At 41.4% G+C, this 72,089-nt stretch overlaps 1 long non-coding RNA gene across 1 annotated transcript; it reads left to right on the top strand.

The window, feature by feature from the left end:
- LOC106504584 lies at positions 14,666–39,011 on the top strand. Its single transcript, XR_001298176.2, has 4 exons — positions 14,666–15,139; positions 16,171–16,328; positions 26,633–26,826; positions 34,796–39,011. It is a non-coding gene; the product is annotated as an uncharacterized LOC106504584 (long non-coding RNA).

Below are 72,089 nucleotides of genomic sequence, written 5' to 3' on the forward strand. Positions count from 1 at the left end.
CCCTCCTTTCTTTCTTGGCCTCACCCACAGCATTTGCAGCTTCCCAGGCTAGGGGTTGAATCAGGGCTGTAGCCCACACCACAGCAATGCAGAATGTGAGCCATGTCTGTGACCTACACCACAGCTCACGGCAACGCCGGATCCTTAACCCACTGAGTGAGGCCAGGGACTGAACCCGCATCCTCATGGATACTAGTTGTGTTCATTAACCACTGAGCCACTATGGGAACTGCTAGAACATGCATCTATTTTTTTACAGAAAAAATGAAATTGACTTTTGTTAACAAAAAGAAAATGCCCTGCCTGGAGTTCCCACCCTGGGCTGTGTTAAGAATCCAACTGCAGAGGCTCGGGTCACTGTGGGAGAGCGGGTTCAATCCCCTGCCCAGCACAGTGGGTTAAAGGATCAGGTGTGCCTACAGCTGTGACGTAGGTCGCATCTGTGGCCTGGTTTCGATCCCTGGCCCAGGAACTTCCATATGCCACAGGTGCGACCAGAAAATAAAATTTAAAAAGAAGAACGAAGAAAATGTCTTTCCTTGGGCTTGGACCCTGTGTTCCTGCACTTTGCACTGGGGTCCTTTGAGTTGGTCACCCTTTTGCTGAGATCACCAATGGCACCCATCCCTGGAGCCAAATGCAGTAGGCGTGTTCTGCTCTTATTTGACGAAACTCTCCAGCAACATTTAATGTGGTTAATGAGTCTTTCATGACACTCTGTCTACTACCTTCCAAAACACCATTTTCTCCTGGAAATAAGCTTGCTTCTTTCCACGCTCTTGACTCTTTCATTTCCTTTTCAGTTTTCTTTGATGGTTCTTCCTCCTCTGCTTAAACTCTAAATATTGGAATCACCTCTCATGTACACATTTTTTGTTATGGACGGGATCCCAACCACTCCCTCTTCTATTCTAACACTGTGTTGGTTTATGAGGCCAGCATATCGTATTTTGCGATTGCTGGTCTAACTGCTTACCTGACATCACCATTCATATATGTCTCAAGATAGTGCAAACCTATGTCCAAAATCGAATCTTTATCTCCCATTCTATGACATGCAGATGAAATGAAGCTCAATATGTTGATTGGTATAGTCAACAGTGGTCAAAAGGGATTCTCTTGAATTTAAACATGAATGAAACCAGAAGTTCTAATATTTTCTTCCTGATTCTCCAAGGCTCCTCTTGGTTACCCTCTAAAGTATACACAACCCTTTGAAAACAAGCATTTGCATTTGCCACAATCATAGATGATTTCTTTTACTGGGCAAGTAGGATTCTGATTCTCTTAAAACAAGAAAGGCAACAGAAATTTTAGGCTTCCAAGAGATTCAGGTAATAAAAGGGCTTTTCTACTCTCGTTTTATGTTATAGACAATGCAATATTAAGTAACATTTAGATAGTCCATAAACTAATGCCTTCTCTCTGTTTATGAGGCTTAGTTCGTTTTTTTAATGAAGTTGTAGGATGTCTGGATTCCACTGGACCACTCCCACATCACTGGTAATGGAAAACAACAACAACGAAAGTTTTTACTTCAACCTGTGACTACATCAAAGCATTTGGGGGCCAAAAAAATGGATTCCAATAAGGGATACCTCTAACCATTTCTTCCTGGGAATGACATCAGTGGGGGTAATCCCTTTTTGCTCTTTAGTAGCAGAATTAAAATAAAACAGGATAATATAATTTTTGACAGAGATTTACCGCAGGGACATTGTGACATAGCGATTCAAGTTCTAGCAGTATGTGTTATATCCTATGGAAGAGACGCAATTATTTTAAAGGTATTTATTAATTCCACACTTCCTTTTCCTCCAAAAGGAAAGGGAGGTTTAATTGTATGAGCACTGCTTAGCTTTGGGGTTAGAAAAGGGAATTTAACCAGGATCTTTTAGACTCTTGTTAGTCAAACTGTGATGCAGGCACAGCAATGTCAGCATCACCTGGGAGCTTAGGAGAGACATATATTCTCAGGCTCCATCCCAGACCTACTGAGTCAGAATCTACCTTTTTACCAAGATGCCCAAACAATTCACTTGCACACTAAATTTTTGATAACTGTGGTTCTAGAACTGTAAATATTTGGACTTCTTAACATCTAGTTTTTGGTTGTTATCATTGATTCAATTCTGTTTATAATAATCCCAGCTATTCAGCTTTTTCTTAGTTAATAAAAATCGTAAGCTTAAAAATAATTTATTGAACTCAGGAATAAGAAAACAACTCATTTAAAATCAGGCAAAATATTCGTCTGTACATTTTATTGAAGAAAATTCATGATGGTAAATAAGCACATGCATACTGGTTCAACATCATTAGTCATCAGGAAAATGCAAATTAAAACCACAATGAGACACCACTACACACCTGTTAAAGTTGGTATACTACTAACAATAATAATAGTACTAATTGACATTACTAAGAGTTGCTAAGGTTGTAGACTAACTAGTACCTGCCAATAGGAATGCAAAATGGTACGATTGATTTGGAAAACAGGCAGTTTCTTACAAAGTCAAATATATGCACTCACCATGTGATTGAGCAATTCTCCTCAAGGTATTTACTCAGGGAAGTTTAAACTTATATTATATGAAGACATGTATGTAAATGTTTATAGCAGTTCCACTGGTAACCAACAAAACCTGGAAACAACCCAAAAGTCCTTTAAATGATGAATGAATGAACAAACACTGGTGTATTCATACAATAGAATGCTACTAGACCATAAAAGACACAAATGACCTGACAACATGGATACATCTAAAATACATTATACAGCATGCAAGTGAATGAAGCCGAATTTCCACTTACATGAGATTGTGTAAAAGGTGAAACTATAAGAAGAAAGGATAATAGTCACCAGGGCTGCAGGGCAGGTGGATATTTGAATACAGAGGGATGGCAGTTCTGTGCTGATGGAGCTGTTTTGTATCCTGTTTTGTATCCTGTTGTGTATCCAGACATCCCATCCTGTGGTGGTTACAGTACTCTAGACATTTGTCAAATCTCAAAAAACTATACCTCAAAAAGTATACTTCAGGTTGCCTCCATGTTTTGGCGTTTGTAAATAGTGCTGCAATAAACATTAAGGAGCATGTATCTTTTTTGCATTAGCACTTTCTCCAGTTAGATACCAGGAATGGGATTGCAGGATAAAATAGCAACATAAATGTCCATCAACACATAAGTGGATAAAGAAGAAATGGTATATACATACATGGATGGACCTATAGATTATCATACGAAGTGAAGTAAACCAGACAGAAGAAGACAAGGATCATATGATGTCGCTTATATGTGGAATCTAAAAGAATGATACAAATGAACTTACAGTCAAAACAGAAAAAGGCCTGCAGACATAGAAAACAAACTTATGGTTACCAAAGGGGAAAGTGGGGGGAGAGATAAATTAGGTGCTTGGGACTAACATAGACACTCTACTATGTATAAAACAGATAACCAGCAAAGTCTCACCGGGAGCTATACTCAGTATTTCATGATAACCTATAACATATAAGGGAAAAGAATCTGAAAAAGAATATATCTTCATCTATCTATATCTATCTATATGTGTATGTATATATGACTAATCACTTCGCTATACTCCTGAAATTAACGTATATGGTAAATCGACTCTACTTCAATAATGAAAAAAGTATACTTGAGAGTATGTTTATTAAAAACTATACTTACAAAAGTCACGTGTTGTTTATAATGCATACTCTTTACTTTTCAGCCATGTCAAAGAGATGCGGCTTAACCAAAGTTATCTCACAAGCTAAACATATGGAATGGTGTCACATGATGGGATTGTGGCAGCAGATTGGTGGCGCTTCATCCCTCAGCACCCCCTCAAGCACTTGGTTGTGGAGGAGGGCAGACTGCTTCTTTTGTTTTCCCTTGATCACCGCTCCTTCTCTGAGCTGTTTTCTCCTCTCCTGTAAATAAGGCACAACCAGGAACACATAAGAGAGAAATGGGGGCATGGTGATTTGCATACTCTAATTAAACGGCTGTATCATGAGCTTTCTTTCTTAGGTTATATTGGGATGAAAACAAAAGTGTGCCTCCAGTTCAGTTTGGAGTGTGATCCCTAGGAACCGGAATGAATAAAATAGGCCGGGAAGGCTTGCATGCCTTACATCCTTAATGCAGCTGGTGTGCCGCGCTGCTCGAAGGCAGAGACTTGGCGTCATGGTCCTTAGTGGACCGGCCTTTATCTCAGGTAAGTGCAGCTTTTCCGGTTGGTTCTCTTCCCGACAGGTGTGCAGAGAAAGATGAGAGGTTGGCCCATGGGTGAATGATTGCTTCTCATCCATGGAATTCATTTTCATATTTGAAATGCTGCATAATCAGGTGGATAGAGCTCTGAATTGGAAATCCAGGGTACATGGACTTCACAAGGACTTTGCCGCTGACACCTAGGTGGGCATTTAAACAGCTTAAAGCCTGAGTTAACTCAGTCGTGATCATGATGGGTAACTTGTAATAAAAACGTGGACAGTTTACACATGGTTTGGGTTTATAAAGTGCTTTCACACAGGTTACCCCCTTTAATCTTTGGGCTCACGTTGGGAAAGAACGGCTTGGTGGCATCAGTGTTTGGTTTTCCAGGACTGGGAGAGCTCTCAGCTCTTTTGTTCTTCCTTCCCTCTCGAGTATCCCATAAGATTTTTCTGTCAATGAGGAAAATTTTCCTCTGGACCGCATGCAATCCTGAATCACAGAATTTAGGACCTGGCCTTTTCTTTTATCAATTAAAAAGAAAAAAATGTTACGGATGAGTTAGTGAGGTCCAGAGAGGGGAAGAGTGCCCGTAAAGGTCATCCAGCCTGTAAATTACATTCTTAGAAAATTAGGCCTCGAACCTGTGAAATATCACCTCTGGGAACCTGACTATATTCACATGTGTGAAACAGGCTGCATTGCCTTGTATCTGTTCTGACAGTGAGGGAGTATAAATAGAGGCAATTTATGAGGTGCTTCAGATGCTTTAGGGTCAATAAAGAGACGGTAGAATGGTGGTCGATGAGACATAAAAAGAAAGTCAAGAAAGAGACATGCTCGTAATTGGGGTGATGGGTTAAAATTTAAGTTAGGCCTATTGAAATGGAAATCAATTAAAATAACTTATGAATCTTTTTGTATAACTTATTAATCCTAAAGAGAAATTAAAGATTAATTGTGAACCTCATGATTTTGATGAGAAAGAGATGTTTTCAGGTCTATCCCAGGGTGGGGGGGGGGTCCATGGGTGTCTTCTGGTCCCCCAGCACTCATGTGGAAGGCAAGGTCATGGACACAAAATGACCACATCTCATCTTTCATTATACCTGAGCTGCAGAGAACCAAGACTCCTTGATGATCAACGGATTCCATGTCTTGGGATGGAGAAAAATTAAGCTGGGACTTTGAGCTACAATGAGTGCCAGAAGACAAGGAAATTTTTAAAATGTCTAGGGTCATATCTGAAGGGCAAAAGAGATAGTTTTAAGAAACTCCTACTTGCTACAATTTAAGCATCAAATGAGAATATTAACTATAGCTAATGAATTGAGTCTATAAGAAATCTATGGCACTCAAAGATGAAATAAGCTCATTAAAATGTATAAGATGATAATTATAATACAGAAGAAGGGTGAATGAAATTTTTAAAGTAACTAAAATTCACAGGGAGTTATTGACATATATGACATTCTGTTTTTCCAGGTACATATTTGTAAGTATTATGTATTCTTTTTCTTAACCTAAGAGATAGAAATTATACCCAGACAGCAAAGGCAAGTCAGCTCAAGAGATCATGGAAAAAAACTAAGTGGAAAGCAAGCCAGTGGGTTTCCCCATGATAGACCCATCAAAATTCAAGAAGAAATCCTTGATCAACCCAACCTTTTATCTCCTAGACAATGAAATGTGTGGATGACTCAACTAAATTCACCAAGATGCAAAAACTCGAAATTGAGATGAAATATCCTATATTAGCTTGCAAGGGCTGCTGTAACAGAGTACCTCGGACTAGGCAGCTTTAAACAAAACTTACCTTCTCACAATTCTGGAGGCTGGAGGTTCAAGACCAAGGAAGGGACAATGTAAGAGTTTGAGTGTCAGCATGTTGGTTCCTACTGAGGCCATGAGGGAAGAAGCAGCCCTAGGCCTCTCTCCTTGGCTTATAAATGGCTGCCTTCTCCCCATGTGCTGATACATGTCTTTGTCCCAATAGCACATCAGTCATATTGGATTAGGGTCCACTCGTACGGCTTCACTTTAATTAAATTATTTCTTTAAAGATACTGTCTACCAATATGGTTTCATTCTATGTCTACGAACATGGTACTGGGGCTTAGGACTTCAAGATATGAATTTGGGGAGAATATAAGTCAGTTCATAACACATCTCATGACACAGACATTGTAAAGGAAGAGAGCAGAGACACTGAGTTGCAGGGAAAGGTGCGGCTGTGGGCATTCTCATTGACATAATGAATCAGTCTTGATGACAAATACCCACCAGGGTTTGACTTACTTTGGAAGTTCAAACTGTGGCCCTTGATATATATGGTCAGTAATCAGTTCAGTGATTACTCATCTCAGCTGATCGATCATAATCATTTTGTTTTATGTTTGATAGGTGACTTTAACCTGGAAAAATGCACTAAAATATATTTAAAAAGGAATGAAATAATGCCATTTGCAGCAACATGGATGCAATTAAAGATTATCATACTAAGTGAAAGAGAAAGGCAGAAAGAGAAAGACAAATGCCATATTATATCACCTATATGTGGAATCTAAAATATGCCACAAATGAACCTATCTACAAAACAAAAACAGGCTAGCAGACATAGAGAACAGACTCGTGGTTGTCAAGGGGGAGTGGAAAGGGAGTGAGATGGACTGGGAGTTTTGGGTTAGTAGATGGAAACTATTACATTCAGAATGGAAAAGCAAGAAGGTCCTACTGTATAGCATAGGGAATGATATCTAATCTCCTGGGATAGATCATGATGGAAAATAACATAGAAAAAGAATGTATATATGTATGACTGGGTTACTTTGCTGTACAGCAGAAACTGGCATAACATTGTAAATTAATTATATTTTAATAAAAAATAAAAATAAATATATTAAAGTTTGTAACTAATGGAGAAACCAGCTAAACATATAGGATCCCTAATTTTCTCAAAGATTGAGAATGAATATAAAAATATATTTGATAAAGATTATGATACTTTGTGACTATCACACATTTGTAAATGTGTTTTAAAGGTGTTTGAAGCAATTAAGGGAATGAGGCATATTAAGGTTACGTGTTTATTTAGATGGAGAGTTTGATTAAAGTCTGTAATTAACTTTTAGATGTGTAAGAGGATTTGCAAAGTTTAAATTTTGATTTATCAGTTGTGTGTATTTATATTTAAATGTTAGAGAAAATCTTCTTTGTATGCTTATAGGTAGATTTACATTGAACATTAAAGCAAGAAGAAGTAGTAAATTTGATTGTCCACTTGCACAAAACCCTTTCAGAAGTACACCTCCTAGTAGGACTCCAAAGGTGGTTTGGAGTTGGGAACAGGTGTGACAGCATCATTTCTTGGCCCCCTTGTGTGGGAAGAACTCAGGGCCCTTACATTAAGCCCTCCCCTGTTCCACCCTCCAGGACTCGTGGCTGTTAATTCCAGTGTAAAAGATAGGATGATTTTCACTCAAGTGTATATTTCACTAACTATTCTTTTGCAGCATTAAGATCCCTGATGGCAAATAACAGTGATTGTGCCTCATTGGAAAATACTATGGCTGCCATTGTACTTCTTAAGAGGTGAGAATAAATGGAAGATGCAAAGAGACTTGCATCAGAATAGTTCCTATCAACACTCACTGACCTTCACTATCTCTGTTTGTGTTCCAGATTCCCCACCTCCTTCTCTTTCCCTGCATTCATTCCAACATACTCTCTTGTAGAATGTTCTCCACTCCTCTTCACTCAGAGGGAGGCAAAGAATTGGTCTACTCTCCAAGGAAAACTTCATAGTATAGCCAGGGACTGTGCCTGGCCAGAGTCTGCTGTTGCTAAGAAAATCAATTCAATAAATTTAATTCATTAAAAAACGTCCATGATTCAAAACACTACTAAAGCATCACATTATTATTTACGTTGAAAAGTGGGACTGTAAACAGCCAATGTTTAATTTGAAGAAATTATTTGAGTTATTGGACATGAATTCAAATCACTTTTATTAAATAACTCCTTGTGCCCATGACTATGCTATGTGCCAGGTTCCTGATTTTAGTGGAAGCATCACTGCTCATGGGAAACTTACTCTATAGCAATGAATATGGTAACTATCATTTAGTAAGTGCCCCCTTTTGTGCTATTTGCTACTTTGCATACACCAATACATGAACTATTCCCCGTCCCCAGTGTTCTGTGCATTAGTTGCCTGAAGATGACAATCAGAGACTTGAAAATGTTAAGATACTTCTGGTAGTCATGTCTGGGTAGAGCTGCAATTCAAATTTTTGTCTAATAGCCATAAATCTAGTTCACATTTGATGAAGATTTGATGTTGCTTTACCCCTTGATTTCTAGTTTCCCATTTGTGAAATAGACAGAACAATGCCTACACTTGAGTCTCTTGTGGGGTGCAATAATAAAAAGAGAAGTCACTCCTTCTTCCATGATGAGATTTGGGGTGGTTGGGCATTTTTAACCTTCCAGTCCACTCTTCCCTGAAAACTTGAATATATTTATGTTTATAGTTAAGTTACATCTATGCTTATACATCCATAAATATTAAAGGTGAGGTCTTTCCCATCTCTCAGTCTAGATGGAGCACAGTATAGATGGATGGTGATGCGGGTATCTCCTTCCCTTCAACTTGGTATTGGATCAGGATCCACATTTGCCATTGTTCAGGGTAAGTTTACTTGAGTAAGCAAATACAAATATAGAATGTCCAGCAACATTTAAATTTCAGGTAAACATTTTGTTTGTGTAAGTATGTCCTAATATTTGTTTACAACATTTGGGATATACTTACATAAGAAACAATTTGTTGTTTATCTGAATTCAAATGCAGCTGGGGATCTTGTGTATTTTCTCTAGCAACACTAATAAATTCTAGGGCTAGATATGGCACCTCGTACCAGAATCAGGCCATTCCCAGTCAGAGAACTGATAAATTAGCAATACACAGGCCAGTAGACAAAGTTTGGGGCAGGTACTGAGAGTAAATCTTGAAGACAAAGAAAAGGACTCAAAGGACAAGTTCAAATATCACCAAGCCTCCTACAGGACTTGGCTCTTTTGCAAGAGTGTAGTCTCTTCTATTTGATGGTGACCTGTTTTTCCTTTTTCATTTAGAGAAACAAACAATTTTGGTTTTGTACTTATCTCAAAGTTGGGAAACATCTAGCTTGATATCAATTCATACAATTATTATTACTTTTCCTCTTATGTTGTCACATGCATTCGTAGTACACTGAAATGCACCAAAGGGGGCATCTTTCTATTTATATTTCTTAAATAGTACAGGGACCTATAGTCTTAAGTAGTCTTTTTACTCTACTGGGTCATGGAAGATAATCTAAATTTAGTCCAGTCTGGAAAACTGAGTCCTACCCAATAATTTAGGTGATCTTTGGGCGTAATGTGTTTCCATAGAATTAAATGTTCAGTCTTTCAGATTATTTTCCCTTTACTCTTGTGTGTCTCACACATAGTATTAATATTGATTTAAAAATGAAAGGTATCTCATTTATCTATATCCACATCCATAAATGATGGGTCAACTCTAATAATAATTATATCTGTAGCTGCTGTGAATGGGCAGTTAGTTATGTTATTTCCAATTTTTGAAGTATCCTGATACATTTCACAAATGGGGAAACCAGGGTTCAGATGGGTTAATTTTGCCTGAGGTCACACCGATTAAATGTTAATAATGGCAGAGCTGGGGATAGACCCAGAAATATCAAACCTTACAGCTTCCTATTCTGTTCTACTGCCTTTCAAACAACAAAAACAGTGCTTTAGTTTTACAAGGTGCTTTGCTGTACTTTGGGAAATTGAGAAGAACTCTTGATTTGGTGTCAGAACGCATGGATTTAAACCAGGGTTTCTCAACCGTGGCACCATTAACATTTTAGTCTAGAGGATTCCTTTCTGTAGGCAGTTGTGTTTGCACATTTCAAGATGTTTAAGAGAATCCTTGGCCTCTGCTCGCTAGAAGCCAATAGTGTAATTCCCTTCATGTGACAGCTCTCAAGCTCTCAACATCACCAATTGTCCCCTGGAGGCAAAATTACTGCTGATTGAGTACCAGGGGTTTAAACGGATACTTAACCATTTGTGAGAGCTTGGTCAATTCATTTTATTTCTCTGAGCTCCATGGCCTTCACTGAGGAACAGGAGTTACAACACTGGCCACCTGTACCACCACCCTCATCAGGGCAGTGCATAGCTCCACTGAAATTAAAGAAAATCACATGGATGGATGGCCTGTTATATGTAAGGCATCTCACTAAACTGCATAGTTTCTTGCTCAGTCCATCCGCAACCCCGTGAATACTAGTATTACCTCCACTTTACATATGCAGAAAGAGAGTTTGGAATAAGTAGGATAACACGTTCAAGTTCACAGACACAGCAGGCCTGAGAGAGAAGAGTCAACTGTAGGTTAATTTCAGAACAAATGCATTGAAAAAAATGTGAAGCTGGAGTTCCCATCACGGCACAGCGGAAACGAATCCGACTAGGAACCATGAGGTTGCAGGTTCAATCCCTGGCCTCGCTCAGTGGGTTAAGGATCTGGCACTGCTGTGAGCTGTGGTGTAGGTCGCAGATGTGACTTGGATCTTGCGTTGCTGTGACTGTGGTGTAGGCTGGTGGCTACAGCTCTGAATAGACCCCTAACCTGGGAACCTCCATGGACTTAAAAAGAAAAAAAAATGTGTGAAGCTGTTTGATCATCTCCAACCCCTGGCACTTAGAAAACTTGACAGGTCCTTTTACTTGCTGATTGGTCAGTATTATCACCTTGCAATATGACAAACAACCACAAAGTGTATTTTATCTTTTGCCCAGCCAGGCAGTCAGAATGGGGAAAAAAGCCGGGAATATTAGGACATGTCTTGAGCTGTAAAAGTTGGGTAGACATTCCTTAATTCCCCTTGCGACTATGAAAACGAACATTCTATCTTCCTCACAGAAAGGAAACAATCTGCAGACATCATAAAAATACCAATGTAACCACTTCTTTTAAGACGAAAAGATAACACTTTATTCGCATGACAGAAGAAGGCAGTACTCAACCCTTAAATCTATCAAGTCGGTATAATTTTGCAGAAGATCAACACTTTCAAGCTTTTAGTTTTTAACTGCTTTTTATGGATTTCAGTAATTGTACTGTTGTCATCATTTTAAGATAAGTATAATTAGTACTCTTCTCATGGATTGAAGAGGAAAAGTGGTATTATTTTGGTGAGAGAGAGAGAGATTACTGGAGAGGAAGGGAGGGAGGGAGGAAGAAAGGAAGGAAAGAAGGAAGGAAGACAATTGCATTCCAAAAAACTGCAGACAAGGAAACTATACGCCAACCCGTTTTTCTTTATAGAAGGAAAAAATGTGTTTAAAAGTGAACTGAGTCTGCTCAATACTTAGCAATAATTGTCCCTCTACTCTCCTGGAGCTTCTAATTCAGCAGCAGCCACCACCCTGGCCTGCCCCTCCTTGCCCAGGGCCTCTAGGTGGCACACAGATTGTCACTCTGGTACCTGTACCCCCTCGCCCCCCAGAGAGCATCTCCAGGGCCTCCAGTTGTCACAGGTAGAGGCTAACACAGGCCCAGGTTTGCCTTCTCAAAAGAACTTGGTGTCCTTTGGGGACCTCTCTCCCTTCTGTGGGTTTTGAAAGTTGTAGCAAAGGCTTGATTCCCTTACCTGGAAGCTGATTGTTTTTCTGTGCTGCTGCAAAGCAGCTCAAAGCAACTGGAACATTATAGAGCCTTATTCTTTTACATTAGAAGGGAAAGTGTTCCCATCCATGATTTCAGTGAAGCCTCAGCTCCAATCTTAGCTCGTTGGCACAGGGGTAAATATTCCCAGTTAAAGTCCTACCTGGAAGAACATTCAAGAGTCAGAAGAGGTGGGGATAAGTGGCCACACCCAGATCAGTTTCTGGAGGGGAGGGTGAGGCTCCAGAGAGGAGAGGTCACTGCACCAGAGTCAGGGAACCTCTCAAGTGTCAGGGAATTCAGATCCTCCAGGCACGTGGGAGGGGCAGGGGACACTCCAGAAACTTCAGCTTTCAAGCATTATTATTATTATTATTATTATTAATTTTTCTCTCCTCTTGGCCTAAATCACACGTTCCAGAGTAGGAATCAGAATGGCATCCAGAATGAGGATTTAGTTCCTGCTCCGCCTCTCCTTAGCTTTGTGATCTTAGGAAAATGATTTCCCTTTCTGGGGCCTGCATTCCTTTACCAACACTATGAAGATACTGCAACGTTGCCACTGATTAGTAGTCTCTGACCTTTTGCTCCTCCTGCTGTATCTATGTATTAGGTGACACGTGTCTTACCCGGAACTTGAAATGCTCTCATATATCCAACACGCACAAGCAAGCTGCTGAGTTGGCTGGCACAGGTGGCTGAGCAAAGAGCAGAGAAATGAGTCAGCAGGGCTTCCTGTTTCAAAGGGACCCACTTCCCCCAAGAACAATCCCCCCCCTCCACCTACAAAGGCTTCTGGGGCATCACCAAAAGGAATGTGGAAATCCCCAAGCATTTTACCCACAGGGTCCTTCATATTCCCTTAAATGCGCGCGGTCCATGAAAAGAGATCATGGAAGGAAAAGTCCTGGATAAAACTGAAAGTGAATTTGTTTTGTTTCTTGATGATTACGATCTTTGGATGGAGCTGAGCGCCCTTGCTTCTGACCTACAAAGGCACGCAGCCAAGACAGAGGCAGGGAGAACGCCCTGAGGCACAGTGTTGGAGAGTCAGCTTGGTTTTCCTCTGTGCAAATGAGAGCCTGAAAAACTATTGGGCAACTCAGGAAAAACACAAATGAGAGTGTGAATGACTTTTCTTAATAAAGCATTTCCTCTAATCCACAGGCAAAACACAAAAGCCGGGGTGATCAGGAGCACCCCAGACTGGGGTTAGTCCCCAGTTGTCCCCTGCAAATTCTTCTCAAGGCTGGATCCCTGAGGGAGCATCCGGCTGGGTCTGGCCCACTCCCTCTGGTGACCTGGAAGAGTGACACAGAGGCTCACCTGCTTGGAGGGCTCATCGCACTGGGCTCCCTGCAGTCCCAGGCGGGGATGTATTCACTCATTCATTCATTCGCTCATCCATTTGCTTAATGAGGGATGGCGCAGTCTGCACACACTAGAGAGCATCTCTACTTCCTTTTCCCAAGTTCACCAATTAGTAAACCCCCGATGTTCCAGGCTTTAGAACACAGTGGTGAGCAAGATTTCACAGGTTCATCCATCTCTAAGAATCTGTTAAGGCAGCAATTGCATCCCCTCTGAGAAGCCTGCCTTAGCCTCCAGGTCCAGCTGAGACAGCTGTCCCAGGAGAGCTCCTGCAGTGCTTGCGCTCACAAGGGTCTGTGACAAGGGAAGCTCTGGTCCACAGCTCTACCCCAGAGAGCTTAGCAGAATCCCCACACCTAGCAGGTGTTCAGTAGTGGTCGGATAAATTTAACAGTATTTCTGCCATCACTCTATGATATATGTAAAGTATAAGGTATAAGGTCAGTTACTTACCTATTTCCCTTCTCTACCGCCCCCCCCCCAAGGGCAGTGCTCTCCCAAAGGGTGAAGCCACACCTCTTCCTGCCAAACCTCACCTGCACAGTCCCTTCTAGTGATGGGAAGTGAGACCGATCTAAATTCAAATCCAGGACCTTGTCACGTCCTGCAGGGAGTCTCCTGTTTCAACTTCCTCACATTGAAACACACGAAAACGAGGATGCAATTTTCACATCCAGACCTTTTTAAAAAGTTTAGAAAGAATGCTTGCGACCTGTCTAGGATGCTCCATAGCAAATGAGGGGCACACAGTAATTACTCATTATTAATAGAAACTTCAATTTGTTTAAACGTCTAAAGCTCATTGCATTGCTGGAAAAATAACCTCTCTTGCTCCAGAGCTTCTGGATAGATTTCTTCCAGATTCACCCGTTTTTAACATTTTGCCACACTTAATTATCTTCACTTCATATATATGATAAACATATACATGTATCTGTATATATAATTAGATAAATAGATATAAATGTAAATGTATATACACACATGATATATCTGCACATGCATGCACATTTGTATGTTACAAATGCTAAAATGATTGTTTTTCTGAACCGTTTGAAAGTAGATTACATATATTCTGCCCTCTTACTTATTAATATTTCAGTTTCTAATTCCTAAGAATAAGAATGTTCTCAGAGTTCCCGTTGTGGCTCAGCAGTAACGACCCCAACTAGTCCCCATGAGGACGTGGGTTGGATCCCTGGCCTTGTTCACTGGGTTAAGGACCCGGCATTGCCGTGAGCTGTGGTGTAGGTCAGACGTGGCTCAGACCCTGTGTGGCTGTGGCTGTGGCTGTGGTGTAGGCCAGCGGCTACAGCTCCGATTTGCTGCCTAGGCCAGGAACTTCCATATGCTGTGGACACTGCTCTAAAAAGACCCAAAAAAAAAAAAAAATTGTTCTAACTACAACACTGTTATACTTAGGAAATGAAACATTATCATAATTCTTTCATCAAACCTACCTGTCCACACCCCATACTGTTCATGTCCCAACAATGTCCTTTAGGCACTTTCTCCTGTAGCACAAGACCTAGTTCGTTTAGTGGCCACACCTATTTCGTCTTCTTTAATCCGAAGGTTTCTCGGTCTCTCCCACTTTCCTACATTCACACGGTTAAAGAATCCAGACCGTCTGTAGACTGTTCTTCCGTGTGGGTTTGTCTCACGTTTCTTGTTGATTAGGTTCCGGTTGTTTGTAAGCGATGGTGTTTCTTCCCCAACGCGTCGCCTCCAGAAGTGTGATAACCATCCGAGCCTCATCGCTAAGGTTAATTTTGACCTCGAGGCCGAAGTGTCATCTGCTGTCCCCATCGCCATGTGAGTGTTTTTCCTTTGTTAACCAACAAGCCGTCTGTGGGGAGACCCTTTGAGGCCAGGCGCGTTTTCTGCTCCTCCTCCTCATCCTTCCCCCTAGATTCGGCATCTGCTAGTGACCGTTGCCAAACTTTTTTCCTCGGATGGGCCAGCATGCTGACTTCCCTACGCTACCACTCTCAGCATTTTAATCAGAGACTTTCTACCATTTGAAAGAATCCTTTTTGAGGAGGAAAGGTGATGCATGGAATGGGAGTTACCCTAGTGTCAGAAGGAAGTGGGGGCCTGGTGTGCTGGTGAAGGACCAGGCTGGAGGGGAAGGTTTGTGTGTTAATCCTGGAGAAGCCCCTGGGGATGTCTGGGAACAGGGTGAGGAATAAGGCCTGGAACCGTGGGATGTTCAGCATGAGAAACAAAAAGAAGATGCAGTGGCAGGACACTCTGTGGTGCAGGAAGAACCAGGCAGGAGCTGGGGCAAAGGTGGGGTCAGATCCCACGCAGGCCACATTCTAAATGGTTGAGAGAAGTCTGTCTACATTTGACGCTGTCCTTCTCTAAAACTGTGGCTCTCATCGTCCTCTCCTGGCCTTCCCCACGTTTTCGACAGATGTCCAACCTAAAGTACCAAGCACACTGCTCAGACCATGTCTGTGCTCATTAAACGCTCCCCTTCCCTTCTCTTCCCTTTGTGCTGTTCAGATATCGCCATGGAAACTCACCTCTCTGCTTACACCTAGGTCCCTTTAAAATTTTTGCAATTACTTGAAAAGCTTGATTTTTTTAAAAAACCTGAAATGACAAATTCTAAAGGTAAAAATACACTCCATTTCTGGGTAACAGTAAATTGAATGCAGGGTTGAACTGCCTCTGAACCCAACTGGGAAGTCTCTGAGATGCTTACATTTCAAAATTGGTTTAATAATTTTTGGCAAATTAAATATAACAAACTAATTCTTTTGCATGATAAGAATGGTATCACCATTTTATTAATACCAATTAAATAAATACAGTAATAATAATGACTACTTTTTAAGTTGCAGGTGGACTGTTTGCTAGGCGCTTTTCCAGATGCTCAGAGTCCTTACTTCGGCTCTTCACAACTGCCTTGACGGTATTCTTTCCACTTTACAGATGAAGATGCAAGACTCAGAGTGTCCATGGGACCTGCCAAAGGTCTTGCTGCTGGAAAGGGGTAAGTCAGGCAGTACATACACTCTGTTTCCAAAACGTGTATACTCTCACTCCAGGTTACTTCCAGGCAATGATTCATTTTAGTGTGCTGAAAACACCACGCTCTCCGTTCGCTTCTTCCAAACTTGGCTTAGTGTAGGAACAAATATAATCCATCATCTAACAGAGGCAGAGATGATTATTTTTGAACAGGTATGTTCTGCATCTCCCTTCATTTCTCACTTGCACTTGCAATCAAGTTGAGGCCAAGGTACTCCTTCTGTCCAAAGAATTGGAAACAGAAAGACACACACTACTTCTGGGTGGAGACAGGTACAAGCCAGCGTGCTTCTTCGCCTTACTCTCCCCAGGCTGAAGTGACCTTAGAAATGATGAGCTAAGAGGGCCACAAGACGGAGAGAGCTTGGATCTCTGAGTCAGTGGATGGAGGCGCATCCCAGGCAAGCCACATTTGACTGTGTGTGGAAGAAATCAACTCCCGGGTGCTAAGCCTCCGTGATCGTCAAGTTTGCTACTGCAACACAACCTACCTACTCTAACTGAAATGCCAGAGAATTCTTTTTGGCGACCATTTATCATGGGAGGCACAAGAATATCATTATTTTGAGGGCCAAGGAGGCTAGGGAATTCCACCTACCATCGTCAAAATAAAAATTGAATGGGAAAGCCTCTATATATTTTTATAGGCAAATTGAGCCTGGTCTTGTTCTTTGGAATTGGGGGTAAAGGAGCCCTTTTCTTTTCTTTATTGAGTTTTAAGTTAAGTTGGACAGAAAAAAAAATCCTCTCCTGCAACCCAGAAGGATAGAAGAAGAACATTCTGCAGGAAGAGGTGGGTGCATACTTGGGAGAACGTGTTTTAAATTTTGTTCCCACAAAAAGCATCTGCAAATATCAGAATCTAAAAGAGAGGAATCACAACAAATGAGATATGGCCCGATTAGGGAAAAAGCATTTTTCAATCACTGGTGGTTTTCACTTTTGCACCAGAAGGCTAAGCTTTGTCTGAATCTTATTAATAAGGGAGTGATGCCAAGATAACTAGGACTGATAAGGAATAAATACAATTTGACTTGATTCAGCTGCAGACAGCACATGTTTTGAAAGATTATTATAAGTGACTTTCAAATTTGTGCAATTCTTTTATAAAGTAAGGTTTTGTGGACTATAAAAATATTTTCCAATTTCCCTAGATGAGAAATGGCAAAAGAGGTTAATTAAAAGTCAACTGAAGAGTACTTAGGCACTTAAACATATAATTTCTTGAGCTTCAAGTTTAAATAGCTCAGACTGCAAGAGAGCCGACTATTATGTCATGCCTTTAATCTTTAAACATTGTTTTTTATTTCCTTGGTTTGATTTAAAATCCTATCCTGAAAGTCTGCAGAATCCTAGGTTTTTAATAACCATGTCCCATTTAGATGAATGAATGAGTCTAAGTTTGTAAGCAAAGAGGTCACTGAGTTCAAGAGTCTCTTTGGAACCCCAGACGGTGAAGCACAGGTGTCCACAAACCGTCTTCACTAATGTGCTCCCCTGTCTCTCCGTCTCCCCCTCCACCACCTTCTCTCTCACTGTGTTGGATTATCCAGCTGGTTCCCTCTATCGGAATCCTACTCATTCCTCACCATCCAGTTCAGACTCATTGCTCTGTGATACATTTCCACCGCGATGGTCTCTCCTTCTCTTGATTTCCTATTATACTCTTTGGGTAAACCACTCATCACCAAAGTTTGCACTATCTTGTTAATTGTCTTTTTATATTTACGTGCCTTATTTATCCCTTTACACTGTGGATTTCCTGGGATGAACCAGTCTACCCAGGGCCTGGCAGAGCATCCCTGCAGGTCCTGTCATGGAAGGAATTGACCAAGGCTCCCATGTGGCCCCTCCATTCAGGATCTATGTTCAGCTCTCTCTCCAACACCAAGGAAGGGGTAGTAAGCACATACCTCTACCCTGAAAGAAGGTCAGTGTATGAAGCTCAAGGCCAACTGTGGGCTCTTGCAAGTGAGTGGGACAGGAATTGCAGGGGCTGTGAGAACAGAGAGAGGATCCTAGCCAGAGTTTGAAAGTGACCAGGAGACATTTTCAGAGTGTACTGTAGAAAAAAATAAAATCTTATTTATTAATATTTAATGTTAACTTTGAACATGTATTAAAGAAAGATTAAGGATTTTCTGCAGTTATTAACAGAGTCTGAGGAACCCTATTCAATATGGACAAGCTATTCAGGTGACACAGCAGGTGAAGCCTTGTGTCACCTTTAAGAACACCTTTCAGAACTTTGAAGACTTGGAGGCCTCATGCTCGCCACAGGCTTCATGTCACTGTACGTACTTCCTCTCTGCCTGGAAGCCTCCTTTGCTTCTTTGCCATCTTTGCCAGGATAACTTCACACATCTTCTTAACGGTCTCCTTTTCTGAGAAGCAAAGAGTTACCTTTTCCCACCTCTCATCCTCATCCCAAGTTAGGTTACTTGCTTCTATCCTGTGTAGTCTGGACTTCTATTATTCTAGCACTTTCCTGTGGTAATTCCTTATTTAATTTTTCCTCTTTCCTGATAGAGCACTCTCTAAGAGGGCAGAAAGCAAGCCTGCCTTACTGAATGCTGAATCCTTCTTCCCTTGCACAGTAGCCTGGTAGACCAGGCATTCCAAAAACATTTGTTGCAAAAAAAAAAAAAAGAACACAGTTCACAAAGTTTGGAAATGAAAGAGGAGAAATCCAGGCAAACCAAACTAAATTCTTGTCTTTCAGTTAAACCCGGCTAAAGCTGTCACATCATTAAGGAAGAGATTGGCATTTACCCTAGAAACCTCCTGTGCAGGATTTATAGTGCAATGTATTCATTAGGAAGATTATAAATGATTTAGAGTTCTCATTTTGTGGGCAAATTGTACTTATTTTCACCGACATGGGGTGTGCTATCCTAAAGTTCCCTGTTAAAGGAGCTTTAGGATAGCACACCTAAAGTGTGCTACACACCTGAGAACATCGTTTTAGACAGATGTGTCTAGATTCTGTGGCCCCCACCTGATATCTGCTATCAAATTTTGTCCCCAGAAAGGAGATTACCATTTAAGTGTCCACCTTACATGAGGCAGCCATGACTAAGAAGTCTTAATACTATTAGCCCAAACTCATAGTTTTGAGTATTTCATTTGTGTCAGGCACTGGGTTAAGTTGTTTGCATCATTTATTGGAGACTACAACCCCTGCAGGAGGTTAATACTATTATTATCCCAATTCATTAGTTTATACACCAGACGTGTGCTGGATTCCTACTCCATACAAGACTTTGAAATAGGCATCAGGGAATATGGGAAGGGGTAAAATAAGTTAACTTTTTGCCCCTTAGAACTTACATCCTAGCAGATCAGAAGAGAGAAATAAGACATCAATTATGTTAAGTGGTATGAGTGTTTAACCAAGCACAGGAATGAAGGGAAAAGGGAGTGCTGGGCTGAGCAATGGGCAGTTGTTTTCATAGAGAGCTCAGAGATGGCTTCATGGATAAGGGGCATACAAACCAAAATGGGAAGAAGAGAAGAGAGGGGGCCTTTCAGCTTTCTGGGAGGAGAACATTCCAGGCACAGGAAAGAGCATGGATAAGAATCCTAGGTGGGAGCATTCTGGAATGTTTAGGGTAGGAGTGAACTCAGTATAGTTGAAATATAAGAAGTGAGTAAACAAGGGGGCAGCCGTAAAAGAGTGGATGGATAACGTGGAGCCCAGTATGTTACTCTGCGGATGAGGGTTCACCTCCTGAGTGATGGAGGATGTTGCTGGGTTTCGAGATGAAAGTGATGTGATCTGGTTTACATTTTAAAAGTGTACTCTGGTTGCAATGCTGAGACTAGATCGGATGGGTCAAAGGTTGGGGTAAGCATTCCAAAGAGGAGGCCATGGCAGTAATTCAGAGAGGAGGACATGGTGGCTGAGACAGGGCTGTGCTGGTGCAGGTGATGAGAACTGGTTGGGTCCAGTGGTTTTTTGTTTGTGTGTTTGTTTTTGTTGGAACACATAGAATTTGCTGATGGATTAGAGGAGGGCTATGAGAGAATGAGAGAAATCAAGGCTAACACCAAAGTGTTTGCCCTCAGCAATGATAGAAGTCAAGTTGCTACTTCCTAAGATGGAAAATACTGAAGACAGAATAGGTTTGGGAGAAAATATCAAGAGTTTGAACTTGGGCAATTTTATCTTAGGTTCCTATTGGACAGCCACTGGAGATATTAAACAGGTATTTGGAGTTCAGAAGATTGTTTGGGGCTGGAATCACAAATTTGAGAGATGTAGCAATGGTCTTAAATTAAAAACTAAGTGGGTTCATCCAGGAGAGGAGAAATTGTGGTGATTCAAGAACTGAGCCTTGGGGCAGCTCAACATTCGGCTAGTCTGTCCATTCAGGGAAATATGTTCAGGCAGTACAAGAGGCTTCTTGGCCATTTTGTCTGTAAAAGATAAAGATGAAGGAAGCAGGACTGGGTGGGGAAAGGCTTCAGGCCACAAAGCAGATCTGACGCCTCTCAAATGGAAGAGTCTGGAGAAGCAGGACTAGGTGGAGTAAGACTCTGACAGGAGGCGGCTTTGACAAAGTCTTGGAAACAAAGGAGAGATCCAAAGCAAAGTCTGTCCCTTGAAAGAGTCCCATGTTGGACAAATACTGCCAGGCCCTTAGGACTCTTTCCATGCTCTGCCATTGACTGGTGCCCTCTAGGAAGAACATGTCGTCAGCTTGAATTCTGCAGTGGAAACCAACGGCACTACAGCTGAAGGCCAATAGCTAATGACACTACTCTCAGCTGAACATCAAGTTCTTTCCTGAAGATCTCAGCGGCATACTTCGCTGGCTGCCACAGATATGGGTTTTACCCAGGAGAACTCTGACGCACAGAAAGATTTGGTAACTAGACCAACATCACACAGCAAGTAACTGGGTTTGGCCCCTGGCATTCTGACTTCAGCTCTTAGGCTCTTAACTAGGATGCAAGACTGCCTCCTGCCAATGAGCCGATTTGAGAATATCAAATAATGAATTACATTTTATTTGGCATTGTGCGAAGAACTCAAAACAGCTGCCACCATTGGCTGAGGGACCTTTAACGGAGGCGTGTGCCTCCTCAAAATCTCGCTTTTCTCTTTGGCTCTGAAATTTTCTCTGAACGTTTTCTTCTCCTTTCTCCTCATCCAACTCACCACATTCAACCACACCAACACCAAACATTTGATCCGTGGGCCGAGCTTGCCAGATATTCGTTAATAACTCAAAAAAGCCTTCCTTCTTGGTGAGGTTTTCTTGGGTTCTTAAGCGAAGACAATCTCGGACACTTCGCAATGTCTGTAACATTTTAATCGGATTCTCCTCCTTGACTTTGTGCCTTTATTATAAATATGCTCCCCATCTCCCCATTCTTCTCTGTCAACTCTCCGGCCTGGGCTGGTAGCCTGGGGGATGACACTCTGATGCCCGCCCTTCTTAGGTCCCGACAGCTGCTCTTCAGCCACAAGACTTCTTTCATTGGCCCTGCTGTCCCAGTCCTCTGTGCCCTTTGCACAGGCTGTGCTTTCTCTTGGGATTACTGCTTTTTCTCTCCAAGGTTCAGAGGAAAACCTCTCTTCTTCAGAAAGCTTTCCCTCTTCCTCGTTGAAGAGTAGCACCTAGGTATCTCTTTGTATTCCTCCTCACACCTTATTAGCGATGTCCAAAGATTCTTGACAGTGACCTAAAGTAAGAGATGTATTTTACACCATGGCTTGGTACATAAACCCACACAAACACAGCCTCCCGCATGATTGAAACACAGTTGTTTCACCAGATCCTTGCATCTTTACTGCTGTGCGATGCATGCTGATATATTCTGGTCTGTTTTATTCCTTTAAAAAAAAAAATACTGTCTGCAGCCTACTAAACTGATTTAATGACCTGCCAATGGGTCTCAACATACAGCATGAAAAACACCGCCCTCTACGGACCTGCATTAATACACTCTGTTCGCCATGCTGACATCATTAGTATACTTGTCTGTTTCCCCCGGCAGGCAGTAAACTCTGAGGGTAGGGATCATATCTTATTCTTATTTTTTCTTCTGTTTTAACACCAGTAAATGTCTGAGGAATGAATAAGTGAGTGCAGGCATGCTCTGAAGTCTTGACAGCCACCTACTTGGACTTTGAAAATGTAACAGAGTTCCCAGGACATTGAAATGGTCATATTAGACTTTGAGGAAGCATCCTCCTTGCCCCAGGGCTGTCTACCTCCACTGTGTCCAGGATGCCCATGGTAGGGTCAACCCAGGAGCCTTACTGTTATGGAAAATTCTCTTTTTCCATTTATGTTGTTGGGACAAGAGCCACTGTGATCATACAGATTGACTTCTCTGGCCTTAGCTGATGACCCAAGGGTGGGCACCTAACATAAGTGAGCTAATTTCTAAATCTGTGACCAGAATGAGTATAAGCCAGTCCCTCTCAGAGGTTGGCAGACATGTTTCCTGCTACATAGAGTGAGCCCCTCTGTAGCAAGAGAGTGAAAATGATGCAGAAACTATAGATACAAGCCGGGGTGGAGACTGGGATAGATAGTGTATCCTGGCAGCATTCTGAGCCTCTGGCTCCTGTTTTCTTAAAAACCAGTAGACCACAGGGAATTCCACTTAATATTCCGTGATAACCTATATGGGGAAAGAATCTGAAAGAGGATAGTTGTGTGTACAAGTACAACGGAATCACTTGGTCATACAGCAGAAATTATCGCAACATTGTAAATCAACTGGACTTCAATAAAACTTGTAAAGCCAAACCAATAGACCCCTACATTTATCCCATTAAGTGAGCTGACTCCTTTGTTCAAATGCCCCAATGTTTGGTGGACACCAAATTCCCCTCTTACTTTCACCAATTTGATGTGTAGGTTTCTGTCACCAGAAAATGAAATTCCCAAATCACCTGGATGGCTTGTCAAAGAGTCCCAGACAAGCATCCGGTCAGATTGCACAGTGACCAATGGATATGACTACGGCTCTATTGGAGAACCCCCGTCGCTTTAACTCCACCAGGAAGGAGGTCACGGGAGATTTTGCGTGGGAGTGCCAAGATTCTTCAGTTTAAACCAAAAGTCTCATCCAGATCATGCTAGAAAGGGCAGAAGGAGGTTGTTTTTTTTGTTTGTTTGTTTTCTCTCCCACTTCTACATCAGGAGAGCTTGGGGAGGTCACTTCACAGAATGGTGTTTTTCTCTCAATGTTTTCATCTGTAAAATCCAGACTGCTATAATTTTTGTTGTCAAAGATTAAATAAGGCTGTGAGTGTGAAGAACGTAACATAGTTTTTGACATAATCACTCAATATAGGTCTTTTGACTCCTTTTTTTTTTTTTTTTTCTTCTTTTTCTTTTTCTTGTAAAAGCCATGACATGGTCTTCTGGTTCTTAAAGCATGCTTCCTTTTAAACATTAATGTCTTTGGTAAAGCAGAGATGTCCAATGACCCAATTGTTCTTTTTGGTTTAGTTTTCTGGTTTCCTTTCATTTGCTGAATTGCTTTATCTCCCCATGATCTGAGTGTTTGGTTTGAGTAATCAATGGTGGTAATGACACCACAGCAGATAAAGACAGTCTCATTTTTTAGAGAAGTCCTGGAAACGACTTGTTAATGGACCAACATGGCACTAGATGACAGACCTTTCCCTGGATAGAACATCTATCCCCATTGACCATTACTGACTCGACAAAATTGTTTGTCTTTCTTTCCCAGACAGATAACGAAGCAGCTTGTCTTGTCAGACCCTGCTGCTGAATTGTCAGGAAAGATTGTGTTTCTGAACCTGCCGTATTTTGCAGGGGCCAGAATCTCACTGTGAGAGACAGCCTGTTGTGGTTGCCAAATGTGACTTCTCACTTGCGTGTGTTTGCCTGGGAAACTCAAGATTCCACTGTTGAGTCTTGGGGCAGCCTCTGTCACCTAAACCTGTCAGACCAAGGTTGCTTCAGGCTGGGATAGGGCCCTGAATTCTGAGCATGCTTGAATAAAGCCCTGTCTGCACCCTGGTGCAGAAAAAGGCAGCAGGTGGAAAATAAGGCCGTGGCAGTAATTCCATGTCTTTCTCCAGTGTCTGCTGAGTTCCTCTACATGGGAAAGCGGTGCATAGAACAGTAAGTCAGAATGAAGACAGAGAACTACAAAAGAAGTTAAATAAAATCAAGATCTGGGTTCACAATGGGCAGGGGCGGGCCTGGGGTAGGTTGCAGAATGATGTGTCAGAATCACCTGTGGGACCTTTGTTACATGAGCCAAGACCCTCTAATCTGAATGCTGATATTCAGGGAGCCTGTCAGAATTAATGTTGATTCAAGACGTGTTCTCTGTAATCATTCCATTAGTAATTAAAAGAAAAAACTCCCAGATGATCTTTCTTTCTTTCTTTCTTTCTTTCTTTCTTTCTTTCTTTCTTTCTTTCTTCTTTCTTTCTTTCTTTCTTTCTTTCTTTCTTTCTTTCTTTCTTTCTTTCTTTCTTTCTTTCATTTTCTTTCTTTCCTTCCTTCCTTCCTTCCTTCCTTCCTTCCTTCCTTCCTTCCGTCCTTCCCTCTTTCTTTCTCTCTTTATTTCTTTCGTCTCTTTTTTTAGGGCCACACCCATGGCATATGGAGATTCCCAGGCTAAGGGTTGAATCAAAGCTGCAGCTGATGGCCTATGCCTCAGCCACAGCAACGTGGGATCTGAGCCACATCTTAGACCTCAACCACAGCTCACGGCAACACTGGATCCTTAACCCACTGAGCAAGACCAGAGATCGAACCTGCATCCTCATGGATGCTAGCCAGATTCGTTTCTGCTGAGGCATGAGGGGAACTCCTCCCAGATGATTTCAATATCATTTCCACTTTCAGAAAAAAAAAAAAAAATCCCAGCCTATTTCCTAGCTGAAAATCTTCTCTGCTATCCTGGCCATGGATTCAAACTACGTTGCTCTTACATTTCATAGGAGAGAAAACTTGGTGATGGTGGAGTTGGCCCTAGAATTTAGTGCGTACGGCCTCTTGATCAGCTTTTTTAAAAAAAATATTATCCTGACACTCCCAAAACTCAGAACCCTTTACAGCACCTCACCCCACAATCTCACTGTGCCCCAAAGAAGAGGCTGTGCTTCCTTTACAATTGATGTCTCTATGTGGAGTGACTTATAGAAGCATCAAACCAGAAGACTGGCCTTAAGCTGACTTTATTCAGTTAACTCCCACTGTTCTGCACACTGTGACTCAAGACAGTCTCAAGGGAAGTGGGGTCTTGAAAAGGAACAAGCCTGTTAGGGAAAGAAGATGTCCTAGCACTTACCTTGACAGAACTGAGCTTGTTTTGCATTGATCTCGTCGGGGTCATGACTCCTACTAGACACCTTTTGTCATATGATCAACACTAATAGGACAATAACCTGCCAACTTGATGCACAGATCAGCCCACCTTACGGTTATCTCATCACGCATGTCCAGGAAGAAAAAGGAGAAAAAATACCTCCTTTCCAAGATCCAATGTACAAATGTAGAAGATGAAGCACGTGTACAACGGCAAAGCTGTGCAAGAATGTCCTCAGCTGTGGCAGTGCTGCTCATGCAGCATTTTTAAAAAAGAATAGTGACAACAGCAAAGAGCAGCAGCAACACAACCAACACCAGAACACAGACGTGTGGCCTTTTACCCCAATTCTCATTCTGTTTTGATAACTGAGTCCACGTCCTTTCTGGAGAATTATTTCTCCTCCATTCTCGTCCATGTGATCCGAGGACACGGGGAGTAAAGATGGTGACCCAAGATTGGTATATTCCTTCTCTTGGTGCAGCTCTAACAAATGATCATAAACTTTAGAGGTTTGCAGTTCTGGAGGCCAGAGGTCTAAAATGGTTCTGTGGGGCTCAATCACGGTGCCAGTAGGCAGGGCTGGCTCCTGTCAGAGACCCCAGAAAGAGACTATATTCTCCATCACTTCCAACGTGCATTCTTCGGCTCGTGGTTACTTTCATTTCCAATTCTGTTGTCACGATACCTGGCCTCAGACTCTTTTGCCTCCCTCCTGTAAGACCCCTTGGGATTCCACTGGGTGCACACAGGCCATCAGGATCCTGCTCATCTCAGGATCCCTAATTTAATCAAGTCTGAAAATTCTCCTTTGCCATGTAAGGTATCGTATGTAGAGTTTCCTGGGCTTAGTAATCCGCTTTGGGGACTATTAACGTACTACAATTAGTCAATCAGTTCCTCCAGCAATTGTTATGGTTTTATGTGAACAAATGCTCTGGTTTGGTCCAGGTAAAGGGATTCCTGAGACTTGTGCAGGTGCCAACAGGAAGAGACTCTTTGCTGGCCTTGAAGATGTGGGAAGTCTGGCCAGCACCTGCTCTACTGTAGCCATCCTGCCATGCCATGGGCTGGGCTTATCTCCGAGTAAGAGCCGCCCATGGATCGAATCTTCAGCCAGGTCTACATCTGGACATTTTTCTGAGGTCAGTTGATTTCGGGTTTTTTTTTTTTTTTTTTTTTTTTTGTCACTTGCAATTGAAAAATTTCCCCCTAGTTGTAAACAATAGTAACATTATTGAGTTCTTATTTTCTACCCAGTATTCTCCTAAGAGTTTTACAGGGATCATCTCACTTTATACCTACCCAGCCTGATAATAACTTGGTGGCTGTTATTATTCTTGCTTTACATGGCAAATTTTGAGACTTACAGAGTTTGAGTGTCCAGCCCAAGGATAGAGAGAAGGTCAGAGGCTATGTGGATATAATAGTCTGTTTTCAGAGATTTAACCATTCTGCTAAAAATAGCCTTTGTGATACTGAAGGAAAAGGCTGGGTTAAACAGTAGGGTCTCTGTAATAAAATTACCACAATGTAAACAAACTCTGCATAATAGCCATTACAGGCACTTTCCCTTGGGACCACTGGGTTACTTTTGGGGAGAGGAGAATATTATACACACACACACACACACACACACACACATATATGTGTAATTAGAGCTTATCATTTTTTTTAATGGAAAGCAGTTCCTATTTAACCAAAGATAAGCTCCTTTCCTGCAAAACTGTGTGTGACTGTCGATTTTGTGAACGTTAGAATGACAAATGAGGTTTGGAAGCCTGGTATAACAGTCTGCTAATTGCTGCATTTACACTCATTCTTCCTGCAAGTTGGGCTGGAAGTGTATATGTGTGCATCACCCATGATGCTAGTGACACTAATAGGAAATTTGCTTTGTTTTCTGGCACGTCTCTGATAGACAGAACCATAGCAGGGTTTTGACATGCGCTTGTTTTCTAGAAAACATAAAATTCACACGTGCGTATATGTGTATGTACCTATGCAAACATAGATGCGAGTCTGTACATAATTTTATCACGAGCAACTTTTCACCTTGCCATGGAGGTATTAACTTGGTTAATGAATCCCTCTTCTGCTTTTCCTTCTCACAGTGTCACTAGCCTGAGGTGACGTGAAGTTGACATTTTGGGAGCAGATTCCTTTGGACCAGGCGTTCTGTCAGGTCATTTAATCACATCCTCTCGTTTAATTCTCACACTCTACGCAATGGGGGGAAGTTTATTTTTTAGGTGAGGAACTTGCAGCTATGAGGTTGTGCAATTTGCTCAAGGTCACAGGGCAAATAAGGGTGAGAGCTGAGACTCAAACTGTTACCAAATTCAAGTTCATATGCCTGACACCCAGTGAGGCCCAACAATATCAAAAACATTGGCGTTTAGAGCCGAAAAAGATTTATTGCAGGGCCATACAAGGAGACAGGAAGCTCATGCCTCCCACCCTCCAAATCCCAAATTCCTAGAAGGCTTTCAGCAAAGCATTTTTAAAGGCAAGTTTTATTTTATTTTATTTTGATGGTAAAGGTATTTCTAAACTTTTTATTCATTTTTCAATCGAGGGACACTAATCAGTCGATAATGTCACCAGCAAATAAAGAATGACATAGGACACCCATAAGAAAAAACAACTTGCCTATATGTGTCTGATGTTCTTTTAAAATTGATGTTCTTTTAACTTTTATTGAAGTCTAGTTGATGTGCAAGGTTGTGATAATTTCTGCTGTACAACAAAGCGATTCAGTTATACATGTACACACATCCATTCTCTTTCAGATTCTTTTTCCCACATAGATGATCACAGAATACTGGGTCGAGTTCTCTGCGCTCTGCAGCAGGTCCCCGTTGGCCAATCATTCCATGTACCTCAGTGTCCACATGTAAAGCCGTTTTTAAAGCGGTGTGGTTGGTTGTTGCGAATTCCTTGGTGCAGGAGTCTGTTGTCCACATAGGTCAGGTCAGAATGTTCCTGTCAGTCTCCAGCAAAACCAATGTTATTCTCTGTTCTGCAACTCTTCCTCTCTAAATGAATGGAAGAGGATTATACCCTTAGAGGTCAGAGCCTTGAGAAGAGACCTATCCTGTATGTTTCAGGCTATAGGCAACATTCTTAACTCTATGCAAAATCGACAGACTATAAAGGTTAAATGAAAAGAAACAGATCAAACATGGAATCAGGTTTGTTCCTCTCTATTACAGAACTAGAGTCCTTTTGATCCCAAAGATCATATTCCTTTCACTACACATTCCTGGGTTTTCATCTCTGAAACCCTGTAGCTGTAGCATCATGTGGCTTAATATTCAAAAGCGAGCCCTCTTCTATCATTGCTGCATTGTTTTGTTTACATTTATTACAACGACACGGCTTTGTATTTACCCGGCCCCTACTGCTGAGAAGGAGGGAGACTTCGGAATTAGATTTGGATTTGAGTCCTGGATGTATTTAAAGTCTGACTGTGTGACATTGGTCAAGTTATGCAAATTTGCCAACCTCTGGTTCCCTCATCTGAAAAAGGGGGAGTAATTGCATTCCCACAACATTGCTGAGAGCAGCGGTAAAGACACATGTCCAGAGTTTGTCACAATGGAAGCTGGGTAGGTGTTCATTTTTCTTTATCTTTCAAGAGGGTTGGGATAGCTCGGTGAATTAGGCCTGATGTATTATCTGTCAGTGCAAGTCCGTGTGCCCCATGCACCAAAAGGTAAGAGTTTAGAGCAAAGAAAAGTTTATTGCAGGACCATGCAAGGAGATGGGTGTGGCTCATTCCCCAAAATATTATCCTGAACTTCCAAAGTGTTGTGTTTTTTTTTTGTTTTTTTGTTTTTGTCTTGTTTAGTTTTGCTTTTTTAAGGCTGCTCCTGCAGCACATGGAAGTTCCCAGGCTAGGGGTCAAATCAAAGCTGCAGCTGCTGGCTTACATCACAGCCAGATCTGAGCCACATCTGTGACCTACACCACAGCTCATGGCAATGCCAGATCCTTAACCCACTGAGTGAGCCCAGGGATCAAACCCTCATCCTTGTGGATACTAGTTGGGTATGTTACCTGCTGAGCCACAATGCGAACTCCTGGAAAGCATTTTTAAAGGCAAGGTGAGGAAGGGGCATAGTTGGTTACTGCAAACCTCTTGGTGCAGAAATCCTTTGTTCTTATCCACTGTCCACAGAGGTCAGGTCGCAATGTTCCTATAAACCTCCAAGAAGATACAGGTTATACATCAGAGAGGACCTGAAGCCGAGGATTATGGGGGCAAGGCCTGCCCCAGGAAGGCTCCATAGGGTCCTGCCCCATTACATTATCTATGTTAAAGAAATGAAAAATGCTTTTTTCCTATTCCCTAATTACATTCTTCTCTCAAAAAAAAAAAAAAGAAAAAAAGAAAAAAGAAAAAAGCATATCAGAACAAGGAGTAGCTGGCCTGCTAGCCTTCTGATGAAAATACTCCATCTTTTGGACAAAGAATTTAGAGCCCTGTGGCAGGTTGCATTTTTATAGCCTGGTGAGTGGCACATTTTGCTTCTCTTGTTTGCATTTATCTTAAGGTCAAAGAAATGATGCAATACATTATCACAAGTGCCCACTCTTCACGTCACGAACATCTGTGTTCAGAGCATATATCTGCTGAGACAAGTGGATTCGTCTTGCATTATCTGGTCTCTTATGTGCTGGCTCCTTTGAAGCATGGTACATTTGTTTTGACTGTTTCTGCCAAATAATGATGTGTTTAAGGGGAAATTAGAAAAAGAAAATGTTTGTTTTCCATCTGGAAAGAACTCCGAAATGTTTATTCGCCACTTTCTCCTTTAAATCATCAAGGTTTAAATACGTTCAAGAGCCACTAGGCCTGAGGTTAAGTTATTACTACTGGCTTGTCTGGAGCAAATTTTGGCTTGTAGACAAACACCCATGTGGTTTGAATTTCTTCCATAATAGGCTTAAAATATGAGAGTGTAATTAGTGAGTCTTGACATTGAATGACTTTATGAGCATGCAAGTTCTTGACATAAGCCAAGCGCCTGTGGCAATACCCCATCCTAATGAGAAGCTTTTCAGGGTTTTCCTGCAAAAGGAATTCCTTCCATATCCCAACATGATGGTTGTTAGAAGCTCTCCGTAGAACATCATCCAGAGGAGAAGTGTGACCCCTAGGAGGGGACCTCACTACCTCCTCTTTCCCTCCCCCAATATTATATGTTGTGGTTTGTCTGTATTTCCATCATCTATAAAATTAGACATACAATCATGTTCTTCTCTCAGCTCTTTTGACTCTTTAACCAGCTCACCCTGCAGCCAACAGTCCCCCCCACACAGCACAACTCTCATCACACAACAAGCTATTCACCTGTACCCCCCACCCCATGCAGCACTGTGCCTGGCGATATTCAGTGCTCAATAACTACTCATCGCATGGCTGAGGAATGACTACATAAGTGAACTATGGCATCTTGGGTAAATTTCACCTTCATTTTCCTTCCTGGAGATAACTGTGGGGACATGGACAATCCAAGTGGATTTAGAAACAAAGTATCTGATTTAGATACCTGGGAGCAGGACCGCAGACCAGTAACACTGCTTCATTCAGTAAGACTTTTATTTTCCAACAGAATAGCTCTCTTTGAAAGACTTTAATCAAGAAAAAAACCTTCCTCTGGGCTTAAAATAATCTTCATTCTGGTGAGCCAATATGATACCTTGAGACTCAGCTCGAGATTTTTGAAAAAAGAACATATGTACACATAGACTCAGTGCCAGCTGGCAGTGATTGAAGTCAGTAAACGAAGACCATATTAAGATGAGTGTCCCAACCTCTGTTACACCAAGAGGCACAGAGCTGTGTGCTGAGGTAGAGAAGCCCAGGGAGCATGATATACGAGGCCCGAGGATAAACTTAGCACCCCCTCTGTATAACAAATTACCTTGAATGATGGAGGGAGCTGGGAAACATGTCATGCTTGTGCTTTCCAAAGTTTATGTCACATCCAGAACCCTGTTTTAATTCTACACAATTGCATTTTTAATGTATTTCATATGCCTCGTTTACATTTTGATAATAAAAGAAAAAACATTAACTCCTACGCATCAGATCAATTTTCCGCAGCAATTACTCACATTTGATTTTTGTTTTACAAACATGTAATTCTGCTAAGTTTCACTTTCTACCTCGGTGAGTTTTCTGAATGAGGTTGGGCATGTGTTTTATGTGATTTCAGCACCATCCTTCACTAACCTCTGTAAAGCCATGCATTTCTGATCTTGCCTTGTTTCCCCATATTGTGTATGAAAATGTTTGGGAGGGGTGTTTGGCGTTCATTTGAATGTTCTTCCTGAGGCCTCCTGAGTTTCTATCCTAGAATTACAGTGTTGCTTCAAATATGGATTAAGATGGTTTTATGATGGCTTGATTTTCTGAAAGTTTCCTATAGCTTTTCTTCTTCTTTTACCAAAACATTCTTGAAAATTGTGCTTTTGTCTTTATGCCCATTCTTTCTCAGTCTCTGTGGTGCAAGGGGTGCCTCAGCTGCACCCCAGAATCCCGGGATTTTCTCAGAGGTAGCTTGTCCATGGATAGTGATTAGTTGTTCGTCTCATGGGCCAGGTGGGTTGGGGGGCAAAGTCATAAACAAACGATGTCACCATCTTGGTGACATCACTCCTCAATCTCCACACTAGTGATAAGTCTGGTCAGACTTCCTATTTCTTCCTGATGTAGAGTTAGTAGGTTGGACGTCTCTAGGAATTTACCCAACGCTTCCTACTCTACCATCTTGCTGATACCACTCCTGAAATTTCTGAATGACATATCCAAGATGGGTCTTAAACATTTTTCTTGCTTGTTATTCAGTAGATCTTTTTCTTTTTCTTGAATTCAGGGTAAAAAGCAAGTTGCAAACATTTGAATCTATTTTTTGAAGTACATTTTGATAAACTTTCCCAAACTGTCATTTTAAATTTGTCACTGGATCAAGATGCAGAATATTTTCAGCACTTTATGCCCCTTCTTAATTCCCAGTCTTTCATTGCCCACCCCTGGCAAACACTGATCTTATTTATGTCTCTATTGCTTTGCCTTTTTCGGAGTGTCATATGAATGCAGTCAAACACTGCGTAGGCTTTTGTGTCTCACTTCTTTAACTTACTAAAATAATTTTCAGATTTACTCGTGGTGTGCTAGTAATTTGCTACTTTCAGTTTCTGAAGTATTCTGTTATAGCAAAATTTGTTTATCCACTTACCAGATGATGAATTGATGGTCACCTGGGTTGCCTTTTTTGATATCATATAACCCTTTCCTTTGGAGGAATCCCATTTCCTTCAGCTTAGAACAATTTTCCTGTATTACTTATTTGGCGATATCTTTCCTCTCCCCACACCCACCGTCATATTTACTTCTTTCCAGAATTCCTTTCAGTCCAATGCTGGACCCATTGGGTCAACTCTCATCTTTCCTCTCAAATTCTTTCCTATCATTTTAGTTCTAGGCTCTGTGTCATTTATTCAACCTTATCTTCAAACCAAATATATTTTTTCTTAAGTTTTTTATTTGGGAGTATATATGTACTCCCAGAACTCCTCATTGTTATTTTATGGTTTGTTTTTCATGGCAACTGATCATTGCCTTATTTTAGCTTTTTGATCTTTAGGACCATACCTGTGGCATGTAGAGATTCCCAGTCTAGGGACTGATGGAGCTGCGGCTGCTGGCCTACACCACCGCCACAGCAAAGCGGCATCTGAGCTGCATTTGTGACCTACACCACAGCTCACGGTAATGCCAGATCCTTAACCCACGGAATCCTCATGGATACTAGTTGGGCTTATTACCACTGAGCCCAAACGGGAACTTCCTGATTGCTAATTTTTGATAGCCATGTGTCCTGGCATTTTGGTCAGGCTACTAATTAGAACTGTTTTTTTGGTTAGAACAGTCTATCCTAGAATCTTTATTTCTCAAATCGTTATTCTTTCTCCATGGTTTCTTCACATTTCAGGGGTTTCTGTGTTGTCTAGTCATATTTAAGAATTAGGCAAAAGGGCGATTTCTGGAAATTCTGGGTAAAAATGGGTAAGACATGCAGACCAACCGTATTTCTTCTATTTGACCCCTTACATGTCCATTGCTGTGCAAGAAACTAAGGTGAACCTTCTAGTTAGAATTTTCTCCAAATAACTGTAGAGAGGGAAAGGATGCAGCTAATTTATTAAGAATTTGCTCTGTGCCTAAACACTTTCAAATTAACATCAATTAATGGTTATGTCATGCTTATAATCTGCCTGGATCTCTTCTAAGAACTTTTCCAATGCTCATTTAATTCCACAATAGCTCTGTCATGGATGTCTATTACTTTAATCCTCTTTCAAGGTAAGGACATCATGGAATAGAAAGGTTACTACAGGGTTCAAGTCTGCGTAGATAATAAGTGGCAAAGCTGTTTTTGGAAACACAGGCATTTGTATCCAGTGTCTTTGCTCCTAAACTGCATGCTGTACTGACTCTCCAACATTGACTTTCTTCCTGAATCCTTTCAACAAACCTGTGGGGTGGGTATTATCAATGCCACTTAGCAAAAGAGAATTTTTGAGACCCAGACAGGTTAAATGACAAACCTCATTTCACAAAGATCAGAAGTGGAAACTGACTCCGAAGTTCACATTTGTCCAAGGGATGATCATTTTAAATACTTACAATGAAAGATTTCTGGACACTTACATCAATGTTTATTTGAGCCAGGATAACATTCGAACTCCATGTTTTAACTGAAATGACAAAAGAGCAAAAAAAGACGTTGTTGCTAATGATCTGTACAAACTGTCTCTCTTACTTTGGAACCAACAATTAAGATCTGAAATATCAATTATGTTGTTTCTCAATAACGCAACGGATCAATAACCTTCCTTTGGTGTTCTTCTTAATTACCGCGTGGGGGTTTCTGCAGAAACATTCTGAAACGGATCTTGCGTATTAATCTCTGTGCCTCGTTCTTGTCTTCACAATGGAGCAATCAGACTCTGATTAATGTTAGCAGTAAACTAACCGCTATCTAATCAGTTGACAAAATGCTGGTTGTGACTCCGGTTTCTATGGTCTGTTTGTTTCAGATGCCTCTGTTTGGTGTTTGCTATGGGGAAGAATAAAGAAATAAGACATACATTATTCATTGACGTGAACAGGAGGATTTCTGTGATATCCCCTCTGGCTTTGACAGGATGACAGAACAGTCACTCAAGACCTAAGTGTGAGCCACCCCTCTCCCCATCCTGCTATTTTTTGAAGACTAGAGACTTTAAGCCAATCATCCAATAAGTAAAATGTCCCTCTGGAATTTCACCTCGTGAAAAATGATACCACCAGCCACCGAACTGCCCAAGGGTGAAACAGGGAGCGGGTCTGTTTCTTCTCTTCCTTGTATTCCAGGTGCCCTCAGATCCTGAGACCAGTCTTTCTGCCCTAGTTAAAGAGGCTGCTTGCCATCCTTTACTTCATCTATTTTCATGCTTTCGAGTCATCCATTCCCCACTTCCATTTCACCTCCACCCCGCAGTCCTCCACGCCGGACAGCGTCATAACCCCAATACATTGTGTCCAATCGCCCACCTTACGTTCAGACTCTGGTGTGTCCACTAGCTCTGCAGAGCCCCGGGGTTCAGTGATGGTGTCTCAGGGGTCTAGGTATGCCTGAAAAGAAAGCCCCCCACCCAACTTTTAACTGAGCAGTTCTGTTTTTATCTGCTTTCTGTCAAAGGATTCTGGATCGTATTTTATTTGAAAAGTAAAAAGGCCTAAAACTGAAAAGATTTGAAAACTACTGGCCCACAGGAAGAAATTCACATTCCATCCCACAACATACAACCTGCAACATACGTCCCGTCCTCTATTATACTGTGTCATGGAATAACATAGAAGGTTATCTGGGGAGAGGTCCCTGCCTGCCAGTCAATCCATCTTATACTCTCAATTCCAAGACACCTTTGAAACATTTACAATTATGCTGATTTTCTTACATCGTACTAGGTGATCTGTCTTCTCATGTCATCTCCAAGCCTTGGCACATTCTGTTTCCTCTGTCTGGAATATCTTGCCTCTGCTGGTTGCCTTAAAACTCCTATTTATTCTTCAAGTCTCAGCTCAAGGGCTTCTTGGGTGAGGGCTTTCTGATCTTCTAGCCAAAGGTTGTCCAATAGAATGTGGTGCAATGAAGAGTGTGCTCTGTTTCCCACACGGCCCAATCCAGCAGACACCAGCCACAATGTCACTAGTGCAACCAGGAAACTCAATTCCTAACTTTGTGTATAAAATCATTTTAATTCTCTCAAGAGCTATACATGAGTCGTGACGACTGCTTTGCGAGAGCAGCTCTAGATAGACCTACTTTGAGATTGATTTCTGTTATAGAATTTTCCATAAAAACTGCATCACAATTATTTACATGAACATTTATTGTGCTGATCTACCAGCGTCTATGGGATAGGACTGTGTGTGTGCCTGCACACACTGTGTCATTAGCACTGAGCCCGGGACAGTAGGGATTCTTCAAATGTTGACTGGGTAGGTAAAAGGAAGCACATTGTCAAGGATGAAGTGCAACACATAAATGGAAAATTTCGAGGGCTTTAAATCAAACACTCCTTATTTGAAGTCCAGAATCTTTCCGTGGGTGAATGGTGGAGGCAAGTCTCTCCTCCTGAGTTGAACTTACTCACCTGTTTAATGAAGATAACGCAGAAGTTCCCTTCATCAGATATGTTGGGAGAATAAAAGGAGCTAAAGTATATGAATTAAATGCAGATTAATTAGTTAACATTAATCCTCCTTCAAGAGTACCCACTTATGTATTTACCTCTGTATGTATTTTGTCCGGAAGCATATTTACATCCCCTGAAATTCAAAATTCTAATGATAGGAATGTTTGAAAAATCCATACCGAGAAATAGCAGATTGTAATATATGCAAACATTCCCCCACCCCAATACTTTGAAAAGGACTACAGCTGGTGAGTTGCAGACCCGAGTCAGCACAGGTGTGTTCCCAACTTCAATGATACCAAATCTGCCTCTATGTGGGTAAAAGAATTTGCAGAAGCTTGCCAAGTGACAGGTGGTGAGCTAGACCAGCGTGACTAATGGTGGAACGAAAGAGAAAGGCAGAGGGAGAGAGGCTGTTGGTGGAAACACGGTGATTTATTTTTCACTGGGAAAAACGCAGTGTCAAGAAGCATAGGGTCTTGGCTGACATCAGAGCTCTGAATCAAGTGAAACCATTTTATTTGGGTGAGTCTGCAGCCAGACACAAGGGTCCACCTTTGTCGGTGCTTTGTATGCCTAAGCACAAAATGAAGCAAAGGCTGCCATCAGCAGAAGGGAAGGGGGCCATCATCGCCAACAAGTATTAGAGTCTTGGCGTATGTATATGCAGAGAGACAGCAGTCCTGAAAACACTGCAGGGATGCACGTAAATAAACACACAAACCCATGCATGGAAATAACCTCATCTCCAAATCAAAACTGCAAATTCCTCACAGCACACTCTTAGGGGCAGACTAGTGATTACTGCTTTCCTGGAGCTCCCAATCAGATTTCTATTTGAAGTTTAAACAGATTTAGGTTTATAAAACCTGCTGTCATTCACCTGGTCAAGGCATGAACAGTAAAGCAGCTTTGGTAACTTACGACCACTGTTCAGTTATTGATCTTGAACATTGATGGACGCAACTGTAAACTATGCAAAACTACACATTCATTTTTTTCAGATTTTTCTTTCCAGGGGGTGACATTTGTCTTCCATTTTTTAATCTCTTTTATAGATCAAATGTTCATCATGGAAGGACTGAGATCCGTTTTTTGTTGTTGTTGTTTTAATTCCTTGTTTGAGACATTTTGTTCACTATGCACGCAACTAAAACAGAACATTTAAAATCATAATAATCATTGAAACTGAAGTCAGTTCAACCTAAAAATCAGTACAACCATCAGCTATCTTTTATAGAAGAAGTTCTGCTAAGTGCTAAGAAGAATGCTCGGAATAAGATTCTTTTGCCAGCTGAAGTAGGCAGAATTTCTAGGTAAGGCCACCAGAACCCATGCTCTCTCTAATCCTTAGTACCTGTGAATGTGAGATACCACACCCATGATTGTGTTATATGTCAAAGTTAACCCTAAGAAAGGGATATCTTGGTGGGCCTGATCTAATCCTTAAAAGCAAAGAACTTTCTCTGGCAGGTGGCAGAAGAAGGTAGAGGCAGCATTCAGAGAGTTTCAAAGCCCAGGAAGAAGTTGAGTTGAGGCACTGTTGTTGGCTTTGACGTTGGAGAGAACCACGTGAGAAGGGGTGGGGATGACGTCTAGAAGCAGAATGGCCCCGAGGCGACAGCCAGCAAGGAAACGGGGAACCTGGTCCTGCCACCACAAGGAACCAGATTCTGCTGACTTGAATAGTTGGAAATGGATGCTCCCCAAAGCCTCCAGTGAAGAGTCAGGCTGGCTGACAGCTTGATTTCAGTCTCAAAAAACACTAAGCAGAGAAGCTAATTGAGATTCTCTGGATTTCTGATCTTCAGCCCTGACAGATAATAAATAGGTGTTATTTCAAGCCACTGAGATTATGGCATTTTTTTAAAACACAGATGTACATAACTACAACAGTATCTTTGCACAACACAGAGTTAGTTTAGCAGGAAAGGAAAATGTCTGAGTAATACTTATAATTGCAGAGCAATATGTGCTGATAGAAAAACTGAAATGTGCATCTAGACGATGTTTGACTTGGGCTGTGAAGATGGAACAGAAACACCATACAGGGAGAGGACACAATCTCTGCAGACAGTCAGATTCACAGACTGGTTCCTTGAGAAGCAGACTTGGAGATGGATATTAGTGTGTCGGAATTTTTTTCCAGCAGTGCCCTTGGGATCTACAGCTGTGGAAGAGGGTGAGAGAAAGCAGGGCTCACTCTGCAGAGGGAGGGACTGAGCTGTGGATTGGCCCCAACAAAGTCTCCAGCCAGCCCCGCGGGGAGAGGGTTCATCAGAGATATCCTGCACTGGGGCAAGGGAGATGGGACTATGCCCTTGGGTTGACTAGCAATGGATGTAGGCTTCCCTGTGGAAGACAGTGTGACCTTGTGTGAGCCTGCTTTCTGTAGCTAAGACCACTTCCAATGAAGGATGACAACTAAGAGCTTCTCCTTTCACACACACATTTCTGAAGCAAGGTCTGAAAGGTGCAGGCAGAGGCATGGCCCATTCAGAGATAAGTGAGAAATTTAGTGTAGCTTAGGATATGCAGAAAAATAGAAAAGACTACTCACAACAGCCAAGACATGGAAACAACTTAAATGTCCATCAACAGATGAATGGATTAAGATGTGGGACATATTCATAATGGGATATTACTCAGCCATAAAAAGCATGAACTAATACCATTTGCAGCAACATGGATGCAACTAGAGAGTCTCATACTAAGTGAAATAATTCAGAAAGAGAAAGACAAATACCGTATGACATCACTTATATGTGGAATCTAAAAATACATGAAACTATCTACAGAACAGAAACAAACTCACAGACATAAAGATTGGGTTTGTGGTTGCCAGCGAGGAGGGGGAGAGAGTGGGATGGACTGGGAGTTTGAGGTTAGTAGATGCAAACTGTTACATTTAGACTGGATAAGCAATGAGGTCCTGCTGTAGAGCACAGGGAACTCTATCCAGTCTCTTATAACAGAACATGATGGACGGTAGCGTGAGAAAAATGTTTATGTATATATGTATGCCTGGTCAGTTTGCTGTGCAGGAGATATAGGCAGAACATTGTAAATAAACTATAATAAAATTTTTAAAAAGTTAGGGAAGACTAGTAAGAACTTAGCCTGGAGAGGTGGGTGGATCTTAGTTCCTGGAGGGCCCTGTGGGTCAGGCTAAACACAGGTGTGTATTGTGATGTGGCAACTTGTAAGTTTTAAGCAGAGGAGTCACATGGATGTGTAGTAGTTAAATATTCTCATGGCAGTGCAGCCTAAATGGGTGTCTGATTTAAGGTGTAAAGAATGGAGAGAAAAAAAGTAAATCAAGGAATACATAGAAGGACTCAACAGAGTTGGGTTTGGGATGTGGGGGCAAAACTGGACTTTGATCATTATATGTATTTATATTTTATAATTATAATGGGTGCCTGTAAAATGTTATTTATTTTTCTTTGTTTTTAAAATTTTAAATTAAGATATAGTTGATTTACAGCATTGGGTGTTAATTTCTTCTGTGGAGCATAGTGACCCAGTAATATATATACATAAGTGTTTGAGCAACTAGAACTGGGAGGCATTTCTTCTGTTTGTTACAGCGGCAGGAGGAAAGTAACACACCCTCTAAACTGACATTACTGAAGGCAACAAATGGACAGGTAAATAGATATCAATATAGGTATAGAACCTTGACATAGTGTCTTTAAGAGCTAAAGCTGGGAATGTGATAGAGGACCAGGTGGGAGGGAGGCATAGCCTGAAAGAGATACTCATGGAAGGGTCACCTCTAAAAGGGGTGACACCTGAGGAGACACCTGCAGGTGAAAGCAGCAGTTCTGGGGAGGACATTCTAGGAGGAGGTGAGAACGAGGACAAACATCCTGAGGGTTTGTGGGACAGAAAGGAGTGTGGGGCCAGAGTCCATGAGGAGGTTGGAGACAGGTGCCAGGCACTTGAAAGCGATGCTACAGAGCTTGCATTTTATTCTTAAGAGCAAAGGGAGAAATTCTGAAAGGGAGAGAGGAAGCAGAGAAGCTCCAAGACAAGTTTGGGGAAAGTCCTGACAACACAGAATCGGCATTGGCAGAGCAAGAACCCCAGAGGAATGACAGTTTTGTCTTCCCAGCTGTGCTTATGACTGGGGAAGACTTCCACCTGACAGAAATGTCGCAAACAGACCTTTCTGGGGACTTCTTCCTGTCCCCATGTAAGCACGATGCCTTGTGCCAGGGCACTAATTAAACTGTCTCAATAAAAGTGGAGACACACATAGCAACTGTGGCCAAACAGTAATACTGAGGTGAATATTTAACACTTTTTAAAGGACAATTCAGAATAGAATCCTGGTAAATTATATATTTATTATATATATTATTAACTATAATATATTACATATAATATATAATTATGTACATATATTACCATCATCGTTACAATTATTATATGGTTTCATGCTTATGCTATGGGGTCAATATCAATCTTATAATTTCCTCTGGTGGCTTTCCACAGCAGGGGGAGGGTGGCTAGTAACTAGGCAGAGAAAGAAAACAGTGAATATTTTTGTTTGAATCTGCTGCTTAAAAAATCATGCTGGATCTTTTATATACAGTAAGCCACTTCTTTTTTATAATTCTAGGACGTTGGCATTATTATTCATATTCTTTATCCAAAGGATCTGACTCTCAGCGGGGTTCAGGGATATGAGGTTAGGACCCCAGAGCTTTCATCCTTCTCTGGCACCAAGCTTGATTTTCCTCCCGGCCAAGGAGAAGATCCTGACTCACTGGATCTCAAGTCAGACACTTCCACACATGACTCAGTTTCCTCCCCTGCTAAGTGAAGAGATGGGACTAGAGGCTGAAGAGAGGATTTCTCCAGGTTCCTGGAGTCTCAGAGGCACTCCTCTACCCCTCCTGCGCTGAGGAGTTGTCTGCATTCAATATGCAAAGTGAAACATGTTCATTCCCTCTCTTAACTGCTCCTGGGGTTGTAATTCTTATCTTTATTGCTACCCCTGCAAGGAGGAGTAAATCACCATGTGAATATTGTTCTTGGCTCTTTTCTCTCTTTCAAAGTGAATCGAGTTACTTTCATGTAATTTTTTTATAAAGTAAATTTCCAACTACCTTTAACAACAAATTAGTCATCACACGGAGCTTTTCAGGGTTATATTAAGTCATTTGTCATAGATGCTGCCGATAATAGTTAGCTTAGGCTAAATGTTTCCTTGTTCAGGGTATTTATCACATCCTGTACTTGCCATGCCTGTGAAAATAAAAGGCAGTGAGGAGGGTGTGAACCCGTTTGTAGGAAGCATGAGATAATAAATGTGAAAGAGCTGGGGAAACTGCAAAGGCTTCTGTAGTTGGGAAGTGGTTATTATTGGCATTCAATCACTCTTCGGCATGCTGCATTCCTGAATGATGAAAGGGGCCAAGAGGAAGTGAACACAGGTTCATGACTATGTAGCAAGAAGATGGGCTTTCGCATCTCAGAACCAAGGTTTCCTTTGACCTTGGACAAATCACTTACCCTCTCCCCAGGTCAGGTTCCTCACTTACAAAGTGTGAATCAGAACCTCCACCCCACAGGGTTGTGGGGTTTAAGTGAAATTGTGTACGTCACACACTACCCTGATGCCTGGCCCCTGGCGTTCTGTGGATTTCCTCTTCCTCTCACTCCAGGCACCTGCCTAGAAGGGGATCTCAGAAGCAACACCTGGATTGATCAGGGTCCTGTCACACCTCAGGCGCCTTATGTAGGCTATAAATCTCTGCCGAATGAGCATGGGGGGTCATGTATGTACACTATGTGTCAAATAAAAAATGCAGAAATACCCTGACATTTGTACCCTGCTTTTTCACTTGAACTAAAGGGGGGACGGGACAAACATTTAGTGGGCTAGGGGATGGTCCATTCTGTGCATCTTTCGCTGTGAGTGATGACAGTTTCACTCTATCAGGTTGGGGCTGTTATTCCCATTTTAGAGACGAGAGAGAAGAGGAGCCCAGAGATTAGGAATTTTAGGTGAAAGCATGGTAATAAAATGCCTCTGTTTCTCTGAGGAAGAGTAAACCCTCAGTAAAGGCTTTTTAATAAATGAACAATTGGTTACATAATCTAGGTTAGAAACTATGTTTCATCTTCTGATGTCGTGCTTACGGTTATATCACTACTACTATTGCTATTTTCATCATCGTTACCAATTTAGCACTCTTATCCTCAGTTAGGATATGAATTTCCATCTGCTCATTTCAAGGACCTTGACTCTCCATAAGAACTGACACCATTCAGGTTCCTTTAACCAAAGGCAACTGGTCACACCCCACGTGGCCATGGCCCTGGCCACCTGCCTCCTCCCTCTGCCTAGGATTCGGCAGGAGTCATGGGGGAGCAGGGCACATGTGACGATTGTGTCTAGCAGGGAGGGACCACTGAGTCTCAAAGTGAAGCCCACTGGGCACATGGTGACCACATAGGGACGGTCCCTAACAAACAGGGGCATGGGGCCAGCCTGCATCGAGAGGCATGAGGTGGAGAGACCAAAGCCTGGGCTTTGTAATCAGGAATATCTGTGTTCAATCCCAGACTCCTTGAACTTGAGACAGTGGCCAAATATCATAACCTCTTCAGGGCTATATTAATAATAAGGATATAACACATATTTTGTACATCTATAGTGAGAATTAAGTTATATCACACATGTAGAGAACTCACTGAAGTGTCAGACTCACGGCTCATCCCATGTACACTGTGGCTGCTCTTGTTAAGCGTTTTATTCTCCCTTTCTTATGAAGGGGCTGTGGCTCCAAGGGTGTTGTAAGTCGGCCTTACCCTACCAATAATCAATGTTGTAGTTCTTATTAGGATTGCCAGGCACCCTCAGAAATAACTATCATGAAACTTTAAAAAAACAAACTTTATTACTTAAATCTGGAAATTACAAGGCATATCTGGAGCCACGCAATGAGGTTGCAGGTAGAGAAAAAAGGAGCATGGGTTTAGAGTTTCATAAAGTCACTCTTTTACCTTTTTTCACAAAGTTTGCTTTTTTTTCCTTTTTAGGGCCACACTTACAGCATATGGACATTCCTAGGCTAGGGGTCAAATGGGCACTGCACCTGCCAGTCTACACCACAGCAACAGAAACACCAGATCCAAGCCACATCTTTAAACTACTTTATAGCTTGTGGCAACAGCAGATCCTTAACCAACTAAACAAGACCAGAGATGGAATCTGCGTCCTCACAGACACTACGTTGGGCTCTTAACCCATATATGCTTTTTTTCAACTTTTTTTCCCTTATAGAGTACTACAAAATATTGAGTATATTTTCCTGTGCTGTAGAGTAGGTTCTTGTTGGCTATCTATTTTATGTATAGCAGTGTGTCTATGTTAACCCCAAACACCTATGGTGAATTCAATGGATGAGAGGGGGAATTTAAAGCAAGGAAAGAGAAAAACAAGCGGCCCCAAAGTCAGTTATTTATTTATTTATTTATTTATTGGTCTTTTCGTCTTTTAAGGGCCACATCCAAGGCATATGGAGGTTCCCAGGTTAGGGATCCAATCAGAGCTGTAGCTGCCAGGCTATGCCAGAGCCACAGCAACATGGGGTCCAAGCCGCACCTGCAACGTACACCATAGCTCATGGCAAAGCCGGATCCTTAACACACTGAGCAAGGCCAGGGATCGAGCCTGTGTCCTCACGGATGCTGTTTGGGTTACCTGCTGAGCCACAGTGGGAATTCCCGCAGTCAGTTATTTAAATCATTGGCAATCTCTAAAACAAAGGACTCTGGGGGAGGGAGAGGGCTGCCCTGCTCTTTATCTAGTCCTGTGAAGGCAGTGTGTTTTTTAGATAGTCTTCTTTGAAAAGGACCCTTAAGTAAATACTTTAGCAGCCAAAGCTTAAGTCAGGGCTTACATTACAAGGGGTTAATGGACTTGTTCAAAATCACACAGAGGCCAAATTCAGCTAAGGGACAAGGTCTGCAGAGTCCCTAGGGTTCTCTGTCCACCATGAAGTGATGTTCTCTTTCCACTTTCTGTATCACTAACCCTAACGCAGTGCTTGCTCCCTAGCACATGCTTGTGAAACGAATGATTCCATGCTAGCAACATGATAGCAGGCTTTATAATGGGGTTCCATGTTTTTTATTCATTTTCTCAAGATTGATTAGCCTCTTCCTATTTCCCAAGCTCTGAGGTATAATCAGCGGATAAAATGATGGTAAATGTGGACAGGTGACCATGTCTTCATGAAGCTTACACTCCATTCCCGGATTAGTATGACACACATTGTTCCAGAGGGGGAGTTTCTCTACACTGGCTGTGGGAAATAGAAAATGAGACTATTGTTGACTTAATATTTTTTGATTTGATTTTCTCATTTAATATTTTTCACTTCCCCACTTTTATTCCAAGAACAATTTCCATGACAATTCTCTGGCCTTACTGCTGTCACTAAGCAGAAATGATTCTTAAACATGCAACAAGATGAAACACGTGGTTTCTATCTTTTAATGAATACATTCAAATTTTTAAAACCAATTTTTGGCTAAAATATCTTTTTTTTTGCAAACAAATTTATATATAGTATTTCAAAGAAAAGAACAATGAAGGTATGTAAACAAAACACTTTGTATTCATATTTCAAATGGTTCACTTAAACATTAGTTTTTTTTGAAAAAAGCCACAGAGCTCCCTAACGGCCATGAAATGTTATTCTTAAACTAACTACCCAGGATATCTGCTTTCAAATATAAAGCCACAAAAATGTAGTAGACTGAAGCTGTACATTCCAAAAGACATCAATTGGTCAATAGAGTATAGTAAGTACCTACTGTGTGCAAGACAACCTTCTGGGTTTTGGTGCAAACGAAAGAGACCTAATTGTTGTCCTTAACGTACATTCTAGAGGAAGAAACAAAACAAACACGTAAACAAAAATGTTATGAGGACCTTTGTCAGGTCCCGATAAGTGCTATGAAAGAGAGAAAACTGGTCTCTCCGTTGCAGAGTTTCTGAGGGTATTGCCTTAGCTGAAGGTAAGAGGCTTTGAGAGAATGTTTGTGTTGGGACATAATGACGAAAAGGTCATCCCGGCAAGACCTGGGAGAACATAATCCAAATAGAATGAACAGCAGGTACAATGGTCCCGAAATGAAAGCACGTGATGTGCTGCCCTGGAGACAGCAAGGTCAGTGCGGTGGGAGCCGAGAGTTGAAGAATGTGACCTGAGATGATGTTCACGAGTGGAGAAGAGACCACACCACGAAGGACCTTGCTGGGCATAGTAAAGGACTCGGGACATGGCTTTGTGCGGAAGATTGCACGACTGTGAAGCGCCCTCTGGCTTTAGGATGCATGCGCACGCATGGAGAGGAGGCTAACAGGATGGTGACTCTGGAGCTGCCTGATGGACGTTGCTGACCTGCATTCAGTTTCAGCGGTAAAGACAATAAGAAAAGGCAGGATTCCCATTTTATGTTCTTGCCTCCCTTGTCAAAGATTAATTGACCATAGGTGTCAGGGTTTATTTCCAGAAAGTCTATTCAGCAAGCATTGCTGGGAAACCTGGACAGCTGCATGCAAAGCAATGAAACTAGAACACACCCTCACACCATGCATAAAAATAAACTCAAAATGGCTGAAAGACTTAAATATACGACAGGACACCATCAAACTCCTAGAAGAAAACATAGGCAAAACACTCTCTGACATCAACATCATGAATATTTTCTCAGGTCAGTCTCCCAAAGCAATAGAAATTAGAGCAAAAATAAACCCATGGGACCTCATCAAACTGAAAAGCTTTTGCACAGCAAAGGAAACCAAAAAGAAAACAAAAAGACAACTTACAGAATGGGAGAAAATAGTTTCAAATGATGCAACCGACAAGGGCTTAATCTCTAGAATATATAAACAACTTATACAACCCAACAGCAAAAAAGCCAATCAATCAATGGGAAAATGGGCAAAAGACCTGAATAGACATTTCTCCAAAGAAGATATACAAATGGCCAGCAAACACATGAAAAAATGCTCAACATCGCTGATTATAAGAGAAATGCAAATCAAAACTACCATGAGATACCACCTCACACCAGTCAGAATGGCCATCATTAATAAATCCACAAATAACAAGTGCTGGAGGGGCTGTGGAGAAAAGGGAACCCTCCTGCACTGTTGGTGGGAATGTAAACTGGTACAGCCACTATGGAGAACAGTTTGGAGATACCTTAGAAATCTATACATAGAACTTCCATATGACCCTGCAATCCCACTCTTGGGCATCTATCCGGACAAAACTCTACTTAAAAGAGACACATGCACCCGCATGTTCATTGTAGCACTATTCACAATAGCCAGGATGTGGAAACAACCCAAATGTCCATCGACAGATGATTGGATTTGGAAGAAGTGGTATATATACACAATGGAATACTACTCAGCCATAAAAAAGAACGACATAATGCCATTTGCAGCAACATGGATGGAACTGGATACTCTCATACTGAGTGAAATGAGCCAGAAAGACAAAGACACATACCATATGATATCACTTATAACTGGAATCTAATATCCAGCACAAATGAACATCTCCTCAGAAAAGAAAATCATGGACTTGGAGAAGAGACTTGTGGTTGCCTGATGGGAGGGGGAGGGAGTGGGAGGGATCATGAGCTTGGGTTTATCAGACACAACTTAGAATAGATATACAAGGAGATCCTGCTGAGTACCATTGAGAACTATGTCTAGATACTCATGTTGCAACAGAACAAAGGGGGAAAAATGTAATTGTAATGTATACATGTAAGGATAACTTGATCCCCTTGCTGTACAGTGGGAAAATAAAAAAATAAAAAGAAAAGGCAGGATTTTGGAGGAAAAGCGCTTACAACTTGATGGATCAGATTGGGGTTTGGGTAAAGGAAGAGACTGCAGCATTGCTCCTAGTTTGGGGGTTTCGTAACTGGATTGGTACTGGCGCCATGTGCTGAGCTATGGAGGCTTAAGGGAGAGTGGGTTTGGTAGGGAGGGGCAAGGGGTGCTGTGGGGAAGCACCATTCTGTTCTAGCCCGGCGAAGGGGTAAGTAGTTAGGTTCACATTCTGAGTAGGAAGTTAGGCTCATGAGCCTAGGACTCAGGGAAGTTATCAGGTTTAGAAATGCAAACTTGTAGACCTTGCTGTATCTGTGGCAGAAGACTGCATACAATTGCCTAAGAAAGAGTGTGGCTAACAAGATAAGGCGTCTGGGAACAGAACCCTGGGCGTTCCAAAAATTAAGGATCTATCAGAGTGGTATGAAACAGCATAAAAAGCTGAAAGGATGGAAGAAAGTAAAGTGGGGACACATTCTTCCTGTCCAGCCCCAACCTCAGCTGCTTCAGTTCAGCCTGTCCTTTCTAGTTTTGGTGAGTTTACACTTTGATTGATAGTCCTGTAAACTTCCTGGTCCAGTCCTGGCTTGGGCTCTAAATCCTAATACCCACTTTGAAAATCCATGAGCTTAAGGTACTCAAGGGTGCATGGTCAGGGCCAGAATCATAGGCTTTCAAATACAGAATAAGAAGTAAACAAAACAAATCAAAACATTGTCATTGTCTATGAAAAGTATCTAGTTGTATTCATTTTTTAAAAAAATTTTTATTCCAGCAGGTAGCTTCTGTGCATCCTTTGGGGTCAGGAGTGACTGTGGTTTTAATTTTAGAGTCTGATTCTGGTGCCCAGATGGGAGAGGTGATGTCTCCTAGAGTGGGATAGTTACACAGGTAGTTGTAGGTGTCCCAATAAGGGACCATAGATAGAGAGAGAAACCTAGGGAAATTTGGAAGATCACTGTAAGTTAATAACTGCTCAAGAAAGCCATCCGAACAAGGATCAAGGCAGGCTTGCAGGACTAGAGGAGGCACAGAGATGTGCCTCAGGTCATTGGGTGGGGGTGGGATGAGGCCTGCATTCAGATTCAGACCAAGGGCAGGAGTTTAAGGACCACCCTTCTGCTGATTTGAATAAGCACTGGGGACAGTCCTAGTTTGACCTTAGAGGGTCAAATGCTCTCTTACCGGATACCAAGGAAGAGTTACCACTTGAGGAAGAGGAAGAGGAAGAGGCGGTCTTTTCCCACCGTACCTCCCCTTAGATTATAAAACTGTAGCCCGCCTGATGCTAAGGGCTGAGCCTCCTCTTCTGCCCACTTACATTGCTCACCAGCTTCTTATTTTAATAAATCTATTTCTTGCCTATTGCTGTCTCTCACTGAATAACTGCTGCAGTGGGGCACAAAGAACCTGAACCTCAGTAAGTCCAGTCACGAGGTGAGTAATTCTAATTTAACCACCATGGGTTCAAGTCCCAGTCTGGGTTCTGGCTAGGCTGGAGTCATAAGAGCTGTCAGTTTCAACAAGCCATGGATCTCTGGGAGAAAGATCTGAAACAAAGTGTCTCATTGTACCTGCAACAGATTTGTATACTTATTTGTCTACATGTGTCTCCCTCTTCTTATTTATTTGTTTATTTTTGGCTGTGCTCCTGGCATGGGGGAGTTCCTAGGTCAGGAACTTCCTGGGATTGAACCAACACCACTGTTGTAACCAGAGCCACAGCAGTGACAATGCTGGATCCTTGACTCACTGAGCCATGAGGGAACTCCCATGTGTCTCCCTTTTCTAGGCTAGTAGTTTCTCATAATGTAGGCGTCATATGTTAATAACAATAGTGATATTAAATTACAATACAAATAATAACAGAACTGATGAAACAACCCACCTTAGCAAGGATTGCTTCTATGTTAGACGCTGTGTGATAACGAGCTCTATTTAAGCCTGGAAATAAACTTAAGAGGCTGGTGTTATTATTGTTCTTCTTATTGTTATAATTGTTGAGTAGACTTAGGTTTATAAAGTTGATTACCTTTTCAAGATCATAGAGCAAGAATGTGGCCAAATTGAAAATTAAACTTAGATTTCTTGACTCCAAGCTTCCAGGTGACTTAAGTACTGGCTTCAAATATGGGGTTAGAGTCAAAACACCTTGGGATCTTGTAGAAAACACACATTCTGATTCAGCAACTAGGTGTGGAGAGTCTGAATTTCTCCGTAACTCCCAGGTGATGCTGATGCTGCAGGCCCATGGACCCCTCTGAGTAGTCAGACTTTAAGGGTCTATGCTGCTTGTGGCATCTTTGCCATTTTATGGGTCTTCAGTAAATGCACATGGAGAAAATGAACACAGGAAGATGGGATGGTGGGTACAACATCTGTTCTGATTAAGGAAACTCAGATCCAAAAGTTCAGTCTGACCTCTACATTTCTTTCTTTTTTTTTTTTTTTGTCTTTATTGGCATTTCTTGGGCTGCTTCCCACGGCATATGGAGGTTCCTAGGCTAGGAGTTGAATCAGAGCTGTAGCCACCAGCCCATGCCAGAGCCACAGCAACGCAGGATCCGAGCCGCATCTGCAACCTACACCACAGCTCACGGCAACACCAGATCCTTAACCCACTGAGCAAGGCCAGGGATCAAACCCGCAACCTCATGGTTCCTAGTCGGATTCGTTAACCACTGTGCCACGATGAGAACACCTGACCTCTACATTTCTTAACTCTCAAGGAAGGAAAGATTTCAGTTCTCCTGTTTGTGTGATTGGGTTATCATATAAGGCTGAGTAAAAACACATTTCCATCACATTTTGGCTAAAACTTAAATCAAAAAAGGAACAAAATCTTGAATTGGGTCAAGCATCTCCCAGTTTATACCTTTGTGTATAAGATCAAGGGCAACGTCACCCAGCTTTCTCAGGCTTAGCCATAAATTACATTTCGTGTGTGTGCATGGTAATTTTTTTCCTGCAGTATTTTTCTCGCTGCTAAACCTGAAGTCCTTACGGCCTTATCTCCCTTTCCTTCACGCTGCTCATAACATAGGCTACATGTTCTCTGCTTTGCAAAGGAAGGGAGTAAGAGGCAAGATGACCTAAGGGAGTTGTCCAAGGTCACACTGGGGTCAGGGGTGAAAGAAGGAGACAGGTTCTGTTCTTGCGACTCTTGACCCACAGCCTTATCTCCTTAACCAGATTCTTCTGTTTGGTGTGTGTTCCTTCTCAAGCAAACAGAATCCTGATAAAGTGATGGACTCCACAACCTTAAAAACTTGAAAAAAGAAAAGTTTGGAAAGAAGACTCTACCATACTGTTCTGAAGGATTCACATGGGTGCTCAATTCTCTACCAAGTTGTTGTGGCTGGACTTCAAAGTGACCCCTCAGCCTTCACCTGCCCGTTGACCTATGGCTCGGAGTCATTGTTCCTACTCACTGCCCTGAGGTTTTAAAAAGACTGTGCAGACAAAGCTCTGGACACATGATGGGCTGTTTAAGAGGACACGCTCCCTCCAAGTTGGAGGTGTGTATTTGACCCTTTAAAGATGGTCCAGAGTCACTAAGACAATGTGTCAGAGAATTAGGATGCTTCCATGCTCTGGGTTGAGTGAGTCCTTCTTTCTTATTTTCCCCTTTGCCCTTGCTTTTTGTGTGTGGGGGGGAATCTAACTGGTTACATGTTTTATCTATCTATCTATATATAATAAACCATATATATGTATATATAGTACATTTATAAATACACTATATACCATATCTGTATACTTGGTATGTTAATTTATTTATCTCTTCTTTACTGTCTCCTGGCTTCTTAGATTTTGATTTTTACCCACAGTGTCCCCTGTTATAAGCTTTGTCTCATGGTTCTCTAAGAACAAATCTCTCTCCATAATTGGCTTGAGAATGAATATTTCAATAGCGAAGGCTGAGGTTGGCTCCTTGAAGTCAATCTGAAAGTACTACTTTACCTACTCTGCCCACCTCTTCTTTGCTTTACCCCCAGGTGGGTTTGAAGCTGTCTGGTTGAGTGGAGATTGAGGGGAAGTTCTCCTTCACTGAGTGAGAGGCACCAACCAGAGGCAGGTGAATCTGGGGATTGAGAGGAACACCGAGCCGAAGGGACAATACCAATGGTCCTAACAGATTTGCCAAACCCACTGTCAGAATAGGGGAAGAAATAAAGGTTGAAGCAAACTATCAGAAGCCGATTAACGCAGGAATGAAGGAGGAGACTTGAGTGAAAGAGGGTTCAAGGCAAGGGAATTTGGGACCTTGTGTAGAAGGGGTTAAAGGTCTAGGACTCCAGGTGGAACCAGGCCAGGTTAGCCTGAGACAGCAACACAGCCACTCAGTAGAGGCCATGCCAGCTTTCCCACCAGGCTGTAAGCACTGGAGAAAGGGACGTATGTTAAAATGACCATGTATCTGCCACATAAATTAGCAAAATCTATAGACCACAAAGTGTTCAGTGTGTCCTCACTGCCTGCATTTTTCATCTCGTTCCTACAGATTCTGCTTCACCTACGAATCCTGCTTTTCTTTTGAGAAAAAAAAAAATGGCACGAAGTGGAAAAGGGGTTCTATTGGTTAACCTGACATGGGATGACTTCAGGTAGCAGTTCATGTGTGGTCTGAGTTCACCTTCCTGGGTTTGAATGCAGCTCTGCCACTTGCTAGCTGTCTGATTGGGAAAAGTGACTTAACCTCTGTGCATCCATGTTCTTGTGGTGAAATGGGGGGAATGACAGTTTCTGTCTCTGAGTGAGGGTGACATATAAAGGGTTGTAAAGCTCTCAGAGCAGTGCCTGGTGCTTAGGAGGTGGCTCAACCATGTTAGCTATGGTTATTATTATTATGGCTTAATAATGGCTGTATCAGTCAGGGTTAACCCCTGAGCAACATGGGTTTGAACTGCAGGGATCTCCTTATATCTGGCTTCTTTTCAATGGTAAATACGACAGTGCTACATGATCTAGTTGGTTGAGTCCACAGTTGCTGATAGGGAGGAACTTTGGAATGGAAGAACCAGAGGCATTCTTCTTTTCTCTTTCTGTGTATATACAGAGAGAAAGAGAGATAGAGAAAGAAAGAGAGCATATGATGAAGCAAATGTAAAAATTGGTAAAACTGGAGTAAGGATATATGTTAAATTTCTTATACAAGTTTTGCAACTATTTTGTAAGTTTGACACGATTTCAAAATAAAAAGTAAAGAGACAGATTTGTATGCAGTTGTCCATCTGGTTAGGTGGGTCTGCAAGGCTGTCTCCACCTTTGATGCTGAAGTTTGAAGTTCACAAGGAATGAAGTAGGAAGGAAAGGCACGAGCAGCCCCTGGGTTCATGGTGGGGTTATGAGCCCATTGAACTGTCTTGTATTTATTCTCTCTTCTTCTTGCTTGAAGGCAGATTAAACTTATATTTCCTAAGTAGCCTAGGGCTTAGGTGATCACTTAGTGAACTTGGGAAGGACCCAGGCCCTTCTAGTTTCTCTTCTACCATCTGTAATATGTAGTTCCCATCACTGGGGTTATAGGGTTGCTGTTTTGTCTCCCAGACACTGATTCCATACTCTGGTAGGAAAGAAGGGGGTACTAAGGAAGAAGGTTGGAGGAAAAAGGCTTTCTTAGAAGTGAGCAGAAGACTGAAGTTTCTGTCTCTTACTCAGAACAGTATCAACTGTCCACCCTTACCATCAAAGAAGGCTGTGACTGCGCTTTGGGGAATTTTTTTCCCATGAATACATTACTGCTTCAAACAAAATTAGGGTTCTGTTAGGAGAGAGGAAGTGGGGAGAGATGGATATTGAATTGGTAAATGGCAATGACTGCCGGAGGAAGATTAGGCAGGAACTTTCTGAAAAAGAAGGTCCTTAGATTTGGAGCATGGTGGCTGGAGATGGTTGGAAGTGGTGGGGGTGGTTGGAAGTGTTGGAGTCAAGATGTGTTCTGAAGGCAGGTCAATCAGGATTTGCAGAAAGATTTTATGTGGAGTGCTATAGAAAAAGGAGAAAAAAAGAAAAGAAAAAAAAAAAAAAAAAAAACACCCTCATGAGCCACTCCTGATTTAAGCTAAGGTTTGGATGTTGAGCTTCCTGGATTTAGCAACAATGGCCTAGGTCTCAAGATTCTAGGCTTATCCCTTATCTCTCAGAGATGCAGATGGACACAAGAAAATCCTAACAAAATCAAGGAAAGGATAGCTGGTATTTTAGATGATTAAATCTTAAAGGCTGCAAGAATGAGGCCAGTCCTAGGTGGGTGTCTTGGCTGTGCCAATGGTGAAGAGGGTAATAAAACTGAAAAAGTAGGAGAAACAGGTTTGGGTAAATACCCAGTATTAGCTCTTAACCACCTGTGTATGCAAAAGACTTACCTTCTCTGAACCACAGCTTCCTCCTATGCAAAATTAGGTGATTAAAAACTTTTGCCATTTTAGGCTTGTTCTAAGAATTACTTGGGATCTTATATAAAAGTGACTTAGCTTTCTTCTTTGGTTTCTGATCTGGGAAAGTACCCTCTTTTTTCCAAGCTGCAGGCAACTCTGATAACAGATTTTGACAGTGTCCTAGAGACAATCTGATGTTGGGGAAAGGGCCAGGCTTCTGCATCAGACAGATAGGGTCTCAAAACCTACTTCTTATCAGCAATGTGACTGTGGGTGACTTAGTCCCAAGCACAGTTTGACAAATGCTAAACAGAGAGAATGATACTAATATCATGGGATAACTGAGAACTCGTGGAAAGACTTATGTAAACCTAAATATAAAATAGAGCACATAAAGTCTTCAGCCCAAGACCTGTGGCAGGCAGGTTCTTGTTTAATGTTCACCTTCCTCCACCAAGATAAATACGGAGATAAACGTGGAGCTAGATTATTCAGCTTCAAGGTAATTCTACTTTGTTTTTGGGAAAACCACGTACCTCCTAGAAGCTCCTTTTACTATTGCCCTAGCCCTTTGGAATTAAGGGGTCTGGAAACTTTCAGTGGAAAATAACCCATGATGTGATTCAGTCAATTTTGTTCTACAGCACCCTACAATATAATAAGTTATGATGGAATGATGCAAGCAAGAGACTCAAAAAAAAAAAAAAATGACACAGGGATTAGCTAGGAAGGAAGGGATGGGTTTCCCTTGAGTCAAATTTCAATGGTGAAATAATGAGTCATGAAAATAGAGCTCTCGTGTTTTAAGTGACACACCACGGCCACCTCTTTGTCAACCTGCTTCCCACCTGGGTTTGTCAGCACAAATCAGAACTGAGATAGTCTGTGAAGGTAGCAGGCTGGCTGTGCATCTGACAGGAAGACTGTCAGGGACCTGAGTCGTGCCTTCCATGTAGAAAAAGCCTCCTGTCATCAGACTAATCACAGAGCCTTTTCCTTGTGACTAATGGGTAGTTTTCTTTAGTCTCCAGAAACCTCTGATCAATTAGCTGCTATTTAAGCCAATCAAGGAAATTAAGATATGGGGTTTAATTAGCCTTCTGAAGGTTACACACAGTATCAGTCAGCTGAGAGGTCTGAGGAGGAACTCAGGGCAGAAGAGGTAGACGTGGAAAGAGTAAAAATGAGGTGACATCCAGGTGGTGATGAAGGTGTGAGTGGGGCACCAGGAGACAGGGCACACCCTGCCCACCCCCGGAAACCCGAGGGTCCTTAAAGGAAACAGGGTTCTCCCTTGAGCAATCAGCTTTCTGTTGGTGCTCTTAAACCTTGTCTGACCTCCCACTTAACCTCATGGGGGGTTGTGAGGAATTAATGATTTAGCACATGGGATTATCTGATAAAGATTTAAGGCGATAATACTCAGGAAGATTTTAGCCAGAGACAAGCACACACGAGGGCCAGTGAAGAACCGTTGCTATCAGTCACTGTTATCTGCCCCCAAGTTCTATCAGTGCAAACTCCCTAATACTACTGAAGTAGGTTTTCTTTTCTCTGTCCCTCTCGTTCTGGCTAACTGCTCCTTTTCCATTTTTGATGGTCCATGCGAAGCCCTCCCCTGTCTCCCCAGTGCCACCAAATCATCCTGGCTTGGCTTCTCTTCCCCAGAGTTTTTTTTTGGGTTCTGTCAAGCTCCTGACTCAGTTGGATGAGCTGCATGATATTTGCTTTTCTGTGACAAGTGGTGACTTTTACACAAAGGGGTACCTGGCCAGGTTTGTTGGTCAGTCTAAGAATGGGATGCATTTGTTTCTCCAGGTGTGGCATTGCAGAAATCCTGGGGTGGATTTCTGCTCTTGATCTCTCTGGTTGATATGTAAGTTTCCTATTGCTGTTGTAACAAATTACCGTACATCTAGGGGTTTATAACAATGCACATTTATTAGTTTTCTTCCTCCCTCTCTCCCTCCCTTTCTGTCTCCCTGAAGTACTTCCTTTCTTCCTAGAACATTTCACAGACAAAGGATGATCCTTTAGATAGGGGCCATAGAACAAACTTTATAGAAAAGCTGTGCAATGTCAAAGATGCCACTGCATGCATTATCTCAACAGATTTTTATGAGTCCTCATACGGCGTTTGTGTTATGATCCTTGTTTGAAAATTAAAATAAAGGGGGGAAGGGAGTGGGATGGACTGGGAGTTTGGGGTTAGTAGATGCAAACTTTATATTTAGAATGGATAAGCAAAGAGATCCTACCGTATAGCACAGGGAACCATGTCCAATATCTTGGGATAGAACATGATGGAAGATAGTTTGAGAAAAAGAGTGTAAACTGGGTCACTTTGCTGTACAACAGAAATTGGCAAACATTATAAATCAACTATACTTTAATAACCCCCCAAAACATAAAAACTCCCCCCCTAAAAAAAAAAATCCCCAAAGCCAAAGCTCTACAGCCTAAGGTCACATACTCATCCCATGAAATCACCGGCCAGTTCTTCCAGCCCTTACCCTCTTTGCATGAGGCCCCCATCTCTCCGTGGTCCCCATTCCATCCTTGTTGGCGTGTCCTCCTGAAATTCCCAGTATGTTGCCTCATCTCTGAAAACACCTTTAGAAGCTTTTCATTTTTGCCTGGAAGATTAGCAGACAAATTACAATTTCTTGAAATCCTTATGGATGGAACTTCCATAACCAGGTCATAGGTTGGTGTTATTTATCATGGAGAGTGTGTGATTTGCTTTTCTTCTTGGGCAGAAAGAAATGGAACACAAGGAAAGTGGATGATCTAAGATCCATGAGAGTTCACACTCTGAGCTCTGGGAGTCCAACTTCCATACTGCAGGCTAAATAAGAACCACTGGAGCTGGGCATGGGCTCCACCTGAGATTCTTACTGCAATAAATATATTTCCTAATTAGCCAGCAGACATGAACTCAGAGGCCAGCAGGACTTAGCCACCTGCCCAGATACCACATCTCGCTGAAACAAGGGGCCATGGATCAATGACTAATTTTTGTTGAAGTTGAATACTTCATTTGGAGCTGCTCAAAGAGGCTTTCATTACAGTGAAAAGTCTTGAAACAGAAGCTAGAAGAAAGACACTGATGAGAGAGGTAGGGTGGTAGGTGGTGCAGGAGAAAAAGTACAGGTTCTGTGTGAGAAGTGGACATAGAGAAAATATTTGTGATTCCCAAGGGGGATGGGGGAGGGAGTGGGATGGCCTGGGGTTTTGGGGTTAGTGGATGCAAACTATTACATTTAGAATGGATAAGCAGTGATGTTCTACTGTACAGCACAGGGATAGACCTATATCCAATCTCTTTGGATTGACCATGATGGAAGATAACAGAAGAAAGGGAAGGTTTATATGTAAACACATGTATTACTGGGTCCTTTTGCTTATAGCAAAAATTGGCACAACATTGTAAATCTACTATATTTTAAAGAAAGAAAGAAAGAAAATATCAGTTATTAAAAAAAAAAAAAAAAAGCAGATAGTATGTGGCTTTGGTCCTGATCACAATATCCTCTGATGAATTGGCCATAGATCATTATTTTTGTCTGCTATTCCTAAATCAAAACAAGAGTGGTGCCACTTAATTTTACCCCTCTGGTTATAGCTGATTATGATGCGGAACAGTCTTCAGGCTGGGGTGACCAGGAATATGACTGAAATTGTTCATATTTTTTTTTTTGTCTTTTTTTTGCTATTTCTTGGGCCACTCCCTCGGCATATGGAGGTTCCCAGGCTAGGAGTCGAATCGGAGCTGTAGCCACCAGCCTACGCCAGAGCCACAGCAATGCGGGATCCGAGCCGCGTGTGCAACCTGCACCACAGCTCATGGCAATGCCGGATCGTTAACTCACTGAGCAAGGCCAGGGACAGAACCCTCAACCTCATGGTTTCTAGTCGGATTCGTTAACCACTGCGCCACAATGGGAACTCCCTGAAATTGTTCATATTAATCACTTACGAAGTCATTGTGTGAAAGGCGTCTCAAGAGGGACACTGCGTACTTATTTAGTTATACACTCTATTTCTTTAGGTTTTTCATGTTTAAATCATATATTAACATATATTTTTTCAAATGGGTATATCGTTTCATCTTTTTCATTTTTTAAACGTTTTAACGAAGTATAGTTGATTTCCAATGTTGTGACAATTTCTGCTGCACAAAAAAGTGATTCAGTCATACATATACACACATCCATTCTTAGAGCGTAATAATGTGAAGGGCAGTGAACTAGACAACTGGCATTTGTTCATGTGAATCCCACTATCCTCCAACCTCCAGCATCTATCATCTTCTTCACATTCAGCTGATACTCACATTCCTAAGTTTACTGAGAAAAAAAGAAGCACTTAAAAGATTTGAATAAGCTGCCCCAACTTTTATATCCAGAATAAAGGGGTGAATCAAAGAATAAAATAAACTTCTCAGAGGATACAAAGAGTGTCTTTTCACCAGCACTCTTTTTACTCCTAAACAAAAATAGTATTTGATATGGAAATTTATTTATGATAAAAATGATATCACAACTCACCCAGAGATGATACATTAGAAAAGAAAAAAGAATTGTTGTATGTACAAGGTTATTTGTTGAAGGATTATCTGTAACAGCAAAGAGTAAAAATAAATAAACATTATTAAAATCTCCAACAATACAGTATCGATTGAATAAACTTTGTAACATATACACAATGGAGCGCTCAAAATGAAGTGATAAAAAAGAATGAAGTTGCTATATACTAGTATGGAGATATCTCCATGATATATTAAGCACAAAATCACGAAGTATAGAATGATAGATATAATATGCTGAATTTTTGGCATGCTTAAGAAAGATTAGTAATATGAAATACAAAATAGTATACCTGTGTATATGTGTGTCTGCAATCGTGTATTGGTTAAATTAAACACTGAAATAAACTAAAAAATAATAAATCATAGTTATCTATATAGGGGAAGGAAGTAAAAATTCTTTTCATATTCTTTATATAGCTTTGGCTTTGAAAATATAAAATGTTTTATAGAGTCAAACAAATAACACTAAATACGAAAGAAAAAAAATCCTAAAAATTCAAAACAAACAAGACAAACTATTATCATATTGGTGATGTAACTACATCCAGAAAAATAATGGTTTCAAATTATTTTAGGAAACTATATTTTAATTCTGTATACCTCATGGGATACACCCCAAGAACAAAGATCTTTGTTAAGAAATCTTAAAATACTTATATGTATCTAATTGTTAGCAGTGATACAGACATTCTTATGTGAAACAATTCAATATATTGTAGGCTAATGTATAAGTAATTATCTTAAAGTTGGTTACTAATATTTTCCACATAAACGGGACATGAATTTAAAATCAAAGAAGTTAGGTTAAAAAAATGAAAAATGGGGCGTTCCCGTCGTGGCGCAGTGGTTAACGAATCTGACTAGGAACCATGAGGTTGCGGGTTCAATCCCTGGCCTTGCTCAGTGGGTTAAGGATCCAGCGTTGCTGTGAGCTGTGGTGTAGACCGGCGGCTACAGCTCTGATTCAACCCCTAGCCTGGGAATCTCTGTATGCCGTGGGAGCGGCCCAAGAAATGGCAAAAAGACAAAAAACAAAAAACAAACAAACAAAAAAAATGAAAAATGATCTTCAAATACTGCATTAGAAATGGAATATAAGCATAAAGTAATTAATTTTGTTTGTTTCTGTTAAAAAACTCCTTACAACTAAAAAAACCTAGGAGTAATTGACATAGAAATATCAACGTGTACCCTTACTGTCCAGTATCATGATCCCTTTTACCTTTTCATATTAAAAGTGACCAGTGCTCCTTGGAGAAGTGTTTGATAAACATAAGACAAGCATTAGACACTTTACCTTGTCATGAGCTTTCAGAAGAACCAGGAATTCAACCTGAAAGAGTTCCCACTGGTAAAAGATAGAATCGTTTATGCATTAAACAAAAAAATACCTGCAATGAATTGAGGTATATGGAGTTCTTAAAACCCTGGAAGTCACTATAATTTTCTCATTGAAAAAATAAATAAGTAAAAAGAAAGAAAGAAATCCCAGTCCCCTGTTGTCACATTAAAAAAAAGAATCAAACGTTGTATACTATTGAAATAAACTGGGTCCCAAACACTTAGTGAGAAGTTAATTTAAAAATTAAAAATTGAAGTGTTCATTACGCCTTTACTCTATGAATTTGTATTTAAGCGTAATCAAATAGCCCTACAGAGCAATGAAAAGTTCTTCAGACACAAAGTCAGGCTAACATGTAGAGTGAATAAGGAAATCAGAAAATCACTACTTGAAAACTCTAGTAAAGTAACCTGTTTGATGAGGGAGCTTTATAATGAAGGAGTTGGAAATTACCACCTGAACCCACTGGTCCAGGTTGGCAGCACTGAAGTTGGCATATCTCAGTATTATGGGAAATATAGATGGGGAAGCACCTGCTGTTGATATTCTTGCCAAGGGCATTGAATCCTAGTATAGTCAGAGCTCTAAACAAATTTATAAGGAAAACCAGGTAACCATCACCACAAGCAAAGAGAGGAATAAAGGGTATGCGATGATCATATTCCCCAAACAAGAATTTTTTGAGTTAAAAGAGATGTTATCTAGGGTGGAAAAAAGCATATACTAGGACAGTCCCATGGAAACTGTTTTTAATATTCAGAATATAAATATTCTAAGGACCACTGACCTGTTTTTCACAAATCATTACCAAAGGGGAAACAGAAGGAAGGGCTTAACAGAGGGCTGTTAATGAATAGATCCCGATGTCTGGTTTGGTGGGTGTATTCTGTGGATGTGTTTTCCCAAAAAAAAAAAAAAAAATTGTAAAAAGACATCATGGAGACAAGCAGAAAATTGATTATACCCTGGGTATTTGCTTATAATAAGAAATTAGTGATAATTTCATTACGTACTATCATGGCATTATAACTTAGAATATTGTGTCCATATTTCCTAGTAATATATACCTTAAAAATGTAGGAATGAAATGGAGTCTTGATTTGATTTACTAGAGAAACATACTTTTTATTTTTATTATTATTATTTTTTGCTTTTTTTAGGGCTGCACCTGTGGCATATGGAGGTTCCCAGGATAGGGGTCGAATCGGAGCTGTAGCCGCTGGCCTAAGCCACAGCCACAGCAACACAGGATCCAAGCCACATCTGCGACCTACACCATAGCTCGCGGCAACGCCAGATCCTTAATCCACTGAGCGAGGCCAGGGATGGAACCCGCAACCTCATGGTTACTAGTCAGATTTGTTTCGGCTGCACCATGACGGGAACTCCCCCCAGCCCCTTTTTTATTGCAACATATTTTTTAAAAGAACAGATTCATCAATTATGGAAAATAATTGACAACTGTGGAACCCAAGACATAGCTATGTAGGTTTATCGGATGATATTCTCCCTATTTTTGTACCTGTTTAAATATGTTATAACAAACCTTAAAATAACTGAAAATAAACCTCTGGTGTTGCACTCATGTTATAAAAAGTGATGAACCATGCTTCTCCTTTGCTGTGAGCCTCAGAGTGAAATGCACTCTTAGAAGTGATGGGACCTCAGGGGAATACGTCCTGGCACTTTTTCAGATTTCTGTAAGTCCTTTTCATTACCTCGAAACGTAAGAGACCAAGGACCATAACTCTCTTTCAACCAGTAAGAGTCTAAATAGAGTACCTGAATTTGAATTTGAATTCTAGCTCTGTCAGTACCTGTGTGAACACCAGCAAGTTTCATTAAGCTTAGGATTCCTGTAATATACAATAATAATAATAATAATAATAATAATATATTCCTGTAATATACAATAATAATAATACTGGGAAGTAATGTGTATGAAACACTCATGCAGAACTTGGCATGTATCAGTCACCTGACTTCACTTCCAGCAGAGTCACCACCAGCATGTAGATGCCTCTGAGTCACGCTTGTAGTTATTGGAAAGAGCAACATGACCGAGCATTGTCCATTGATTTTGCATCACATAATTTTTATTGAAAAGGTGATATATCTATCCCTGCTTTTGACAATATATTCTCAGCTCCAGTAAGGGCCATTGTGAGAACAAACTTGATTCCTCTTAAATTAAAAGAAATGACAACTGCTAAAAAAATCAATGCTGTTTTTGGAATGGATTAAAAAAAAAAAGCATGTACATGGAGTGTTGCAATACTACAGTATAGCAGAGTAACAATATGAAGAGCATAAAAGATATCCCATGGGATTTTTTTCTAATATTACATATATATTTTTAAATTATAGTTGATTTACAACATTAAATCAGCAAATTTCTGCTATATAGCAAAGTGATCCAGTTAAATATACATCTATGCATTCCCCTGCTTATGTTATCTTGCATCTTCCATCATGGTCTATCCTAAGAAATTGGATAATGTTACATATTTTTTTTTTTTTTTTGCCTTTTCTAGGGCTGCTCCCACGGCTTATGGAGGTTCCCAGGCTAGGGGTCTAATTGGAGCTGTAGCTGCCGGCCTATGCCAGAGCCACAGCAACGTGGGATCCGAGCTGCATCTGCAACCTACACCACAGCCCATGGCAACGCCGGATCCTTAACCCACTGAGCAAGGCCAGGGATCGAACCCGAAACCTCATGGTTCCAAGTCGGGTTCGTTAACCACTGAGCCACGACGGGAACTCCTAATGTTACATATTTTTTAATATTTTTTTTATGGCCACATTCTCAGCATATGGAAGTTCCCAGGCCAGGGACTGAATCGGAGCTACAGCTGCAACCTATGCTGCAGCTGTGGCAATGCTGGATCCTGTGAGTAACCCACTGTGCTGGGCTGGGTATCCAACCCAAAAATCCAAGGTAAACCCAGCTGCTGCAGGTGGATTCTTAACCCACTGTGCCACAGTGGGAAATCTTCTAATTTATAAATATCATTCTTTCTTAATCTAACTGAATTTAAAATAAATAAAACTGACACAGAGTGCACACTTTTATTTCTACTTAAGTTTAAAACAGGCCCTTTGAGGAAAGTGTCAACTCCATCTCTCCTAGCGAATTCGAGGTCTTGGTTGGACTTGCCTGATGTCTTCCTCCTCTTTTACCTGGGTACCAAAAACTGTTTCTTTTTAACTTTAACTTGGCATCACACAGAGGGATGCTATTCTCAAACTTGGCTCTGAAAGCAGCTGTTTCTGGGACTAGAAACATTATTATAGGCAGGAGAGTGCTGGTATTAGGCCAATTTAAAATGCCAGAGTTCTCTGTTCTTACTTGATTCAGCCATTTTTTTCCTGAATAAATATTCCTGGAATGGCTAAAAGCCCAAGTTCTGAAAAAGTAGCTTTGGACAATTTTTTCAGTGTTCTCATTACTTTCATTCCTCCTTTAGAGGTGTCAATTTTCAGAGGCTCTTCTCCTGCCATTCTGGAAATTGAGGCCCCTTCTGTTTCTGGATTTCTATTCTGGAGAGTAGAGCAGATCAAGCATGGACTGAAAGAGTTCCTGCCGTGGTACAGGGGGTTAAGGATCCGGCATTGTCTCTGCAGAGGCTCAGGTCACTGCTGAGGTGTGAGTTAGACCTCCGGCCCAGCACAGTGGGTTAAGGATCTGGTGTTGCTGAAGCTGTGGGGTAGGCCACAGCTGTGGCTCAGATTCAATCCCTGGCCTGGGAACATCCATAGGTTGTGTGTGCAGCCAAAAACAAACAAAACAAACAAAACAAAAAAGATTGGGACTCAAGCCATCTCCTTCCAAGCTTATGTTCTTCTCAAAGCAAATCCGAGTAGCCTAATTTCTTTCACCTCATCTTTCCAGGTGGCCCACCCTGGTTGTATTTATTTGTCTGGATCTTATTGCTGTAGCACTCCCTACTTCCTCTGAGTCTATAGCACACCTGGCTTAATTGACTTCATGAACCCCTTCCCTGGCCTCCTGAGTCTCACTGGCCTTGAGGATGATGGAGTCTTGGGAGGCAGAAGCACCAGCTCTTTTCAAAGAAGTCCTTATAAATCTCTCATCTCTAGACTTACTAGGGGCCTGAGTTCCAGGAAATCCTTCTCTGCCCCCGCCCCCCGCCCCCACTCCGTATCTGTTAAGCTCTGACCTCTGATGCTCCCCTTTACAATATGCTCTTGGAGCCAGAAAAACAGGCTGTAGTCCTGGATCTGATACGTGCTGGCATTGAGATGTCAGATACATTATCGTACTTCTCAGGAACAGATAGGCAAATGGTGATAAAACAGCAATGTCACAGGACTGTTTGTTTCCAATAATGACAATTTATTGGAAAGTACCTTCTCTAGTCTCTGTCTCATTCGGCCAATTCATCTTAGCCTGTAGGAATCCGCGCGCTTCAATATTCATTTTGCTAGAGCAGTTTTTCTCCAACTGCTGTTCTCCAGTCCTCACTAAATATTATTATCAGTTTAAAAAATATTTCTGTGGTGAATTTGAAGATAATTTTCAAGATTAAATTTAGTCTATTCGAGATTGCTTGGAGGACTCCCTCATTACGACGAACTCCAGGGAAGAATTTATCCTCATGTTTGTTGGGTTTTTAGTATTGTCATCAACTAGTATTACCTTCTTTGTGGAGAAAAGAAGCAAAGTAGCATTTAATATGGAAATGATGCCTGTATTTCAAATAAAACCAAAATGACATCACACGTTTCAATAATACGTTGACTAGAAACATCTGTTGGAGGAATTGAATTATTAAATTACACAGGATTGATAAAGATAGAATGCGCACACACGCAGACTTTGCTGCAGCAGCCATTACAATATGCACATTTCAAACAGCACTCTTTTTTTTGTTTGTTTTTTTGCCTTTTCTAGGGCTGCTCCAGCGACATATGGAGGTTCCCAGGCTAGGGGTCTAATCAGAGCTGTTGCCTCCAGCCTATGCCAGAGCCACAGCAACGCGGGATCTGAGCCGTGTTGGCAACTACACCACAGCTCACGGCAATGCCAGATCCTTAACCCACTGAGCAAGGCCAGGGATCGAACCTGCAACCTCATGGTTCCTAGTCAGATTCGTTAACCACTGAGCTACCACGGGAACTCCTCAAACAGCACTTTTGGTTTCAGTACAGTGATATCAACTGACATGTACATTTGATGTTGATCCCTTGGAACATGATGGTTCTACAGGGTTTTTTTTTGTGTGTTGATAACTTTGTGAATGTTTTCAGGTTTTATACCAGTATAAGAGCTATAAGCATAAGGTGATGATAAGGAGTTTATATGTATGCCTGTATAAGTTATATTGTAATAACATTATGCAGACAGCACTAGGGGGTCCATGAGAATGATTTCCTTGCAGATGGAATCTGTACATCGCTCAGGTTTGAGAAGCACTGCATTACCTACAGAAACCAGGAGGCGCTCTGTTTTCAATGGGAGTTTATATGCAGGCCAGAGGCATGTCTGTGGGCCACATGATAAAATAAAGAGATTAAGAGAGAGTTTCTCACCATAAAAGACAGAAAGCTGTACATCACCAAAAGACACATAAAAGTCTTATGCAGAAGCAAACTTAAAATAAGGAAGGTAATTTGGTTTACTGGAAAGGGAATATGTAAAATAGAACATTTGGGGGGCTCATTTTTAAGAAAGTAGGCCTGGGAGAAAGAAAGCCTGATTGAAAATTCTATTTCTAGGAGTTCCTGTTGTGGCTCAGCAGGTCACGAACTTGACGAGTACGCATGGGGATGTGGTTGGATCCTTGGCCTCATTCAGTGGGTTAAAGATCTGGCGTTGCCATGAGCTGTGGTGTAGGTTGTAGACAAGGCCCAGATCCTGTGGCTGTGGCTGTGGCTGTAATGTAGGCCAGCAGCTGTAGCTCCAATTTGACCCCTAGCCTGGGAACTTCCATATGCCATGAGTATGACCCTAGAAAGCAAAAAAAAAAAAAAAAAACAAAAAAACAAAACTTTTTCTACCCCATATCTTTCAAGAAACCCCATTGGCTGCAAAACTTTATGTTCCTAAGCCTTGATTTCTTCAACTTTAAAATATCTCCTTCATAGATTTCTTATGTGGGTCAAATAATATTGTAGGAGTGAAAGTACTTTGTCAGCCACAAAATCCTGCGGGTGCAGGAGCAATGCCACTATATTTCATTTTGTTAGATGTTCCTAAAGGATCCCTGGAAAATTTTCTAATTCTTTGCAATTGAACATCTCAGCAAGAAGATAAAAAGCCCTAGACTGCTCAAGGTCAGTGAAATAAGCAAATCTTGCATCTCATCGAGGCTGGAATCTTGGCAAATGCAGAATGGATGTATTCTACAAAACCTGAGGGAGATGGGGTGAAGTCAGATCTTTGACTGATGGGAAATTTTGATTATTTTTTCAATAGATTTTCATGGCGTGAGTCACAAAGTTCATTTTAGAGATTAAAATGATAAAAACCCCTCACATTTCTCATATCTGTGCACACATATCTTTCTACACATGTTCACCCACAGAAACACACAGGTGCATCCATGTATTCATATTTCCATGGAGACACACCCAAACATGTGCTTACATCCTCCCAAACCACTTGCACCCACATGCCCTACTCACTCTTGGATGGACCCAATTCCCACTGACTTAGTGACCTGTGACCCAGAGTCTCTCCTGATTGGTTTCCAGCCTGCCCTGTGACGCTGGGGCAGAAAGGTCCTGATCTTTCCACATCACAGCATTCATCTCAACCAGGGATTCCCAAACATACTATTCTTTAACGCATCCTTAGAAGGTCTTTAGGGAGCCACAAAAACAGGTTTCAACGTCAGCCATGCTTAGATTTGAATTATGACCTCAGTCAAGTGCTTTCACCACTTTGAGCTTTAGTTTTCTTGGCTGTAAGTTGGTGATAGTGAGCACGGCCTTGTGGACGTGAAGGCGTGTGATGCCAGGATGCAGGAGTGGCTTCTGTGCCCTTTGATTCTTCTTGAAGGTGATTTTCTTCGGAATGGTACATGGATGAGGGTAGGATAACCATGGACAGAAGAGGTCCGACAGGAAGAGTTCTCATCCACAGTGGTTCCAGGGCCCTTAGTGGGAGAGACTTATGGTTCTTCTCAATGTTCATTTGTTATCAGCTTGGCTTCTCTTTCTGCACATCTCAGTTCTTATTTCTTTGGCATTAAACTTGCTTTGCTTTCTCAGATTTACTACTGTCTCTTGCTCTCCTGTGGCCTCACCGGACATGGCTTTACCTCCAGGCATCCTCTCAGCTTCTAACTCCACCACAGCAGCCATGGTCTCACCATGTTGCTCAATTCCACATTTGTAAGAGAGAATTTGATGTCAAGACTCATCTTTTTCACACCAGGCCATACCAATTTCACTTTGGAGCCCCACAGTCCCGAGATAAACACCTAGCTCCAACATCTATTAACTCTGTAACCTTCGGCAAGTTGTTAAACTCTCAGGATCCCAATTTTCCCATCATCATATAGAGAAAATTATGATTCTTACCTCCACTGGATTGTTGTGAAGACTAAATTAAGTAATGTATGGTAAGGGCTTAGTCTAGCACATGATGTGTATTGAACCATAAAGAAATCCTATTCTTTAGCACTAGTTTGGGTCATAGATCAGAGGTCAACCTAAGATTAGGTTGCCTTTTTGCCCAGTGCCCACCCTTGGCCCGTCAGTCACAGCTGCTGGACCACAGAGGCTGTGCATTTTTCCCTTAGACAAAAGAGCCAGCCGGCCAGGCTTTCTGTAGCTACATCTACTCAAGAGATTATAGGATGCAGTTTCTTTAATTCTACATAAAACTGGAAGATGAATCAATGAAATCAATGTGTGCATATATGACTATAAAATAACTGTGTACAATCCATTAATATTCAAAAAATGAAAACTTCTTCCCCTTCACAAATTCCCTGCCAATAGGAACAACAACCACCAAAAAAAGTCATCTGAGAAATAGTATGAAAGAGATAGCCTCAGGGTTTTAAGATGAATCCTCTAGCCAAACTCAGGAATGGGGCAGGAGAGGGTGAGGCTTCCTTGAGGGTAAAGGCTGGACCGGTGGTCAGCAGGCATGAGGATGGGGATGCTGGTACTTTCCAGGGAGCAGATGGCATGTTCTCATACCAGGGAGCAGATGGCATGTTCTCATACCCCCATATTATTAGCACATACACCCTGACCTGCTTAAAGTGGGAGTTCCCATCCCACAACCCCGTTCTCCTCAAAAAGGTGAATGACAACCTAATGATTTTAGTTTCTCAACATATGGATCTCCCCTAACAAGATAGTTTGGGTTCAGAATCAGGGAAATCTGGGGATTGTCAACAATTATTACTTCCAAGAATTTAGTAAATATTTACCAAGGGTACAATCCATGGGCATGACAAATCCTTAACCATTATTCTGCGGATTCTACAAAAGGAAACTTCCATAAAAGTGTTTTTCTTCTCTTCAAGTAAGTTTTTATTTATTTATTTAGTCTTTTGTCTTTTTAGGGCCGCACCTGCGGCATATGGAGTGTCCCACCCAGGCTAGGGGTCTAATCGGAGCTGTAGCTGCTGGCCTACACCACAGCCACAGCAATGCCAGATCCGAGCTGCATCTGTGACCACACCAGACCTCGCGGCAACACTGGATCCTTAACCCACTGAGCGAGGCCAGGGATTGAACCTGCAACCTCATGGTTCCTAGTAGGATTCTTTCCCCTGCACCATGCTGGGAAAGCCTCAGGTAAGTTTTTATTAAAGTATAGCATAGATAGAGAAAAATGCACAAACTGCAGGTAAATAGCTTGCAAAATTTTCATAAATTAACACACCTGTGAGATCTGGGGCAGTGACCACAGGGACACGGGAAGCTTCAAAATTGCCTTGAAAGAGTTTTGGGCTCTTCGGCGGAGAGTCAGACAAAGGCTCAGAAGACTCTCATTTTCAAAACGTTCCCTTGATTCTTCCAGGCACTGGGATCCCCCAGGACTGCTTTGGTGCCAAGTCTGTGTAGCCTGCAGCAGGTGGAAGAAGGCCTCCCTGGTCTGGGATTTATGGTGTATCAAGGGTCTTAGAACAGCTGCGCTTGGCTCCCATTATGAACTTGTCCAACAGGTATGCTTTTATTCTTGGGAAACACAAGCGTTGAAAGATACAGAAGCAAAAAGAGAATAATTTAACAACCATCTGCATACTTGCCATGTGTAATGAACAGGTATTAATGTTTATTGATATTTGCTTCATACATTGCTGTTAATACAATAATATCACTGTCAAGTTGGAGCTGCCTCTTAGTCCTATTCCAGATCACCCCCTCCTGCCCAAGAGACAACTCTTTGGATGAATTTCATGTATAACATACTGGTCAAATATGCGTACTTTGAATTGAATCCATAAACCATATGCTGAAGTTTTGAACATTTTATACAAATATTATCATACACTATTCATCTTTCTGTAATTAGCTTCAATTTCATTCAACACGAAGTTTCGTTTTAAAGGTCTGTGTTGATGCCTTTAAATCTAGTGCATTTGTTTAAATTGCTGAATTGTAGTCCACTGATGGATGCTTAAGTTGGGTTTTTAGATTTTATCTACAACATCTGTTTTGCAAGGATCCAGGCATCACATCCTTTACAGAAGGCTGTGCAGATTCAGATTTAGGGATAGATAAACCAACAGGTGTTTCTGAGACATCCATGAGTCTCTCTGGATGAAGGCTATTTATTTATGTATTTATCCTTTCTAAGTTCAATTTACCATTCCAGACACTTTTTATCCCCCTAGGATGAATCCTTATTTTACTCATAGTGTTGTATTTTGACTTTGATAAGACCTTGGAACACTCCCTTAATATTTTCATATATGTCTGAACCCCAGGGAATAATATAGATGCAGATTTCCATGGTCTGTCCCTTCAATTAACAAAACATGTTCGCAAATGCCAAAAATGAGCAGCAGAGTTGAGCAGAATATCCAAGTTCACTAATAAACCTTCAGAACTGCTACTCTTCTTCAATATCCATTTAATTGTTCTCTGTCCCCTTCAGGAATTCACATGCACAAAGTTACTTTTATCAAACACTCAGTATGTTTTTCCTTTTCAGAAATGAGAATAACATAACTGATCATGTACTATTTTGCCATGGCCACCAGGAAGCTCAGAAGGTAATTTGTTGCTGAGTTGCTGAGAGGGGATTGTGGCCTTTCTTTGGTGCTGGAGGGATTTTTTTGTTTTTCTTTTCTTTTGTTTTGTTTTTCAGGGCTATGCTTGCAGCATATGGAACTTCCCAGGCTAGGGGTTGAATTGGAGCTACCGCTGCCAGCCTACACCACAGCCACAGCAACACGGCATCTAAGCCATGGCAGTGACCTACACCACAGCTCATGGCAACACTGAATCCCTGACCCACTGAACTGATGCTGGAGTTTTATTTTACAACATACTCCAAAATGATACAACTCCTTTGTATAGAGGCCCTAATTTATGTGACCATATAATTACTGTGTAAATTGTACCCTTTTAAAATGAAGAGTGACAAAAAATGTAGCTACTATTATTTATAATTTTTGAGACACCATGCTTTATATAGAGTGATATGTAAATTAACTTCCTATAGCTCCATGAGACAAATATTCATATTCAGATATAGTCTTATTTAAATGATTTGCAACTTTTGAGAAGGATGCTGATGCTTTTTTTTTTTTCCTCCTTTTTTTAATATAGGTTTGGATCTTTGGGCTATGATATCACTGTGGCTCTTTTCTGACACATAGTAAGCGCTATATATGATTTTACCTTTTTTTTTTGTTTTGCCCTGGGCTACAGTTTTGTTCCTGTAAGGCACTGAAGGAAACAAACAAAGCAAACACCATCATCATCAAAGCAACAACAATAACAAAGTAGCTTTAGTGATATTTTAGTTTTATTTAATTATTTATTTATTTTTTTTTTTTGGGGCTGCACCCACGGCATACGGAGGTTCCCAGGCCAGGGGTTGAATCAGGGCTGCCGGCCTATACCACAGCCACAGCCACAGTAACACCAGATCTGAGCCGTGTCTGCGACCTACACCACAGGTCATGGCAACTCCGGATCCTTAACCCCCTGAGCGAGGCCGGGATTGAACCTGTGTCCTCCTCGATACTCGTCGGGTTCCTTAACCACTGAGCCAGGACGGGAACTCCAAGCAACATTTTAGTGACATTTCAAACTGGTGTTCTAATATGAAGACCTCTTATCATTTTTTCAAGGCTTCTTATATCAGATTTAAGTAGTACTTTGTCTATATATTTTATATATTTTGCTTTTCCTCACAGGTCTCTGTTACAGATCTTACTTTTCCTAGTTTTACAGAGGTGGAATCTTGGGCTTCAAGAGGACAAATTATTTTCTCGGGGTCACACAGCATATGCAGTGTTGAATGGCAGTTTATTGCCTGGTTTATTTACTTCCAGAGACACTGCTCCTAATTACTAAGCTCTCATGCCAGTAATATAAACCAGTTTTCTTTTTTTTTTCTTACGCTAACGATGTTTCCTATCAGTATAGCCACTGACTCAGTCATGAAGTTGTGGGGGGCATTGGACTTCCTCAATAATTAGTAACTTAGGAATTGTAACTTGAAAAGAGGTTTTTCAGGCAAGAGACGTGACGCGTAAAAAATTACCAGTTTTTATCTACCACTATTTACAAGTCCTCTGTGTGCACAGCTTCCTCTCTTTGTCAGGCCAGGAGGGAATTCAGCGCCTCTGGTTGAAAACGCCCTGCTTCTCCCTGCCCGGCTGCCTCGCCTCTGATTGCCTCTCTGCTCCTTCCCTCTAGCCTCATACTATTTGGTATTCAATTTTTGTTCCTATTAAATTAAAAAAAAATAATTTAAAGTTTTATTTAAATTAACAAAAATAAAATTTGGGGTTCCCACCGTGACTTAGCGGGTGAAGAACCCGACAGTCTCCATGACAACGCAGGTTCATTCCCTGGCCTCACTCGGTGGGTTAAGGATCCAGTGTTGCTGCAAGTTGCAGTGTAGGTTGTAGATGCGGCTTGGATCCATCATTGCTGTGGCTGTGGCGTAGGCTCTGATTTGACCCCCCGTCTGGGAACTTCCATATGACACAGGTGCGGGTTAAAAACAAACATTTAAGTATTTTAGATTTTAAAGTTCAGATTTATCCTTATTGTCCCACTATGTTTGCCTTTGTGTCTCTCTATCCTGATTTGGGCTTGGCACTTCTGGACGAGGTTTACGTGAACAGAGCAGGTGGTGACAGGCCCTCCACTGGGCAGGCTCAGAGCTGGCCCTCCTTAGGCTTCTGCTCTTGAGGCACTTTTCTCCCTTGCGTATTATCCAGGATGGTCCTGGATTTTCTAGGGAATAAGAGGAGGTTGTCATAATGGGTAAACACAGCCACTTCATA

Source organism: Sus scrofa, chromosome 8, assembly GCF_000003025.6.
Source record: "Sus scrofa isolate TJ Tabasco breed Duroc chromosome 8, Sscrofa11.1, whole genome shotgun sequence".
Classification (NCBI taxonomy): Eukaryota; Metazoa; Chordata; class Mammalia; order Artiodactyla; family Suidae; genus Sus; species Sus scrofa.